The 72,089-nt window shown below is 26.5% G+C and overlaps 2 protein-coding genes across 3 annotated transcripts; both read left to right on the forward strand.

Annotated features, from left to right (window-relative positions):
• The first annotated feature begins 2,080 nt into the window (after positions 1 to 2,080).
• On the forward strand, positions 2,081 to 20,596 carry LOC114120561 (nose resistant to fluoxetine protein 6-like). The gene is made up of 13 exons (XM_050209278.1): positions 2,081 to 2,511; positions 5,001 to 5,215; positions 5,910 to 6,127; positions 8,636 to 8,724; positions 9,961 to 10,151; positions 10,336 to 10,499; positions 11,003 to 11,171; positions 12,933 to 13,126; positions 13,567 to 13,708; positions 14,386 to 14,575; positions 15,949 to 16,091; positions 17,472 to 17,581; positions 18,153 to 20,596. The coding sequence occupies exons 1-13, from the start codon at positions 2,271 to 2,273 to the stop codon at positions 18,256 to 18,258; spliced, it is 2,172 nt and encodes a 723-aa protein (XP_050065235.1). The 5' UTR covers positions 2,081 to 2,270; the 3' UTR covers positions 18,259 to 20,596.
• Positions 20,597 to 34,285: 13,689 nt separating this feature from the next.
• LOC114120560 (nose resistant to fluoxetine protein 6-like) lies at positions 34,286 to 50,025 on the forward strand. Of its 2 annotated transcripts, none has more exons than XM_050197944.1 (13): positions 34,286 to 34,631; positions 40,284 to 40,501; positions 41,045 to 41,262; positions 41,976 to 42,061; positions 42,315 to 42,505; positions 42,753 to 42,916; positions 43,077 to 43,245; positions 44,290 to 44,483; positions 44,624 to 44,765; positions 46,681 to 46,870; positions 47,139 to 47,281; positions 49,478 to 49,587; positions 49,669 to 50,025. In XM_050197944.1, exons 1-13 carry the CDS (start codon positions 34,322 to 34,324, stop codon positions 49,742 to 49,744), a joined length of 2,211 nt encoding a protein of 736 aa, XP_050053901.1. In that variant the 5' UTR covers positions 34,286 to 34,321; the 3' UTR covers positions 49,745 to 50,025. The 2 variants fall into 2 exon arrangements, with proteins under 2 accessions (XP_050053901.1, XP_027838296.2); XM_027982495.2 differs by lacking the exon at positions 34,286 to 34,631 and adding an exon at positions 39,974 to 40,178.
• The last annotated feature ends 22,064 nt before the right edge of the window (positions 50,026 to 72,089 follow it).

A 72,089-nucleotide genomic window follows, 5' to 3' on the forward strand; every position in this document is an offset into this window, starting at 1 on the left:
AATAACATTGTAACATGACTTTTCACTGAATCTTTAATACGTTTTCCATCACCACACAAGATTAAAGTAGGTAGTAATAATATAATATTCATTTAGACTTTATAAAGAATACCGATTTCAATTGAAAACATTGCCAATACTGACAGATACTTAAATGTATTAAATTTCAGTAGTCACGGGTCTCAAGGACCTTACACTATAACTATTAACATATGAGTCTGCATTACTAATGAATATTATTGAAAGTTCTGTGATGAAATAAATATGTTACTATTAATAATATGTTCATATACAAGTTTATTCGTTTAGAATCACTGATTTTATCAAAAAATATTAACAGTTTTTAAAATATTATTATTACATATTTTTAATGTAATAATTACAAAGCAATATTTTTCTACATTTTTATCGTCATCGTACTTGCCATGTTTTACTTTTTTTAATGATAACATACATTTTTATTGTCATACTCTTAAGCAGAATAAATGTCTGAAAATAATAATTTTATAAAAATTTAATTTTGTACGAGTATTAGCTATAATAATTAGTTTATAACTTAGAACTACGAGTATTTAAAGCTTCTATAAGTAGAGTAGAGTGTTGTGTCATACACGAATACCTACAAAATGTTAATCCAGTACGAACAACTTTAAAATATATACATATTATATTATAATACATTTGGATTTCAGTATCACAACTCTAAATACCTTATACAGGCCGGTGTAATTGCAAAGCTGAATGTAAAAAGTGATCAGCTCTTTCATGAAGATCATTAACTAATAATTTCCAATAATTAACAATGTTGCGGACGTACTTAGAAATTAAATCTGTAATTAATATTATAATTGTAGTACTTTATTTTTTTATTATTGACTTTTGTGATACCTAACTGTTAAATATGTATAGTGGTTGTATAAAACAAGCGACCCTTATAATTAAATTGAGTAAGTATTGTGTCATAATTACCATCCACTATTTAATTAATTTATTGTATGTTTTTACGGGCTAAGCTCTTTTTTACATAAATATAATATATTATACTTATATGAGTTATGAGTTATAATTTCTATAATTTTATAGGAATTATAATAATATTTCCCTGATTGTTAATAATATAATAACTATAAAAATAAATTATAATATAGTAAATACTATATTTATTAATGGATAACGATGGTGTCATACAGGAGTAAAGGTTTATTAAACGTGATTGCAACAATACGGAATAACATTGTAGGTACCTACTAGTATATAAATAATAAATAATTGTAAACATCGGCGTTGATATTTAAAATATTGTAATATTATTAGTTAAGTGAATACATTATTTCTTTAGTTTATTATTTTTCTTTGCTTGGTGTTTTGAAAGAAATTGTCTTAAGTACCTATAATTATTTTTATATTTTATTCATTAACCTGTATTACCTACGCAGTTTTGTTTAAATTCCGACGAAAAATTCAATTTAAGTTACACAAAAAAAAAAATTATTTTTTTATTTGTAAATTAAAAAAATAACAGTAAACCACAAAAAATCAGTTAAATTTAAATTTAAAACATGTACGAAAAATTCTTATCAACAAAAATCTGCTGTACAAAAGTAATGCAAATTCAAAATATTTCAAATTATTTACGATTGGTAACTATAAAAAAAAGAGGTTACACAGAAGTATTATAGTTGTAGAATTTTGGGTATTACAATTTATTTACTTACAATATCGTTTTGAAATCCTTTAAACCATAATTTGATTTTGTATTCTTAACATTATGGCACCTCCGCATCAATAATCAATATTCATTTTGTATAAAACCAATTAATAATCAACGCGTTGATTGTAATTATAAAAATATTAAATTTAACTACAAATGATTTAAATTTATTTAATAGGTACCTATAACATCATAATATTATTAATATTACGTTGAAATGTCGGCTATATCCGGACACATATACGCATGCGCGAAAGCGTATTGTCCACTTTGTACCTCCTTTCCAAGGATATTTAATAAAACATATTACTCGTTTAAAACAATATCATAAAGGTAAAGGTATAGTATAAAAAACAGGTAACGATCGTATTTACTTGTTTATCGCGAGCGACGGAGTGACGGTCGAGTCGCGATTGCCGCCCCAACCCAGACGTGAGTGCATTTATTTCAGGAACCGGTATTATTTTTTTTTACCGAACGCATGAATTAAATTAAATAAAAATAATATTAGAATAATTTTCGTAATAGTATCAGTAACGTTATTTATATTTTAACAATCATGTCTCGCGTTTCGTCGCTTTGCGCGGCTGTCGTTTTATTCTTCGTCGTTGTCGGGGCCTCGTCCAACGATCTCGAAGGTCCGGTGGATCATGGCTACCCGAAGACTTGGATCGCTAACTTATTCTACGAAGCGCTGGCGAACTTTACCGGCCCCATGGACGTCGGCAGTACAGCATGCCGCCAACAGACGCAGATGTACATCAGACACTTGAAAAACGATTCGCTGTGGGCCGTGAAGAGTCAGTACAATATACCTATATTAATAAAATATGTCGATCTTTTTACCGGCTATCGTAACACTTAAGTACATAAAAACATTAAAATCTACAGTGTAGGAACTCAAACAATAGTTTTAACTGAAAATAAGAGTAGCTACGATTAAGTATGAATTCGTGAAATCGCTAAAATTAAAAGACAAAAATCTTATCTACGGCTTGACAATATATTACAATTTCAGAAAACTATTCAATTAAAAGAATAATAAATAATATTAAACAATAAATTGCTGTTTTAGAAGTTAAAATTAAAATATGTATATGTCGAGTGCTAGATAATATTTTTTCTAAAATGTTTGTAATATATTAAGAAAATTTTCTTTAAAATCTATCTGGACCGATATATTTTGATAAATTGAAATTATTGAAATAATTGTACCAATTACCTTTTTTTATGTACTTATATAATTTTGTAAAATTCCTATGCAATACCTTAAAAGTTAATAGTCTTCAACCTCTTATAAGTTATTTTTCATAAAATACATCAAAGAATTTATTAACTTTAAAAATCTTTTTTCTTTGTGGAAATGATCATTTTGTTTTCTTGCATCCGCATTTAACATTACATTGGCTACAATCGTTTTATTGATCATAATCTGTTATATTTGAGATTTAAGTACATAATTTAAATCGTTCTGTCTTGATTGTGATCTTGTACTCATTTTATGTACTCTATTTTTTCAAAATCAAAATTATTTACTTGCCCTAAATTACCATAAAAATATATTGTTTTATACTTTTATAGACAATTTTACCGGAAGTACTCTAACTATTGGCACCAAAATGGCTTGTACCTAAATTTATCAAGATATTACCTGCTCGATGTATTATTTATATACCTATATTATAAAACAATAAAACATAATGATCATGTTGCTTGTTAAAAATTGCTAAATTTTTCAAAATGGGGTTCGAAAATAAAAAATAATGCGGAATAAAATTCATTTCCTGGTATGAAATTGATTATCTACTCAAATACTAAACGCATAAATTATACTATATTGTGTTGCTATTCTCAACCGGTTTTCTTTTATTATTAGGTGATTATATTATCGTAAGTTTTTTCAACTTCGTAGCATTATGTTAATACGTTAATGCATGTACATTATACTACAATTATTATTTTACTGTATTATAGTATTGTGTATATTATTTTTCTATAAAATTTATTGATTAGATAGTGGACGTGGACCCTTCGCCCTATTCACCTTTCAAGCTATAAATCCTACAGGAACACATTTAATAATTATTTTATTTTGTTTTTACCGTATTATGAAATAGATATAATTCATGTCGACTAATACGCCGATCATACTATGTTTAAACAAAACAAGTAAACCGGTTCAATCGCGTGATCAACGTCCCTGACATTTGTACAGAAGACGATCTTAAGACACAACTTATAGTATATGGACCGAGTTTATCTACTAAAAATATAAAATACGAATGCCTTTAAGCGAATGGCATATTAAGTCATAATAAATATTGAGTACTAAGAAAAAACGTACTGAAAAAATTACAATTCTTACATACCTAATCTAACTAAAAAAAAATGGTCATATTATGGAGATAGGTTGTCATTCCTACTGGTTTTCCATTGATTTATTACAAAAATTAAAAACTAATATTTCTCAGAGCAGAATCGCGTCTGTTTATTATTCAGTAGAAACCGTTCATAATGACATCGGTTGAAATTACATATTGGGTGTAATGACCTTAGATTGAAGGTCCCTGCAAAACTCCTATATTGTAGATATGTACTAATTTGTATCAATTATTATGACTTCTGGATATTTGCTATAAGGATGTTATGACGGTTATTTTTGGTTGTATTGGAAAAATCCTTGTCCAAAAACGAATTTTGAAGAACTAGGAAAAAAATAGAGCGTGATTTGTATTCAAAGTTCAATCTAAAATAACCAATATCTTCAACAAAGTATTGTAAATGTAATTCTAAAATAATAATTTAATTAATTAACATAGGTAAATGTTTTTATATTTACTTTTTTCTATACGTATTGAAGTAACCATTTTTCTTTTATCGTTTTGGTTATTATGACCTATTTTCCTTGGTCCCTTTAACGTCATTATAAACAATTACTATTGTAAATTGCCGTCTTTGTATCATAAATAATATAACATGTGCATTAGTACGTGCACGCCTTCACATTCTTCGCGATGTACTTATCACCTACCAAAATTAATAAACAGAAAACATAGTATTACCGATTTTTTGTAAAAATCATAGGTATTAAACTTATCTGTAGGACAATATGTGCAATTAGTAATTAGTAATTAGTAATATTTTGAGAATTATCTTTCGAACTCATCCTTCCCCACCTATATAAAAAAAAAAAGTTTCAAGTTAGTTTTTAGTTTAAGGGCAAGCCATTATCAACACTACTCCTATGTATTAAATATCTTTTAAATAACGTTACGAAATATTTGCACAGTGTCTGATTCATGGAGTCGGTATCCCAGTGGCCTACTCGTCGGTACCACACATCAGATGGGCGTGTATGAGGAGTGTATCAAAGTGCACCATCCAGTTAAGGGTAAATACTGTGTACCATCCGTTAAAATCAGTTCGTCGACCGTCACAGATTTTGTGTCGGGAATAAACGACCAACCACATGAGAACAGCCATGCCTGGCATGAAATACTTGGGGTGAGTATAGGTTACGTGCTATTATGATCACACCAATAGTCAATATTATTATTGTTGTAATTCGTGACGGAAAGAGTAGCATAATATGGAACATATTATAATATGTGTGTTCCAAAATTACCTTTAGATTAGGGGTAGTAATACTGATTCTATCAACCGGCATCTGTTCTTGCTATGTAGTTAGCTACTTGTTTTTACAGCCCATCTATGGTATACATTGAAATTTTATGTATTAATTTTAATAATTTTAGATTTTTTCATAAGCTTGTATTTTGCTTTCAGTACGGCTTGGAATAATTGCCAGTTTCGACTTATAACAATTTTTTTATCGTTTTAATTTCAAGGATCTATGTAATTATTTACCAAGTTTTTCGTTTTCTGGTATCGTACATAAAACATATTTTAATGAATATAATATTATACCTCCCGTATTAAATAATCGCAAATCAAACCATTTTTTTGTTGTTGTTAACTTTTGCACTTGAAATAAAAGGTTAAGGAAGTTAGATGAAAACGACAAAAGACAAAAAGTAGAGAATATGAACATTTCATGAATAGATTAATAATTATACTATTGTTTTCCGTCGAAACTGCTACAATAACATTACGTAATATTATTATATCAATACTAACCATATACAAACAAATAATTCGTATATTATTGATCAATCTCACGGTTGGTTTTGTGTTACAGTTTGTAGATCGCGACAACCGATTGCGCAGAAATGTCATGAAATTCGGTATTTGCATACCAGCCGCTTGTACCGCAGACGACCTCCAGGTTACGCTGCAAAAGGAATTTGACACACACTTCCTACCACACCGGATCAACGCTCAAGTCCAAGTTGAATCAATATTGTGTTCGACGGACAAGGACGAGTATCCATACGATAATGGATATTATTTGACCAGGTAACGAATTTTAATGTTATATATAAAGTAAACTATTTCTTTTTTTATTATATTAATATACAATATTATTTTATCACCTCTTTTGGTTAGATTAGGTTATTCTGTAGTAGTTTTCCAACAGCGTTTAATGGTGTCGCTTACGACCAATAGATTGCGCGCTATGGATATAATAATATAATATTATAACGTCACTATTACGTAATATTATAGGTAAAGGTTCATAATTTTAACCCTTTACCCTGCCTGGTAAAAATCTTCTTACTTGGTGGATGTTTCAAACTGGTGAAAAAAGTCATGATGATGGGGAAAGTGGATACGTATAATAATATTATGTTGGGACTGTATATAGATTGATGCATTGACACATTACGCAGCATGGGAACTTTTTGCAGTGACCAGTAAATTATAGTGAGTTGATGACCTCCTCTCGTATGTTTCTCGGTTCTCGTGTATCCGTATACATTGCATGTTGCGATGCTGGTATAGACCATACTACCATATTAAAGAGTCGCCTAGCAAATCAAACAGCGCAATATATAGTTATCAGAGTAGTTTTCCATCAACTGTAAAATCCACCAACAATCAGAAATACTATTTTTAAATGTTCAATAGATTTTAAAATATTTTCATCGGAGACAAGATAACTTATTATTCCTTAGAATTGAATGTATTAATGTAATGTATAGTCTTTACATTACTTTCATTTAAATATATTTAGTTACCATAAAAAAAAAAAATGTATTATAGGTACTTAAAAATATTATAGAAAAATATGCAAAATAAAAACTTGACCGTTTGTATTATAGTAATGTAATTCATGTACATATTGAAAAATCTGAGTTTAACTAGATAAATAATAATTTATTTTAAACTTTTAAACTTACCTGATTACTTTTTTCTAACTAGTTAAAATATTCATTATAGTAAATAAGCTTTTTCTAGTTAATTTTAAGCCTTATAAGTAGATAATTACCTATATCTGTATCTTAATAAAATTAAAAGATTTCGAATAAAAATAAACAATTAAATTGGCTTTGATTGAATAATTAATTTGATACAAACATGTAATTTTTTTAACTACTACAGTATACGTTTAATGTGCTTACTAAGGAATATAATAATATACAATTTTAACGAAATGAGTTGTTAGATTAGTTGACACCAATAAAATGCGTTTAGTACTTAACAACCATGACCTCGTAAATTAATGCCAAAACTTGATGTCTATTTAATATATTTCTTATGTGTTACATTAGTGTAACAAAGACTTGTGATGCAAATATTTCACTTTTGAATTTGAAATTTGTTTTTAAACTTTATACAATTTATACAAATATGCAAAAGTTTGTTAAATACTTCCAATTTCTGTTTTAAACTATAATAATATAATGTACATCATTAAGCATTCGGTGGGTTCTTAAAATTATAATTTAAATTTAGATGATGTTATAGATTTAAAATTACTTTTAATTCAAACATTCCTTTTTAAACTTTAACATTTTTCCCCGATCATTTATTGTAAATAAATAATGCGCATTATGTTGATTGTAATATAGTTTAATATTAAAATTAGTTTCACAGACCGAACAACTTAATAAACTTTACCCTCGTGGACATATATTATATATATTATGGAATATGGATAGGGATTGCAATATTGTATATTATTATATAATGGGTCAAGAGTTTTATTATAGTTATGAAAGTATTTATGTATCTATGTGTATAGTTAAATTTAGTAGGATAAAACATTAGATTATTGTTATCGTTATCGGTTTGTGTCATAAGTTCATGACTATAATATAACAATTATTATAATGAATATATTTTATATCTGATGTGTAACTTTGAGTCTAACCAAAGTTGAACAAACTATTAATAGTTAATGTAGAGCTAAATTATAAATATTATTTTTTCTTAATTTACTATTTTTTTTTAACGTTTCAACATGTTATTACTTATTAATAGCCAATTTTTAAAAAAAAATATAAGAATTATTGTAGATATATTTATTGACAGTAAAAAATATGTATAATTACATGATACATTTAAATCTTAGGGGATTCTACCCAGTGGTCTTCTGTCTTTATCGAACATATGGTTGACATAGGATTTTAGATATATTCTTTGCCAAACTTTCTGATTAATATAGTGAAGTGATAAGAATTCTGACAATAGATTTGAATTTTTCGCCAAGTCTACTTGAAATCCACTTTCCTACATTTTTGATATCATCCTTCCAAATGTCTAAAAACGTTATATTATAAAAAATTAATTAAAAAATATCAAATTTCATATTTGAATAAGTAAAAACTAAAAAATTAAAAGTATGGAAAAATCGATCACTATATTGCATCACTATATCAATCAGGACGTTTGGCAAAGAACACGTCTAAAATCCTACATCGCCCGTATATTAGACAAAGACAGAAAATCACCTGGCGGGATCCCCTTAATTTTATGGTTACAATTACTGCTCTATACCTACTAATTTTTTGGTTATTTCAGTTTACTAGTTGGATTTATATTCTCTTTTTGCTGCTTATCGACGGCGTACCATTTGATAATAATAATACGGAGTAACAATGGAAAAAAGAGTAAGTCCATTTTTTTTTTAGTTTTTAAACATCATACAGGTACATTTTTAGCTAGTATGTGTTATATAAGTGACTGCATTTAATGAATTTAATTCATACAATTTGAATAATACTATGACAAACTAATGCACGTTTAACTTAAATATTATACTTAATGTCAAATACGCGCGATGAGGTTAAATTTTGAGTAAACTACGTTAATTCCAATACAGTGTTCAAAATATTCTAAGTAATTTTTGAGTTGTATATACATTGTACAATGAGGTTTAGTTTTTAATTTTTTTTGAGTATATAATATCATGTTATATGAACCGACTATGCCACTATGGCATTAAGTAGTTCAACTCACGAATTTGTTGTGTACTTAAAGCCATTTATAGATAAGTACTTACAAACATAACTTTTTAGACAATTCAATAATAACGAATATATTAGTATTTTGATACAATATATAAATATGTTTTTGGATTTATCGAGGTATTCTGGATTTACAATGTGTTTATTTTTTCATCAAAAAATATAATATATTGAAATAGAAAAAATGTTCAAAAGTTGCATGCAGTGAATTCGTATTTTGTTGTGCAATGTATTGGAAATTGAACACAGATTGTATACTTGAAACAATTGAAACAAATTGTTTTTTTTTTCATATATCGGTTTTCGAGAATATAATACGAAAAATAACAACATATCATTTAACCGACGAGACTTTATTATAATAATAAGCGTTATGTTTTTAAAGAAAATCTTGAATACGTTTAGTATTATTGTTCAAAATCATTGCACTCGCCGTGTTAATATAAAACTGATTGCTTATAGCAGATATAATACTATTCATTATATTTTAAGTAGGCTTAAAGAGCTTGTAGGATATTGTTGATAGTATAATTTTAATTTCTAACTTTGTTTTTTAGAAAAAAAAATAATATTTTTAATGTTTTATAATATGCTTATTGGCGTATGGTCTATAAATTTTTTCAATAATTATATTTTACCGATCTCTTCATAGTTAATATTATAAGCTTGCACTTATTGAACAATCATGCTTAAGAGGCTGTAAAATCATTATTTACACAAAACAATGTTATTTATATATTAATTATCTATGATGTAGGTTCTCCATAAAAAATAAATACCTATAGCAAATCTTTCTGAGGAATTAGTTGCTTATTTATATTATACATTAACATCATATTATTATAATTTATTGTTTGCATTCTATTATTGCACTTACAGGTAAAATGCCGGAAATATTCAACATGTTCTCCATAATTCGTAACTCCAGAGATTTGATCAAGTACAACAGAAACAACGATTTGAACATATTCAATGGGCTAAAGGTTTTGACTATGATTGTGGTACTGTTCGGCCATAAATTTCTGTACTTCGTAATAAATCCGATCACGTACGGGATGCATCTTGAAAAGGTAATTCAAATAATATTTTGTATAGGTATATCATATTATTATATGATATGCAACGTTGCGCGTGCACTCGACAACGCATTTACATACAGTTACATACCTATTTCTAAACTCCATTTATATTTATAAGATTTATTTTTGAGAATGGTTTTATTTTTTTGATACGTTTGTTTTTGTTTCATTATAGTTGTATAAGGAAGGACCGGATTTCTTATTGACGTCCATGAATTTGATCGATCCGTTTTTTTACATTGCTGGTTATTTAATGTACATCATGCTGATTCCGCAATTCAATAAGCCCGGCACCAATTGTTTCCAGATAGTTATGGTGATCGTTTACAAATATCTGAAGTAAGTATATCAAATACTAGTAGTACTTATATCAAATTATGTTAGAAATTAGTGCATTACAGATCATTAAAATAATTATTTAGTTTAGAAATATAATTATATTAGTTCATTGCATCAGCTTAACTAAACGATCAATTAGCGATCCGTTTCAATAATTTGTATTATTTTAATGATTTGAGTAAATTTCAATAAAAATTGAGGCACCTAATAGTCCTGTTTCAAATAAATAACTTGTATACAAGGATTTTTCAAGATTTGAGTTTATGCGTTAAGTTGAAATTTCAAATATAATTTTTTACATAGGTATGAGTTACAGTAAAATCATTAAAACTGTATAATGTATAATGTTGTTTAAAAATAAGTATTATCACCTATATATTGCGTTGGCTTTTATTTCAAAGATATTGATTTAGCGATATTGTCTAACTGCATACCGCCACGAGCGTCACTGTTATTAATATTACAATGATTATTGATGATGATGATGATTGTTCTTGAATAAGGGTTCTACCATCGTACTTGATCGTAATGCTGATGACGGCTTTCATCATACCTCACTTGGGCAACGGACCGTTTTGGGCTTCGAGAATATGGCCAGAAGCGGATAATTGCAAAAACTATTGGTGGGCTAATCTATTAGCAGTCAGCAACTTCATACCAGTCGAAAATCAAGTAAGATAAAAATCTATATTTTGACGATTTAAACATTATAAAACAATAATACTATGTATTATATATTATTTATACTAAATAAGCTATTGAAAAAAATGTACATACCAAAAATGTATTTATAATATACCTAAGTATATTTTTATATATATATCCATTACTTAGGTATACAAGCATATTATTATTGTATTATGATAAACAAGTAACAATTAATAAAATTGTTAACTTTTAGGTTAACTATAAAATCATTAGAGGTATATATTAATTTAATATTATTACAAATAGAAATACCTAAATTTTTTTCTATTAATTCATGATACACGAGAAATAAATAATTATTTTTAGCTATGAAATAAATTTTAAACCACTTTGCACATCAACGTAATAATTATATATATATATATGTTGACGGAATTTGCTCATACATTTCCAAGGTTTTTAAACAGATGTTTACAATACATGGCCATATAAATTTCCAAAACATACACCTTGTTTTTATGTTTATTAACCGGAAAAAACTATCATACAAATATATTTCATGTTTAAAACACATCCGTGAAAAATATAGGGCTATATATTGTGATTTTAAACCAACAGCCATTATCAGCGATTTTTAAAAAACCATCCATCGCGCTTGTAACTTTATTTAGCCAAACATTAAAATATATGGATGTCGATTCCATATGACACAAGCTCGGTATATATATATATATATATATAACAAAATATATTAAGTAGAATACAAAATAAAAGATTCGGAAATAGACATATAGTTGATTAATATTCTTACTTTCTTAGAGCTAGAAAATATTTCAGATTTTTTTACTTTAAAACTCTAATGGAACTGAAATGTCCAAAACCTGATGATAATTCAGTTGCTAAATTCGCAGATTATTTAGTTTATTTTAGTCGATACATGTAGAAGAAAATGATATTGCTAACAAAATTTAAAACAAGATATTCATACAAAGTTATAAAAATTATTTTTAATTTTTTGTACTTTCTGTTTAATCGTGGTAAAAAAAAACATCTCGCGTGTAAGTATGTATATGCCGTTTTATGATTCTAAACAATTTAAGTTACTTTTTTTCTTCTTTTTCCTCTACATTTAATAATATGCATATTTATTTATTCTAAAAATATGCTCTGCTCGAGTGTAGTGTAATATTGTATAATGTAGGTAAACGACCGATTCTTGAATATAATACAATATATTATAATATTAAACTTATATTAAGTAACCTATATAGTATACAAGTACATGCTATATGTGTACAGTACAGAGCCTACTACTTTTCCTTTCGAAGTTAGTAAAAGTTTTTCAATTTATTCAGAACGTTTATTATACATACCAATAGTTATAAGTAGAATGTTCACACTTTAGTAAAATACGAGTATAGATACCTATCACCCCGCCTAAAGAATGAACACACAATAAAATATTATATAACGTGTTTAAGGACAATCAAACAATATTTAAATATATTTCCAATATTTTATGATTGATTTGTATACTCTTAAAAACAATATTATATATAAATAGTGCGTTTAAAAAATTGGAACCTAGATCCTCAAAATTAAAGTACACACTTCTCGAGTACTCGATGATTGGTTATTAATTTATTAATGTTGTGTACAAAACAAAGATGATTTATTATTTTTTATTGCTTGTATTAATTTTTTATTTAAATTATAATATAACCCACCTATACTTATAAGTTAAAGTTATAGGGCTAATAATAAACTCTCGTTTTACTGTTACAGTGTCTCATTGCCGGCTGGTATGTGTCGTGTCTGCTACAGTTTCTCGTCATCGGTACCATCGTGGTTTACGTGTACGTCAAACATCGAAAAATTGGAATATCTTTAATTGTTATTCTATTGTGTGCGTCGTTGGCAATATCGTTTATTACAACTTACGTCAACCAAGCGTACGGAATAATTCGAGTAATGTATTCGTAAGTATATACTCGATACGAAGCACAGTGCTGTGACTTGATTTAACCCAAACCTCGGTATTGCGGGGTATTAGAAGTTACTCGACAGTTTAAATGTAATCTCAATCTTACAACTCCAACTATGGGGAAAGTTGATATAGTTGATAAACCTACATTTTAAAATCATAAGATACTATAAATATTAAGAAACCCAAAAATAACCATTTAATTTAAGCATAATTGCCAATTGCCTGTTAAAAAAAATCAAGATAATCTAACCATTAGTTGTAACAGCTAGGATAATTATTATTCAAACCTTAAGCTAGTCAACTTGCCCTGCTCTGCACTAAATCTTATCATTTATTGCTGTGGATTACGGTTTAACCTGTCGATAAAAAAATTTAATACCTACTCACATATTATATATATATTATGCTTTTTTTCACATAACTCTTCTACAGGTTTTTGGAGAATCCAAGTAACTCAATGGAGTTCAGTAATTTCTACAGACCATTTTTCTATCGGGGTACGCCTTTCTACGCAGGAATGCTTGCTGGCGTCGTTGTGAAAGAGCTGAAGAAACGAGAAATAAAATTTTCCACGGTAATAACGCATATTTAATATACAATTAATGTGTCACTGTAGCGTTCAGATTTTCAACCCTTGTATCGTAATAATACAGATTAATATTATAATATTTTACTTACGATTGGTAAAAAATATGTACACGATGATTGATGGTTAATTTATTGGAAATAATTTATATAAACATTATATTATATCATTCATAAAAGCTATAACACAAGGCTTCTAATTTCTATAAATACGAATAAATTTAATAAAATTAAACAACTTATTGAATTTATCAATATTGATGGATTAATAATAATAATATGATATACCTATTATTATCTATTGATATTTAAACATATACAATTTGCTAAAGAGAAAACATAACAAATAGGCATGTCAGCTATCTATATGAAATAGTGTGCATGGTTTACTATTTGTTTAGAATTTTTTTTTTTTTTTTTTATTAATTATAAATTATATACTTATTTAAAATTATTGTTTTATCATATTAATAACCATATTGATTTCATTGGAAATTTATTAAAATATAATAACCAGGTATTATTATAGTTGATAAAAATGTTATACATATAATTAGTTATACATAGATGAAATCTTTATAGACTTTAAACCTTTGGTTAGTTTATTTATTTTTTTTTTTTTTACCAAACATGGCTTAAGTTTAATATTTTTATTTTTCGTCACAGCCGGTCGTCTATGTTGGGACTCTGATAGTCATCGTCGTTTGCACTTGGGTCCAGTTGTATGGTGCGGTGTTCCATGACGTGAACAGACCATACGACGCTTTTGAACAGGCATTGTATTCAGTTTTCAGCCACTGCACGTGGGCCGTCATATTATTCTGGGTCACTATGTGTCATTTCACCACCGGTTACGGTACGTAATGACAACTGAGTTTTTCGCACTTTTTTTTTTTTAATAAAACTCAAACATTAGAATACAATTCACATTTGTCCACACTTGTGCGTTTTCTGAGGGCTGTCAGTAAATGTACCATAATAGTAAAAGAAACGACCAAATCAATACTTAAGTACACTTCAGAAATATGCCAATCATTTAAACACTTACACGTAATATTATACTAATCCATTTGATTATAATTGGTATACTTACAAGTACATCCCTGACATGTGGTAATAATTTATAAACTACTTATCCGAATTAAGATTTTTGTTTATTGAAATTCTCCAAAAAATATTTTGTGTTAGAGTAAGAAATTGGAAATGTAAAAAGTAAAAAGTAAATAGGCAAAATAAAATAAAGGAGGTAGTCAAGTGGGTAATGCTCTGCTGTACAGCAGGTATCGAGTGGACAAATGATAAGTATACGAAAAAAGATTCTGAACGGAGATGATTTGTCAGCCTAGGATATAATATATTTCACTTGGTGGTGAAAAAGGTGGTTTATGTTTTAATGAGCTGAATACGGAATACCCCAAAGTTAAATCATATATAGAAAATACCAATTTAAACTTAAAACAACTGGAGTGTGTTTCAAGTTATACAACTAGTAATTTTTAACTATAGCAAAACTCTAAAAATTATTTGATACTAAATCGTTATTTTACGAGTGGATTTTGGATTTCGTAAAAATTTAAACTAAGAATAACTTTTTTTTAATTAGCAAACGTTCAAGTTCTTTTATAATTATTGCAAGCTAAACTTATGGAAAAGCTAGTATTAAATTTTCAATTCTTATCTACTTCGTATACAAAATTTTTATACATTTTATACCAAATAATTTGCAAATATTCATGATTTTGATGAATTTTTGTCAATATTTGAACTTGAAATGTTAATTCATTTTATCGATACTTATAAAAAAAAACCAAACAAAAACGAATATTTCAAATGCCTATTAATAGCCTTAAAAATAAGTGAAATATTTTGAAAATTAATGCTAGTAACTAGTGAAATTTTCAAGTATCTACGATTTATATTTTTTGAAAAATAACAAAAATATTTAAAACTATTTGAGGATAAATCGTTATCGTTATGCGTTTTCGTAAAAATTTAAAATTTAGATGCTCGCATAGGTAATATTTTTTCCTATAGAAAAAATGACTCTTCACGTTTTCTCTATTGCTATTTAAAGAAAAATTATGAAAAACTTAGTGTTGAATTTTTTAACCTTAAATATAATATTTATAATTATTTATAGAAATTGAGATACCTACCTACCAAAAACTTAAAAACAAATCACGATTAAATGAAATCGTTTCGTCTGTATTGATATATTTTTATCTATAGGTCCAATAGAAAAACTGTTCAACAACAGATTAACGGTGCCACTAGGCAGATTATCCTATACAGTTTATCTCGTCAACATCACTGTCATGATGATGATAGAAAGTAAACAAAGAACGGCCGTAACCCCTTCATCAAACTTGTTGGTAAGTAAATATTTACACTAACCATGATTTTAATATCACGTTATAAGAGTTTGAAATTTCAAATTTGAATTGATGGGTTTATTTGACAGACAGTTTTAAAACGCAAATAATGATATAATATGATATTTCGGTACGGGATTAAAGGCTAACGTTAGTAATCTCGAAAATAAAAAATAATTTCAGATACGTTGTTATAAACGGTAAAGTATAATATTTGGTTGAAAACTGAAACGCGTGTACCTATAGAAAAAGACAAATACAGGTCTGCATTTTTTTATACAAAAAAAAATAACACAAGAGTTATGATAAGGTTGACATAATAATGCTAAAATACCTACACTAAAGTTCACCAAGTATTAGGTTTGTTTGATCATATATCGTATTAAATAGGCAGGTACTAGCTATTTTATGCATTATTTTCATGTTTCGAAACGAGTAGAGTTAACATTAAAATATAATTATTATTATACCGGGAGGCCTAATTGTCGTTATAGATTTAAATTTTAAAATCCTTTATTTAGTGTAACAGAAAAAAATGTATTGAATATTATTAAACCGGATATTAAATGGAATTAAAAGTCAAACAAAGCCGAGTTAAAATGTTAGAATCAGTTATTAATTATAAAATTAATTTTTTTTTTTCTAACTGTATAATAATTATTTAGATTTTTACGTTTTATTTTAAACTTATTGACTTATAAAGGTAATGAATAATTACTATACATTTTTTTTTTAATTAATAATTTATAGTACCTACAGGCTATATTAATTATAAATTTAAAAATATAATATTATTATTATAACAATAAATTGTCTAACCTCTATACAGTATTAAGTATTAAGAGGATGCTATACCCGCATGTGTTCTATCTGTCACATAATAACTCAGCTGGTAAAATCAGTTAAAAACTGTTTTGCGCGGGATGACTTTACTCCCTCGATATTTATATCAAAATTACCAAAATTATAAATCGCATTGGAAAGAACTTTACCTGTGTCGTAGTTTTAATTTTTTTGATAGTAGTAACCAATAATTTTTAATAATTAAATGAAAAAAGTTTTCAAACCGATAACTTTAATTGTATTCATGTTATCAAAATATTAGGTCCTCTTATTGTAAAATAATAAAAAAATAATATAAATGCTATTATAATAATAGTAAAAAAATGTTTAATATTATTATTTAAAAATGTAGAAGTGGTATTGTAACTATGTATTTGTACAAAGTAGCGGTAGTAAAAAATGTTATCTTTTTAACGTAAAATGATTTAACTTCTATAACGGCTCAAGCCAATTAGTTTTCATAAAATTGTCTATATCTCAAATATAATTTCTTACCTAACGATTGTATTTATATTAACTGACTACGTGCCGTTTCAGATTGATGGATGGATTGTTGGAGGTTTTAGGACATACATGGTGGGCACTTTGCTATATCTGATCATCGAAGCACCGTCGGGGCATTTGATCAAAAAATTATTGTTCGGAAAGTGAGTATCTGTAATATTATTTAAATTAAGAGGATACCACAGTACAAAATATTCGTATGTATTATTTCCGTTTAACAAACGAATACAACACAACACATATTTGAATTCAGAAATACCGATTTTCTGTTAGATTTAATATTAGAATGTATCGACTTATAATTAAACCTTAAGGTAAGCACTTAATATTTATGTTTGTAAAATTATCAGTTTCCAATTTTAAAACGATTTATGTAACTTCCTATATGCATAAAATATACGATATAAAAATTCTCATCATCTACTTAAAAAGTTAATAATTAAAATAAAACATTAAAACTAATGTATAAAATTATAGATTATACAATTATGAGTTAATGTTTATAAAATATTTTACTTTCATCTTTCAAGTATCATAATACAAGCAAATTCCTTCTATCATTAAAGTTATTATACAAAGCTATAAAATACAATATGTACTTTACCGAACCAAAATTGTCTATGTTGTACGTTTGTGAGATAACTTAAATTTTATGCAATGTCTTGTCCCTGAGCGCACACCGTTTCAACGAATGTTTTCAATACCATTTTGCAGGAAACACGAAAAAAGCGATCACATCGGCAGTGCGGTAACGCCAAATCGGACAGACGCCAACAACGCCACTACAAATTCAGAACAAAAGAATTCCTCACGACTGTAAATGCGTATTTATTTACACATTTTATGAGCGTATAATATTCTAGTATATTAATAATATTATGTACATGGTGTGTCAATTATGTATGTCTCCCGTTGATAATTTTCATTCAATAATTAATATTTTTTAAGTTGATGTGCGTGTAGGTATACGTTTTCGGATAATCTATATCAAGCGTGTTACTGAATAGGATCTCAATGTTTAACACTATTATTACCTATTCAGTTCGCCTGAATTTGACGTACATCCAAACTTTGTTTTCATACATAGTTTAGTAACAATAATATTTTACTTTTAAGTACTATTATTAGTTAGAATCAATTTTAGTGAATATATCCATTCAAAATATCTATAATTATTAATTTCCACAAATAGTTAAGTACCTACCTATAGAATATATTATTAAAAAAGACAAACACGTTGAGACACCATGTATTTTGTACATAATATATACATATAATATATTATATATATATATATAATAGGTCTGTAAATTGTACAAATGTATTTTATTGTTTATTTTTATATTATGATATTTTATTGTAATATATAGGTACGTAAATACTAAGTAGTATAATAAAATTGAGGTAAAATAGAAATCTATTTCGTCTAGCCGAGGCTTATCGCCCACCGAAAACATCATTATATATATTATTTTATTATTATAGTGCAACGGTCATGATTTTTAAGGTGTATTTTTGATGAAACAATCGTAAAAAAAAACAAAATAAGATAATCAAACAATTTTAGGATATGTAATGGATAATTAGCAGTGATGTACTATGTAGGTATACAACTTTTGGCCGTTGCGGGTAACACGAAATGTGTTCACCGAATAATAAACTCGCAATAACAATTTTACGGGTCCGGTATAGCGCGTATTCCGACAATTTTATTATACGGCGCTCGTTTCGTTAAATACAGTAATACAACCTTCACAACAGCAACTACAAAAGCAATAATAATAATAATAAACGATACGACTTAGTAGGACTTACCAGAAGTCTGTCCGCGTAACGACACGTGAGCGCTTTTTGTTATAACTGCCGAGGACTTGACGGTGACAGATTTGAAGGATATAGTATTTTTTCATTTGTTTTGGATGATTTACTAGAAGCTTAAGAATGAAATGTTTTGGGTATAACAGAAAGAACTGACTAATTTAACAAACTAACCTGATAAAAAACATTTTTAATATTTGGAGCAAAATTTACCGATTACATAGTCAATTACACACATTTTGTCAATTATCTCGGCAGGACTCGAAGGTACAATGTTGTCTTTTTGTTTTAATCTAAATATTATACAAGATATTCCGTTGACTGTTATATTTCTCTAGTTATTAACGTTTCTGATTTTTTTTTTTTTTTTATGCACCCAATTTAAAATTTTTAAAACAACGTTTTGAGAAAATAAACTTATGTATTTTTTATTGGTTAGTATTAATATTTATAATATTTCACGTTTTTAAATGTCTAAAATAATTTTTAAAAAATTATAATAAAATATATCTTCATGTAAACAAAAGTTATTGCATATAAATCATTTACGATAACAAAATTATTAGCCAGTTCTATAGGTTACGCTCCACCCAATAATAGTTGGTAATAACAAGACAGTATAGACACTCGAACCTAACAATTCATCATCATAATTAATATGATGGATTCATAAATATTTTATATGATGTATGCGATGTATCATTCTTCGTATTCATAGTAATACATTGATTTTATTTTTTATCATCTTCTTTTATCTGTTTGAACAATTTTGATCTGTGAAAATTCCGATATCGAGACTTATGACGAGTTATAATAGTATACAATATATAAATCTCAATTAATCGGCTCGCTGTTAATAAAGAAAAGTAATTTATAGTTAATTGTAGTGATTTTACTTTTCAAATATAAATTTTATTCAAACCGTAATAGCTGTAATATTTTGGATAAGTTCCAACATTATCAGAAACATATTTTCAATTTTATTTTTTAGCAACAGTTTATTACCTACATAAGATAGTTATAAAAATTTGTAAAATTTTAAGGTAAAACTTACTAGGTACTATTATAATAACAGTTGTACGTACATTATAATACTTGTTTTGATACATAATAAAAACAATAGACCTCGGACTATAAGATTAATAAAAATTAATAAAATTATAATTAATCTTAGCTCATGTTGAACAGATATAAATTGAGATAAATTTCAACTGTATTTAACCCACGATACCTATAAATATATTGTGTTTACTAATTATTTGTATTTTTTTGTTTTATATAATTATGTATTTTATATTTGTAAACACAATGTTCATAAATAAAAAAAATTTAAAACAGAACTAGTTATTTTTTACACTCCATTTTTTATTCCATGTCCACAATTTATTGACTACTAACCGAGGAAATAAATAATTCATTAGATACTCAATTTTTGATCACATCTAACAAAATGTTTTGGCGTGAACAATAATTTATATTTTACCAGAATATTTGGCACGTAGGTATTATATTTCCATGAGTCATATGAAATTATTATAAAGGTGTTCTTTGTTACTAACGTTAATAATATTATTTTCAGTTGAACAACATCTTATCAATTGTTTTGCAAATTATTTAAATTTAAAGGTTTTATTGTTTGTTTCAACATTTCCATTGCGATCATCTGCTTATGATAATTTATTTTATTTTTGTGATTTGTGACTTGTTTTAATAATTCTATAACGTTTTTATTACCTACGATTAGTTTCTAGAACACGTTTTTGCTTTTGGAAGTTTATCAGTTTCCTGATTTTTAATATTCCTTGCGTGCTCTAAATGTTCTAATATATTTGTTACATTATATTAATTCTTGAAATTCTTCTTTTGACTCTTGTATAAATTACGCGTATAAAATATTTCTTTCACTTCAGGATTTGTCAAGGATTTATCAGGATACTATAAAATACACATAGATTTACCATCTACAGGATAAGTGGTAAATGACTAATAATTACTAATAATTACGACTAATAGATAATTATAATTTAGTAATACGTATTAACTGCACCACATACCTAATATTATATTATAATTCATCTTTACTCGTAGATATCAATTGGATGATGAGTAACGGTTTCCGAGATTTCTAAATTATACATTTTAGAAAACATCATCATAATATTATTTCGATTCAATATTATAATAAATAATTATTTTATTTTATTTATACGTTAATAATACACAATATTTTGTAGTAACTTAGAAATAAGTGTTGAAAATAATTGTACAAACGAATTGACTCCCAATAATAAAGAAATTTAGAACCAACCAATGAATTTTCGATTGAAAAATGTTAACTCTTTTAAATAAACTCATTGTTCTAAATAAAAATTAATATTATTTACTAGTTGAATATACCAACATCACACGTCTTAATGGAACGTTTTCTGGTGTTCTTTAACAGTGTTACATAGCGAGGCAGGTACAATTTATATAGAGTGCTAGACGAGCAACTTACAAGTATACATATATATTTAATAACCGCATTGTATGAATAGCCATGAATAGTATACGTATATAATGGGTTAGATACTTGGAAGGATAGCGATTAATGACCACGTTTGATCCATCATGTAGGTATAAATGATAAATGGAGCGCGATTTTCTTGTAAAAGTACTTACTCTTTGCTTTGAATTATGAAATTCAAAATACAAATTACTAGTTATTTCAAAAACCAAAATTCTATATTGTATTCACAAACAATTATAATATTAAAGAAAAATAGTTATTGAAACTGAAAATACATATATGAATCTTAAATTTTTTTTTAAGAGAAAATTTCAACTAATTCAGTAGGTAATATACTCTCCGAAGTTATGAAGATCGCGATGGATCACTGTTGGTAAAAGAACTATCTTAACAATATAAGTGGGTATGCATTATATTATTGTATTTTATTTTTCTGAAAATTTAAATTTATAAAAATCGATTAGAATAAGTTATAATAGTTTTTATATAGCTTAATGATGATTGGAAAATTGGATGAATATTTTTAGGGGTAACCCTGTGCTACTTACTTAGCTCTGACTCTCAAACATTTAAAAAATTTTAATACTTATAAGTTAAGTACAGCTAATAAAGAACTCGTTAAAAATTCAATTGTTATATTATTATATATATTATATATTACAATTTTTAAGAAAAAAAAATGTCTTGCAAGGAAATTTAAATTAAAAGTATAATATTATGTTGCCATTCAAAAAGTATAAGACTTAAAGAAGATAACAAATAAATGGTAAAATTTTTTTTTTGTGTATTTTTGTTTTTTAACCAAATCAAATTACGTATAAGTAACAAAATTATTTTTAAAACAGTTTCAAGACAATGAGTGTTTTATGTTAAAAGGATCACGCATTGTGTATAGTTTCCTGTAGGCTATACGCGTGCAATATTATGATACCGCACACAATACATTGTTGTTACTTGTTAGTGTTATAATACGTTTCGCTGAATTACTGTAGTGTTCGAAAAATAATCCATGATGTATTTTATTATATTATTATATTAATAAGTTTATTGTATAATTTTTTATTTCCCGAATAGCAATAATATATTTATATTATGTAAATATATGAGCATGGAATTTGAATAAAAATTATATTTTAGTTTCGCTCCCCGGTAGTTTTTCGTTTCAAAAATTTGTAATTACCAAAGTGCACGTTTGCACTTGTGTCAAAATTATACAACATGTATACAATAAAAAAAACTTTGTTTGAGTTTGTTTAACTATATGCAAATATTGCGTTCACCAAATTTCTATAATCATGTACGGTGTATTATATATATGATTGTTTCCTCGTACAAATGCACATGGATGGATGGGAAATGGTAAAGTTTTCATTAGTCTCGTCAGTCGGCGTATAAATATTTGTGAACATATAACGTAAATTACACACAAATGTATTATACACATATTATTATGATGTGAATGTATCGAGAGCGTGAAAACAAAACAAGCAACAGCGAGTACACACTATTAAATCGTATGTACGTAATATCACTATAATAACATCACAATATTATATTATATTATTATTATCGCACACTAAAACGTCACACGAGATCGCTGTGGACCATAGTACGGATACGATATTATATTATTGTCTTTTAGCGGTGCGAAAATAAACTTTATATTCGGCAACAAAATCGTGAAGCGTATGTAATAGGTATGCACGCTTTCCATGTTGGTGAGTCCGTTACGCGAGTCCGAGATGAATAATTAATGCGAATATCAATATACCGAGTAATATTTTATAATATTATGTTGGAAGCCTAACACCTATTGTGTACGGTCTTACTTTAAAAGTTATGATGAATAATAATAATATCATATATGTTATATCGGTATGTAAAAGCGAAATTATTACTTTTTTGTGGTAATCATATATTTATTGAAAAACAAACAAAAACTTAACAACTTTCTGCACAAAGCTAAGGTCATAAATCAACTATAATAATATTCTGATTTATGATATTATATGAAAAAATATGATAAATTATCGTAAAAATAGGCAAATAAAAATAGATTATTCACATCAATGCAAAGTGGTTTGTGGACATACGTGCCATCCGTAAAATATATATTCCACGTGCTGTTACGAAATGGAGCTAAAAATTCACTGGGAAATCAGAATAATGTGCATTTTCACAAATATATATTTTTTTCTAATGTAGCTATCAATAATTGCGGTATCAATAGAGAGAGATTTAACCAAACGTTTTAAATGTGAAGTAACTGACTATGGTTTGCATGCATTTTCATTTGAAAGTGAAGTACTGAAGTACAGCACAAGGAAAATGTTATCCTCGTTTGAAATAGGTAGCTAATTTTATACTTTTAATAACAACAATGACATAATATCCAGCGCCATGGTCATAGCGAGCGCTAGCTAAGTAATAAAAAAAATAATAATAATAATAACTGCACGACGGTGTGTGTATAGTATATTGAAGCAGGAATTGTCCATTTAAACTGTGTAAAATATAGAAAAATATGATAAACGACATAACTAATTTTATAATACATCAATTACTCCTAGTAAACTCCAAAACATCAGAAATATTGTGTATAATGTGCTCTTGTAAAAATCATAATATTTGTACGTTTAGAAATTAAGTGATAAATGAAAATGCGTGAATTGTTTAATGGAAATCTATATTAAATCAAATACTATATAGTATGTAGTAGAGAGCCTATATAATAATAATAATATAGGCTCTTTAGTATGTAGTACTTGATTAAATTCAGAATCATACATAGAAATCACGGCACCCGTTTCTAATGTCGTCGTTGCCATAGATAATAATAATTCATTATTATTATTATTTGCATTGATGATAAAAATTAGTGATATTACAACAAAAACCCTTCGTTAACACGTGTAAAAATGGTTAAGTAAAAAAAATATAAGAGTTAGAAATAGAATATTATATTTTTTATAAGATAAAAGCGCAAAAATTCACATTTATAACATTCAAAAATAAATAATTTCTTCTACACCATAGAAGTAAGTTATTAATAATAATCTTTGACGTATGTTTTTTTTTAATCTGGCCACAAAAGCGAGTAACTACGAAACAATAAACAGAATTTATTGACACTGTATTGGGTATAAGTACCAGTGCGTTTGCTGAAACTCTTCAGTATTCATCGACAGCTCAAGCCTTCAACATCTAGAAGAAAAAAAAACAGCCGAGAAGGATCGCAGTGAAGAAACCGACTAGCAGACCGAAGAGTTACTACGATGATCAGACCAGCGACAAGTACCAGCGCCGCAGACAGACAGCCAGCTGCCACCCACGCACTGTGGGCTGCCTATTTCACCGACCGACGGCAACCACCCGACGAGCACCACTCAGGGTTAGTAAATCGACTATCGGTACGATCCTGGCCAGACGTCCGTGGTCCGACGAACACCCTCGACGTACCGTCGAAGAGTGCCGTAGTCACCGTGAAACAGGCATCCGCGGTGCGTCCGACATCTCTGCAGTAAAGCCGACTTGAGAATAGTTACTACGACGACCACTACCGAAAACGACCATCTTAGACCAACGATACGTAGTCGACTTCACAGACAAATAAAGATGTCTGTCGTAAGTATAAGTGGAATATGGCTCCCGGCGATACCACTATAAAAAAATGCGCCTATGCTAATACCCCTAGGGTGGTGTGGAAATTTAGCACTAGTGTGTCACCTGTCATCAATAATTATTGAATGAGGATTATAACGTGGATCGACAAAAGATAATTAAATAACACAATTAGTTTTAATAATAACAAGTAATACTTCACTATAACTAAAACACACAACTAAGTATGGATAAAAATTGTCTTCTAACAATGAAAGTACTATGCTTACGCGAAAATACATGCCCTTATAGTATTACCTAGTAACCTTATAACCCTGTATGCAGATATAAACATAGCGTGATTTCTACATTTTCAATAACAAGATGATGTAACAAATATGTATTATGGTGTCATCTTATGTAATATAATATTTATATTTTCAACACTACCCTTTAATTAATAATCTATAGATATTATTTAAAATTTCATACGTCTAACACCCATTGCTAATCGAATTTTTTCAGAACGATCCTTCTAAAGTGGTTTTGTCTGTATGTCTGCTATCTGATATTCTGTTCCCACAAATTCTAACTGAAAAATGTTATCTTCATATTAAATTCAGAATCACGTTACCCGTTTTTAGTGTCATCGTTGCTATAGATAATAATAATAATAAAAAGAACATTATCATTATTATTATTATTTGCATTGATGATAAAAATTAGTGATATCACAGCAAAAGCCCTTCGTGTAAAAAAGGCTAAGTAAAAAAAAAAAAATAAAACTTTAAGCACAATAAAGATGTAATATCATGAATACTGAAATACCTATACTGAATTTAAATAAACTTATTTTGTTTCAAGAATTTATATACTTGGCGAGGAATTATTTCTTAAAAGAAACAAAGTGTAATAAACAAAATAATTAAATGGCGAAGGACTGTTAAAATATAAATTATTATTATTAATATTTATTTATTATTCTAAATAATTTCTCGGCATATAAATAGATTCTTGAATCAAATTAAATTTACTTAAATTCAATATGCATAGCATTTATTCATGATATTATATCTTTATTGTGCTTAAAGTTTTATTTTATTTTATTTTTTACTTAGCTACTTTTACACGTAGTTTATGAAGAGATTTTGTTGTTTATTATAAAATATAAAATAATAACATAATTATTGAAAATATTTTTTTAGTGTATTTATCTTTATATATATAAATGAAGGGTGGAATCAACGTGCAGCCATAACTACTGAACCGATTTATTTGAAATTTTCAGTAAAATATGTTGGTACCTACTTATTACTATGTATAACCGCACTAAGAAAGGATTTTTCGAAATTCGCATTTTAAAGGGCAAAAAGAGCATACAATTGAAAGATAAAAATTTTGATGCTATTAGTTTCAATAATAATAATCTGCCCTTTGTTTATTGCCATGGACACAATCATGCCTAATCATCTATAAACAAAAATTTCCATCGCAAATTTCTAAATATCTGTTTGAGCACCTCCCGGAGTTGGGCCTATTGCTTTTTAACTTAGCCTATCTTCTGCCCATAGGTCTGATATATCTCTGTACCAAATTTCGTCGCAATTGGTCCAGCCGTTTAGGAATGCATAAAGGACAAACTAATAGACAGACAGAAATCCAATGAATTAAACACACAGTTTGAGACATATAAGAGGTAGGATTTTTAACGGGTTACGAAGTGCACGGGTTCAGCTAGTATATAATAAACTATTATTCAATGTGAATAATTTTTATGACAACCAAAAAAATAAACTTTAAATCTAATAAATTATTATTATGATTTTATTATTATAAAATATATATTAATATTTAAAAAAAAATAACTTTTTTTGCGTGTGCCTTAACTGGCTTAACTCCCTTAAGAGAAATTGAAAATGTTAGAAAATAATACAATGAGCTAATCATTTTTAATCTTTTATTTATTTTTTTAAATTTTGCAATAAAACTATAATATAAAATATTATTATTTATTTAAAAATACTAATTAGTTGTTCAATTTTTCATTCGTCAATTAAACATTTTTTCTCGTTGTCACTTATAGACAAAACACGCTATAATGATAATTAAAATGTTTGAATTAATAGCTTACTAAACGTATTGTACTCGTGAACATAACACTGACTATTGTACAATATAAATTGTATAACAAATGATAAATGTACTGGAAATTAGAGGTTGTAAATATAACATAATGTTTAATTGTGTTAATTAATTGCTCTGTGGAAATTATCAACCCGAATAAAACAAAATATATAAGTACCTGCGACAAACGCGTTCAAATTGGCCATTGAAATTGTGTTCATATCATGACCTACGATTTTATCTTAACATACTAAAACATTAAAAGTCAAAACTTCTAATAAAACGAATTAGATCATACATTATAAGTATATAATAAAGGTCAGGTTTTTTTATATTTATCAATATATATTTATGGTAATAATTAGTAATTTTTTTTTTTTTTTTTTTTTTAATCCATTTTAAAATAAAATATTAGCAAATTAAGACAAATTACGTATACCATGACTATTAATACTAAAAAAATGTATGTATTGATTAGTTTTGTACATATAATTATGTATAGAGTTTATTGTATACCTAACTATAATAATATATTACTCGCATATAGCATAATATATGATATATTTGTACAGTAATCAAATAAAATTTCTGTTTTTTTTTCTAAATTTATATTAATATAATATTGATTACAAAGTTAAATGTATACATTAAAATGATTTATTAATGTCCGAGTTATTATTATTTTTTTTATTTAACCGTATCATCATCATAATATTATAATATATATCCGAGGGAAAATACGCATTTCGACTGCAGTATGTGCATAATAAACAAACTAACCTATAACTCGTGAAATGTAAAATCATATATTTTTACAAATATTTTATCAACTGAATATTTAATGAAAGTTAAAACGTTTCAGACAGCATTTGCTGCCTATAATGAAGGTAATATATTTTACATAATACCGCATGATAAGTTTTTAATTTTTATAATGAATATTGAATAGGTATAACTATATGGTCGCACAATATGGATCAGTAGTAGGCATATATGCAATATATTACACAATTTAGTATGTATATATTTGTACTTGGTTTTACTTATGATTAAAATAAACCTCAACTAAAATTTAAGGCTGATGTTGGGAACTATAGCTGCCATCAGCCACTATACATATTATACATATATTAATAGGTACTAACTACTAACTGATGTATAATTATATAAATATAATATATACAATTTATACATTCAGGAATATTTTACAATGATGAGTTTCCTCTAACGACATGTAATAAATAATACATATTTATAGGTTATTATTAATAAAGCTTAAATGGATTTATGATTGAATTTTATTACAATCTGAGTAATCATACGTATAAAGCATATATGTATAAGTATATATATATCTCTTATTATATGTTCATGGTATAAAGTATAAAGTATTTGATAATAAACTTACATACATAACATTTTTTATTGTAATAGTTTTATTTGGATAATCAGTATTATTTTTAACCGTTGAGGTAACAACGGTCACATAAAGACGGATGATAAAATCGTTATTATTCTCCGAGCTATAAATTATTTATTTTTCATCAGTTTTTCTGTAAGCTTAGTACTAAGTCATGAAAAATGAGCAACCAATGTCCATGCCATTGACTTGAAGTATCCAAATACGATTTCTTTGATTCACTCGTTTTAAACTTTTATATAAGATAATTTTACAAGTGTAAAAATAATAGTAAGATTGTCTCGGATGTTTTTATTGTATTTGATGTGATCATTATTATATTGATATTTTTTATTACAGTTGAGTACTACTATATACATACTTGCAGCTATAATAATACTTAAATAATAAAATGTTAGGTGATTTTTACACTTTATTATTTTTAAAAATAGATAGATACATACTAATAAGTTTAGACATATTTTACTGTCAATCGTAATTTACCATAGTCTTATAATAACTAAAATATATGAATTTAGAATTTAAAGAAGTAAACGAAAATTGTACATAATCTTATAATATTGAAATATACTATTTTACTAATATTTAATTAATATTTAACTAATTATCATTAGACATAATAATATATGAATTATAAGTTCATTGAATTATTGTATACATTATTTATAATAATCATACGCCATTATTCTATTATAGTGAAACTATACAATTTATTAGATACTAAAATGTTTGTTTTTCAATCATATTTAGGTATAAATTCACCTTGGCAATAATATAAATAATAATTTAAAATTAATTTATTACACCGTATACCTAATCAAATCTATGTAAATATTAAAATAAATATACAACTAAAAAAAAAAAAATAAATAAATAAATAATTAAATGTACATGAAATATTGTTAAATACTGTAAAAATAAATAGGAGAAATTGGTAAATGATGACAAGCGAGTTACCACCAATGTTTATTATTATTAAATAAAATCTATTAATATATTTATTAATAATATCAATAAATATTATAAATGTTATCAAAGATTATCGTTAATGAAAAATTCAATGTTCAATGTAAAACAGATCGAAAATAGAAAATTTTTGAACTTTCAAGTACGATTGAAAATCACATTAATGCCCACCTAATTATTACGCTGAAATCAAAGCAAAGGGGTCGGTACCTACAACGTATAGGAACATTGGTTACATGCTCTCACGCTTTGAATGTACAATGTACATTGTACATCCATAGAAACATTATGCGATAAGGAATCAAAAATATCAATTGCTACTGTATTTATGAAAAATTTGTATTATTTAAAAATAATCATTCGGTCGTTTATAAATCGATTATGATTGTAAATGAAATCGAAAACTTTATCTTTTGTTATGAGCAATTAATTAATTGATGAATTGTCCGGAAACAGTTTATAGTACTAGGCACATAATTACAATAATTATTCAACGAGAAATATGAATTATATATATCAATGATTACATAATAATAATATAAGCAATATAGCCCATTGGATAATTACACAAACACAATGTAATATACTCATAATGAACTACAGTATTATTTACTCGACGACAGCTATAATAGATACACCTCTTTTATATTTCCCCAATTCACGTTACACTATTATAATATCATTCCATTATTTATTGTTTGTTATTATATTAAACAAATTAACGTATTATTATAATTGTTTGATTACAATCGGAACTGCCATAAACCTATAATATGTTCCCGTTTAACGCAAAAAAAAAGAGAAAGAAAATTTTTTCAATTAACAATAAACACAAATTAAAATACTAACTGTAAATATAAAATGATAAATAATGCAAATCATTTTATTTATGATAACCATTGTATAAAGTGTGTATATAAAATATACTTATTAATATATAGTATACGAAATATAATTGGGTTGCAGTTTTTTTTTATATTAAGGTTGTTGAAAGCGAATCATTTTTAAGGGGTCATATTTAGGCAATATTCGATATTCTTCATGAGTCAAGTGTAACTGTGTGTGTTGTGACTGATCATTAGTGTGCGTGAGTTCCCCGAACGATATAGGTTATTACTTATTAAGGATAGACTGTGGGCTAAGATTCTTGGAAATCAGTAACGTACATACGCGCAGTCACATGTCACATAATTTGCGATAAAAAAATGTTTACATGAAAATCCAAAAAAGCGAAAGAAAAATTCACCCAGTACCAAAAGTCCGATTTTAATTTTAAAAACATATTTGAATTCCCTATTTTTTTTCTAGGTTTTGTAATGAGGAAATGGATTTTCGATTTTTTGTATTGTTTAATTACTATACTAAAAAATGAATTATATTGATATATATATTTTTTTAAATTCATCTTAATTAGTGTTACTAAAAAATAAAAATAAAAATAGAAATCCATTTCCTACAAAACCTAGAAAAGAGAATAAGGAATTCAAATATGTTTTCAAAATTAAAATCGTAATTTTTTTTACTGGGTAAATTTTTCTTTCGCTTATTGATCTAAATTTACAAAATTCGACGAAAAAACGACCCGCTTTCAACAGCCTTAAATTTATTCGTCCCTTGAATAACTTAAACCACAGAATATGTAGAGCTATTTTATCATGTCCTGTCAGCTAAAATTACAAGTAAAAGTAAAACGTAAAACTGCCAAATTAAAAGTTTAGTGGACTCCGTTTGCCAGTTTTTCATAAATTACCGTCAATATTTTTTATTTACTGAGGTATGACAGCATAAATATCAAACTTTCGAAATTCTACTTTTAGCTCGATATTTACATTTTTATAAAAAGTTTTTACACACCTTTCAATTTTATAACCTTCCAATATATTACTATACTTAAATTAATTAATATCAATACAAATTATTAGAATGAGTTGGGTTAAATTTCCTAATGTTTCTCAATTTTTCTAACTGAATCAAACTACGGCGTTCAAGCTATCAAGTGTAGATAGAATTTCCAATCAATTAATAGGGTCACGTGAAACTTTTGAAGCGTTATAGTTATTTCTAGGAAACTAAAAACACAACCACATTTTAAAACCAATAAAATCTTGATTCCTCGCTAGGTAACACTAAAACCAAAAAAAAAAAAAAAGGAGGAAGAAAGTAAAGTAACCGAATGAAATCACTGCATTCGTGGAAAATATAAAAGCTGCAGCTAAAGGTACTAACTAACTTATTAACACACAACTTTATAACATGAGTTAACCACTGTCCGCTAAGTTTTATTACTCTGCAATGCGTTCTGTGTTTTACACTTTTACATTTTCACACCTACCTATCTGGCTATCTAGTATCTACCTTCAAGAGTTAATAGCGTGTTATGATAGTCGCAGTCGTGCGTCTGTTGTTGCAGAGATATTACCTATTTAAACGTTTTATAAAACGCATTCATTATTAGATAAATTAACCAATTTTATTAATAATAGTTATACTTCTCCTGCAGTAGGTACTTAGCATTTTACCAATATTTTTTATATTTTATTTCTGCAACTGTTGCTTTATAAGCATTTGAAGTGTATTAGATATAGAGGTCATCTTTTAAAAGACATTTTTGAAATGTCATCAACCTTTTACCGATGTCTTTTTCAAGATTACTTTATTTATAAGCATCTACCGAACAAAATGTCTATGTCGATTTTGCGAATCAATTACTGAATTATTATACTTAATATATATTTATACGCGAGAAATTGCATTTATTTATATTAAAAATGAATATAACTGAAGTATTTAAACATCGAATTTAATATAATAACTATTTATGCTAAATTAGATATTCTTAATTTTATATTTATGTGCGTTTAGAATGATTAATATATTTCTAAGATGATGTATTGATGTCTAACAATAAAATTAATAATTGATGAGTAATTTATATTTTTTTAATAGATTTATCTAACAGTCTTTAATCTTAAAACATTAAAAAAAATATTTTCTGTTTAATATTTAATAGCATTATTTTGGGTCTAAATGATTGACATTTGATGCTTTTTTATGTTAATAAATAAAATCATTTTAAAACTGTTGACATTTATAATGGAAAAGTTATTATTTTTTAATTTGAATTCTTCATACATATATATATATATCTTATGAAAATTATAAGTTAACTATATCTTATCACCTGAAGTTTCTTTAAAAAAATATTAATTAAGTATTCTAAAGTTGTTGCTACCTACTCGCTTTTAGTCCTAATTATACTAAGAAATAAGTACCTATTATTAATCTGAGATTTTCTGTTTATTTAACAAACTATTTTTATTTTATAGTCGACCTTGTTTATTTTTATTTTTTTTTTAGTATTTCACTCAAAATTTTAAAATAGTACTTTTTAAAAATAAGTCCAGCAAAAACTATTGAACATGTAAATGTTATTTTTATTTTTTTTTTAGTGAAAATTTGGCGAACCAAAAAAATATTTAAGCTATTTTCTTAGGAGTTATTATTTTAATACTCCCGTAATAGTTAACTTTTTCTTTGTTATTGATTAACTAGGATTCAGCTAAATGCAATGAACAACATAATACACATTATTCATCATTCATATACATTTTAATACACAAATCGCTGTTTAAGAAAATCCAAATTATTTTTTGTTTCATTTTATTAAACTATATATTTTCACATGTGTTTTTCACAAGAGCTTTATATTATTAACTAATCTTATTGCTGATCATGTAGATTTTTTTTTCATGTCATAAATATTTTTAAACAAAATGTATATTTTGCATTATATCTATTTAATATTTGAATTATATAGAATTAAATATTATTTAATTTAACTGTTATATGTCTCAAATTAAGTTTCTACTTATTTTTCTATTATTATTATGGAAGATTACCTACGTGTTTAAAAATAAATAGACATACCTTCAATTTTATAATAAAGAAAAACATTTGAAATTGAGTTTTGAGAGCGTCTCTCAAGATTGATATGTATTTTTTAACCAATAAATTGTTGCTGACTGATATAGTGAATACCCACACACATTTTGGAGTGGTTTGCCACACAGTTGTTCACTCGTATATCTGTAAATATATATGAATACTGAATAATATATAGATGAGTAAATAATTTTGGATAATATTTAGAGAAATGATAAATACGAATAGGTAGTAAGCATAATATATATAATATATATAATGTATATGATATTAAACAGTATATCTACTATTTTGCAAACTATTGATAACTCCATAACTATATTATGCGCAATAGGATTCATTCTTCTTAGTACTTTGTGCGCAAACTAGTTCCGGGATGGGAAATTTTAAAAAGACCAACGTAAACGCCGAAACTAGTTGAATAGGTATGTTATGTAACATAATGTTTCATTATACACTAACGAAACGGTATTGGTCGTGGGTTATTCAGAAAACCCGAGCAAAATGCTACGGACGTTGGTGGTTTTGGTTTTCTCCTGTCCATCCATAGTGTTTACGAACCAAACAATTTTGGAACTCAGTAAAAATGTCTCTTATATCGACATGAACTACATGTCGTCTTCAGCCCCACAACACGATGACGACGGAGTTTTGCAGACCACAGAGCGTTTGCCTGATCAATGGGTGTCTGACTTGTTTTATCGAGCGTTGACGAACTTTAGGATACAAAAGGGCGTCGGTTCGTCGGCCTGTCAAAAGCAGACTCAAATATACGTTAGTCATTTGAAAAACAACTCTTATTGGGCAGTGAAAAGTAAGTTTCCTAAGGCTATAACACAATAATCGGAGCATGAGAGTCGGAGCTTAAAATAATTTTTTTTTCATAAATAGATTTTTTTTTTAAAAAAAAAAAACAAAGTTGTAATGTGTGCTAGTGAATAAACTTTACTATTTTGTTCGTAAAGCCATTATTATAGATAACTAAAAAAAAATTAACAAAGCTCCAAAATCTAAAAATGGTAATTTTTAAACCACACCTTATAAAAAATAATGCATGCAATGTTTGCTTTTTAAGTTGTTTCTCTATAATGCGTATAAAATAAAATGTATTAAAATAATTTTATAAAAAAATATATAATAATATGGATATGATTTATGAATTATGAATATTCTGAAGTATTTTTCTAATTATGAATTCAATGTCTACAGTGGTTGTGTTTTTTTTTATTAATAAGAATTTTAAAGTTCAGCTTAATATAAGAGAGTTGCATGTCTGCTTCGGTATCTTTATGTTACTGATGACTTTATTGATCCAATTATGATGAAAATCAAGTTTTGCAAAATGTCGTTAGGAAAAATATACATTTATAGGTATATCACTGTTTCGCTAAAAATTAATATTCGTTTGTAATTTTATTGAATCAAATATTGCTGAATCAGATATCTATTAATTATGTTTCGTTGATAAGTTTTTAAAGGTAAATTAGAGATAATTTCAACACATTTTTATATTCTGTTATAAAGATTTGTTTTTGCTAGTTTTTTTTTTATTATCATTTAAAAATGGTTTTAAACAAATATTTTGTGGTAGTGATACATTTTTGCTTAAAGAAAAATAATTTTCTAATAAAAATTATATTATTTAAACGTTGCACTGTTTCTCAAAATTCTGCAGTATTTTTAATTGATTCTATACATTATTATTTTTAAAAAAGAAAAACCATCTTTTTCACATTTATCTTTATTTCAATATTCTATTTTTTGAATAAAGCTCGAATTTCGTAATTTATATTGAAAACTACATATGTGATCTATAATATTAAACTAGTTTTTAAACTATTAACAATCTATTCTAAAATTGTTTTAAATTAATAACACTATATATATTTAGTAGCTATGTATAGATTCTAAAATATTTTTAAAAACATTTTTATACTAAACAGTTAATTAGGCAGGTAATACAATTATTTATATTTTTAATAATCAAGAAAAATTTTAGTATTGTCAAAATGATGTATTAATTAAAGCCATTAATAAGGGTTATCCTTAAAGTAACACAATGATGATTTTATTATTATAAATAATGTTACTGTAATGTGCACTTTAAAATAGCTATCAAATAATTTATACTTATTAATTCTATTACAATATAATACAATATTTAATAGAATTATAATTTAATATAATATAATTTTCGATAAAGGATCTGGTTTATTTTTTAAATCAGATAAACGTATTATTCGGATGAAATTGTCACAATTTATACACACTTTTACTTACTATATTAGTATTAATTATATATACCTATATATTATTTATTCCATAATATTATAAAATATAAATAATTTTAAGACTATGCTTCTCAATATTACGAAGAACGTGAAACGGTGGGTAAAAATGCAATTATTATTAAGTGAAAAGATAACCGTCTAATAATTGATACCTACCTATTAAGATAATTAAATTGGTAGTACAACGCGTTTTTTATTTCTATGAGGTAGGTCATTTTTTTAGGGCGATAGTTAAACGAAAAAATGTTAATTGTTAACACTATATGATTATTCGTTTAATTCTTAAATAATATCAACGTATATTTGATAATACTATACTATTAAAAATGTTAAATTTATAGTTTTTAAAACAAGATCTGTACTTATAATATCATATAGGTGTAATGATGACGAATCTTACCGTAAAAATATGTCCAGTAAATTTTACATAAACTTACGTAATATTTTTATTATAGGTACCTGTTATTAGTGTAGATTATTTAATACTTCATCAAACAAGTTCAAGGTTTCTTCTGGCGTTCCGTAAGGAAGGCATTTATCCCTACTAATATTCAACATTTTTATTAACTCCGTTTTTCATAGTATTCCATAATATATTCGTTTATTTATTTTTGTCTATTACATTATATTAAGCTATTCTCCCGTATATTAACCGATTGCAACGACCTTCAACTATCGTTCAATAGCTTTGTTAACTAGTATTACTCTATTATTGGCCTTACTTATAACTCGGATAGATGCAAAGTTATATCGTTTTATTAATCACAGAATTTCGTCGACTACATTTACACCAATATACTCATCCTTAAATCAAATCTCTGCAGTAAAGAATCTAGATATAATGGGTATATATTTTTAACTATTCTTCAAACATCATGTTGACTATATCACTCGTATAAGGCTTTACGACTTTTTGTTTACTTACGTCGTCACATTAGAGATTTTATCTCCGCAACTTGTTTAATAACGATTTATTTCGCTCTTATTTACGATCAATTCTTGATTACGGCTCAATAATTCGGAATCCGTATTTTCGAATTGAAATAATCTTATAGTTAAATAAGTACAGAAATGCATCTAACTCTTAAGCTATACCGGCTTCTTATTAAAAATTAATCATTCCCAATATTTTTATGAATCAGTCATGGATGTGCTAAATTTCTGTTCTCTCAAATACAGGCTTCTAAAGGCTGATTATAATTTTTTTTTAAATTACTTCATGGTAAGATTGATGCACCTGGACTCGTCGTCGATCGAGTGTATAAGCCACTGTGTCCTAACTGCCATATTAGTTTCTCTAATACCTCTCATCACATTCCAACTTTCTGTTCAAACTTTTTATCGAATGATCTCTTTGTTAGAACAATGTTTAGTTTAAAATATGTTAATAATGTTGATACTTGATGCATGGCCTTAAATTTCTGTAATTGTATTTGTATTTTTTTTTTTTTTATTATTATTTCTTTATTAATATTTTGTTATGTAAAATACTTATTTCATCTAATGTCAAAACAACTACCTTTTTATGTGTTTTATCATAGTGTTTATGTATAAAGAGTCGGCTGATTGTCGTTTATATTAATAAATAGTTCTAGGGTTTATATCATTATATGCAATAAAATATTTGTAAAATATGTATTAGGCTTATTAAATATATGCAACTAATATATTATATACACTAAAAAAAAAAAAAAATAATACGTTTTGAAATTCATAAAATATTTTCTTTAGCTATTTACGCTATTTAATTGTATTTCATGAAACAATTATATGCAGGTGTTTTAAATTTTAAGAACTGAACGTTCTTTTGTTATATCTTCGTATATTCTTATATTTACTAAAATTTCGTTCGACATTACATGACGTAAAAGTAACAAAATGTACCATAAAACATAATTTTTCTAGTTTTCATTGTCGAAATATGCAATAATAATGTTCATTTTATTCAAAATATAGAATAATATAGATTTTATTAAAAATATGCAAAATAAAAACATCACGATTTACATTATCATTAGGTAATTTGTGGACATTACTGCCCAAAGCAATAATTATTAGAAGTTGGAAAAAAAATTACTAGCTGTTGCATATAAATTCTATAGGGAATTCCATACATCATATATCTTTTTATTAATAAATAACAAAATATCAAAAAAATAATAATAATAAAAATAATATTTTCGTTAAACATATTTAGTATGAAGTTAATAATAATAGATTTTTTTGTCTATAATTGAATTAGTTAATTAACAATGTATATCATATTTTTTATTACAATTATGAATATTATGTAATATTAACACGCGCCATTATCATAGTTAACCTTTATAGTTTATAATAATATTATGTTACATCTACGTGGTTCACGTTCATCTGTACAATTTAACCAAATATTATTAAAATAATATTACGCTGTAAATGGAAACAATTGAAATTTGGGGTAAACTGAATAAATAACAAAAAAAAAAAATACATTGTAATATAAAAATTGTTTGGTAAGTTCCCGCCTTACCCGTAAAATGTACAATGCTCCTATCTCTAAATTAATTATACGCGTATATTTATTTATACAACCAAAAATAATCATAAATAAAAATATTGAATAATTATTGCACTAATTTTAGCTTTTAAAAACTACGGCGCTTGTCCAAAATAATGATTTATATATTTGCCATTTAATATTTCACGTGGAGATTACTGACAATACATACGGAATTATAAGTTATGCAAAATAGTTGTACTGAACCAACACGTTTTTCCATATTAGATGTTGAGAATAACAATTATATTATACGCTAGAATATAATTTAGTCAATGGAAGGTATATTAAGATTATGTAATAATAATATAATACTTATAATACTCATTATACAATTTAACGATACAGCGATGGCTTATTAGGTACCTCGTGGTTTATGTGTAACCAGAAAATTTCGATAAGTAGGTACAAGTTCATGGTAAATTTGTGTTACGCTGTATTGATCGAAATATAATGCTATTTTTTATATGAACGAAAAGTTTGGTTTGGATTTATGGTGATTCAGTGTTCTACAGATATTATGTAGTATGAAAACATATTATATTACACATGGATAATTATTAATAATAAATATAGTATTTTTATGGTTATAATCATATACATCATATTTCATACATCAATACAGCTGTAATTAGCGTATGGAGTGGGGGTTTATTTTTATAATAATTGCTGGTCGATACACTTTTTTTTTATTAGATTTATTAACAATATTTATTAATTTTATTTTTAGTTTTATTAACTGTGTCGTATTATTGAGTAGCTTAGCGCTAGCTCTAATACAGTTTTTAAAGCATAAACTAATACCTAGAAAAAATGTTCGACAAAATACTCAATTTATAACCATATATTACGCATGTGATTTCTTAAATTTCTTGAGGAATGTTTCCAGGAAATTCGCGAAAAATTATAAAAAATGTGTGGTCAAATGTTCATTTTTTTTTTTTTAATCGGAATCTTGAAAACTAGTTATACATTATGTAACTGAGTTTATCTTATTCTAATCACTGTAATGTTTTAAGCCTGATTCTTTTTTATGTTTCTTATAAAATTCAGATTTATTTGATGTACCTACGAGTTTTACCTTGAACAGTTAAACATTAAGAATACGTCACACTTGCATTTTATTGTTGTCTCCGTCTTATAAATGTGTAACATAGTAAATTTATGCTTGGCAGTTGACGTTTAGCTTCGTTAGCTGTTAACTTTAATATTCGAGTGCATTGACCTATTATGAAACTTAATGGTAAGAACTTTATCTGTGTTTATGTGAAGAGTTTTTACCGTAATTCAGTGTATTCAGTTATGCATAATATATTAATATACAAAATGGGTGGAATTTAAAAATACTCAAAACTTGCTTAAAAATGGATATAATATCGTAAAAAAAGTACATACTAATGCAGATAATGTTCTTAATGTTGGGTTAATTCGCTCTAATATTTAAGCTAACAAAGATAATCGTGAACTGTTGCGAGTTTAAATGTCAAAATGATAAATACATACGCTTTATATGTTATTTTTAATATTATAGGTAAGTCTGTCAAAACAGAATACTGCTATGCCGATATTCAATTTAAACGTTAACTTACTAATGATGGTGAATATTATGAAAATATGAATTTGAATTTATTTTTAGTGTACGATTCTTGGAGCCGATATCCAAATGGAATTTTAGTCGGTAAAACGCATCAAATGGGAGTGTACAGAGAGTGTATCGACGTGCATCAACCTATGCAAGGGCAGTATTGCATGACAACTACAAAGCTCAAGACAGTCGACGGTGCAGATCCAGTAGACTTGAAAAAAAAAGATGAAATGGAAAGTTATGATCATGCTTGGAACGAAATACTCGGCGTAAGTTGAAACAGCAAATCTGTATCATATATACAGGATATATGTAAATATTGTAAATGAGTTGATTCGATAGAAATTCAAAGATGGAGGGAGGGTTGAATTTATATTATATTTTATTTAATAAAACAAATTGTTTACATAATTTTTCCAATGACTGCAGTATACAAGTATACACTCGCGTTTTATTTTTGTTAGGTATATCTTAAAACTTCTATAGTATAGTGTTTATAAACTACTGTTATAAATTTTGTATCGTCTATACAGTTTTCGACTAACGTTCTATGGTATAACAAACATTTAGTGATCGATAAAAAAAAAAAAAAAAAAAAAAAAAAAAAACTAAAAACTAAAAATCCGGATTTATTTACAAACTAAAATGTATCCAGTTTAGTGGTTGATCGATATTATAGCTGAACAATGTCAAATAATTAGTCATAATACTCATTACAATAATACTAATAGTTATCAATTTTTCGTGTACGATATGAATTGCACATCGGAAATTGTTGACTGATATAATATGTTTTGCATAATATATTACAGTTTATCGATTACAACGACCGATATCATAGAAACGAAGTGAAAATAGGCATATGCATACCGGAATCTTGTACCGCCGAAAATCTTGAGATATCGTTACAGAACGAGCTCGACCGCGTATTTTTGCCTTACCGTGTACAGCCCAAAGTCAATGTCGACCCTATGTTGTGTTCCACAGATAAGAACATGTACCCGTACGATACCGGATATTATGTCATCAGGTACTATGTTTATTATATTTTAATACAAGTAACATGGAAACTGGTGAAAAATTAAAACTACCTACTTATTGTATTTAATTTACTTATGTATATTTACTGCACATAGGACGTTTGATCAAACGATTACCCATAAACGTCATTGAATATAATTATTAGAATGTAAGCTCACACTTTATCTATAATGTTTGTAATAGCTAGACGTAGTCACTCTAAAATCATTTTGTACCGATGTTTGACTAACTAGCATAATATTATATTTTTTATCTATTTCCCAAATATAATTTCATGACAATACTCATTGCGAGTAATAACCAAAGAATAAAAACTAGAACCTCGTGCAGATTACCTTGAAATAGTATTTGCATTAATTTTAGTTTTTCTCTATACGAATCTCGTAAAATGCTTGCGGTAACATTCTAATATTATATTCTCTACGTCTATTATTCTATAATCAATGTTTTCTCATTCATACAAATACCACATGACTACGGAAATTACGGAACGACTGAATTCAAAACCAATACTATGGCTTCTTTAATCAAAGATATATGAAAGTTTGACTTTTGATTCCATAATTAAAAATAATTGTGGTCAGGGTTTTTTTTTTCACATCATAATATTTTACCTATAGAAAGAGTGCATCGTAAATTTATTAAACTATCAATACACTTAAATGTATATAGTTTATAAATCACACCAAAACCTTTTTACAGATCCGTAATGTATTTATTGCTGATAATCTGTGCCGTCTCTACATTAATTCACTGTACAGTAATGACTATAAAAAAAGAAAAAACTAGTAAGTAGTATATTTCGTATTATTTTCATAAAAGTCTATAATATATTATAATAATTTATCACGATTCACGGGTATTTTTTTTATCAAATATGAAATCGATTCAGTTTCGTATTCGTACATCGCACAGTTTTGAGAAGGTTAAGTTAATAAATTTAATATTATCTTAACTTTAACTTTTTAACTCGTTTACGCCCAAATTTTTTTTAAAAAGTTTTATTTGATATTTTACCATCCAATTTCCGTGTGTTTTCAGATACCTTACCAAAATACGTCTTTTGGTTCTCAGTTATCCATAATGGCAGGAACTTAATCAAACACAATAAAAACAACGAGCTGAATATTTTTAATGGTATAAAAGTATTTACGATGGTGTTGATATTATTTGGCCATAGATTCATAGTTCATTCAGCGACTCCCATATTGTACACATTGAACAATGAAAGGGTAATATGTAGTGTAATGTTCCACAATACGTGATAGACGATATAATATAGATGGTGATAACACCATTGATATATTTTTTACCTATATATAATATTTGCATGTAAAATGCCCAAAAGTATCTAAAAAAAAATTTTGTGGTTGAAATAGTATATTGTACAGTACGACGCGTAGCACCTAATATTAATAATAATTTTATGTATATGAATATTTAAAAATAATTTAATTCATATTATTTTGTGCCATATAGATTTACAGAATCGGACCAGACATTTTACTGACGTGTATGAATTTAGTAGACCCTTTTTTCTACATAACTGGTTTTCTCATGTATGTCATGATTAAGCCAGAGCTAGTTAAACGCGGAACCGGTTGGATACAGATACCGATGATAGTATTTTATAAGTACATGAGGTACAAAATTGTAATAATAAAATAATTGCCTGTATCATAATTTATTGAATTAAGCATAATAAAATATAGTAAGACGTCAAGTATTTTTATAAGACGTACAGCCATGTTATTGTCGTGAATTTCAGGTATACGCTTTGCATAATATTATTATATTTCGCAGGATTCTACCGGCCTATGGAGCCATGATGTTACTGACGGCGTTTTACATACCCTATATGTTTAATGGACCGTTATGGGCGTCTAAAATGTGGCCTGAGGCAGAAAAATGTAAAAAATTATGGTGGACAAATGTGTTGGCAATCAGTAACTTCGTAGACGTCGACGACCAAGTAATCACAATTATAACACACAAGATACAAAATTATTAAAAACAACATATTATATAATGCGCATAGTTGAGCTTTGCAATGTTAAGAAGTAGTTTTGTCTAAATCTGTCTAGTGTCTACAAGTATAAAAACGAAATATTCTATCAGTCTAACCCGTGGTGTAGTATTTTGTTCACCTTGGTAGGATCCAATTATTCGAAAATCATATTTACTCTTCTCGCATCAAGTACAAGTAGTGCACATACATTTAATGTAGTAGTTATTAGCTAGGCATAACGATATGTTTACTGTTGAATATTCTATTCTATACTGTTATATTATATTAATATATAATATACTGTATTTAATTTTTACGTATGGATTAGTGTTTATATTCAAGGATTATTTAAAAACAAATATATGTGCTAATTTTTTGATATAGTTCTGGTCTTTAATTTTATCAATATGTAGTTTTATGATAAATCAAAATTAGGTACTCGTCTTCGATGAATAAGTTTTTTGAAAGTACACAATATATAGGTTATAACGTACAAAAATGAGATGCTGACTGCTGAAGTTTTCTTATTGTTTGCTATTAGAATGCCTGTCGTGTAAATAATAATAATGAAATATATGGTAAAATCAATTGACATATACGTAAATATAGTTTGCACAGAATCTAAAAAAAGCCGTAGCTTTCTTTTCAATTTCTTTGAATTTCGTTCATGCGGAATATTTTAATCATTCATTGATTATATTGAGTTTATAATATGTGTTTTTACTGTTGTTTATTTTTAATATTGTTCAATAGCTTACGAAACATCACATAAACATGATATGCTAATGTAGTAGAGAATAAAAACTAAACATTTTTAAAATATGTGCGTTTTTAGTAGTTTTGTGTTTTGTGTTTTTTTTTTTTTTGAATAACGTTAACATAATAAAGTGAATCTCCCAATAGCAACTGGAATTAAATTGTCGTTGAGTTCATTTTAAATAAATTGCTACTACAGTGAACTTTGAGACAGATGAAACTCAATAAGTCAAGTTATTATTTATTTTTTAGTGTCTCATAGTCGGATGGTACATTTCATGTTTGGTTCAATTCATGATCATCGGTACCATACTCATCAACATTTGCGTGAAGTACCGAAAAATCGGAGTGGGAATCGTAAGCGTATGTCTGTGTGTATCGTTAGCCATACCGTTTGTTTCGACTTACGTCACCAGATCATACGCTATAATCAGAGTGCTGATACCGTAAGTATGGTATATTTAATATAATAAATACAATAAAAAAACTCACATAAATGAGACTGGAATAATTATTATACAATCACTTATATAGACATGGCAATAGTTGTTTGTCAGTAAATAATATAATTGTTAATATTGTATAGATTTCTCATGAACCCCAGCACTTCCTATGAGTACCAGAAGTTTTACAGGCCTTTTTACATGAGAGGTATTCCGTTTTACACTGGACTTCTTGCGGGAATTATAGTCGAAGAACTGAAGAAAAGAGAAATCAAACCATCCAAAGTAATATTTTATGGTTGTGGTTAAGAAAGTTACTTATCGCACTATAGGGTGAGGGTGGTGAATCTTTTTTGGGCCATGCGCCAAAATGTTGTAATTAAAGTTTAAAAAAAAATCGTGCCAGTTATATTATGTTTATATCTATAAACATTGTTTTTGATCTAATCTCCAGAGGAGAGGGTGAGATTTGCTAAAAAAAATTACAAACTTAAAGTATGTATTTAAGAACATTTTCATATTATCTCTCGGTATATACTTATAAGCCATATCATAGTATAAACTTTATAAACATCCCTTTACTCAGTAGGTACTCACATCATAATTTTTCTTTAACGAGATTTTTGTTACTGTTTCTCATTGGATAATGTTTAATACCAAAACGTGTGTACTTATTTTCAGTCTTATAAGTTATAATGAAACACAAGCACTACTAATAATAAAAATCTATCGTGTTATAGTGCAGTATTTTGGTGTTTTTTTTACAAAATTAATTTACATTAACATTACGATTTTAAAATTAACTTGTGAATTGTACAATGTTACATACACATATTTTCAATGCCCATGTAATTGCTATATTCCGATGAACTAACTTCAATAATTACATTAATAACATGTTAACATTACCGGTAACCATACCAATCACGATACAAGTAACACTCTATTCATGTTTCAAGTAAAATAACTAATGAAAAATATATAACAGAATGAATTATTTCAAAATAATTATAAAATACTATTCAAATGGTACGTATTTCATAGTTAATTATTTTCTGGTAATAATAAATTTTTTTACTGCTACTAAGAAAAATGAAAAGTCAATTTAATTGTTTAAAGTCATTAAAATATGTCCAACCAAAACCAAATCATTATTTATTTAATATATGATAAAAATGATCTGTATATTTTTTGTACAAATATTAAGAGTATGAGACGAGCAACTTCTTTTTAGTACAAATCATGTTCGGAATCGAGTTTCAAACTTTCAACATTTTATTATATTAGTAACTATGTTCTATATTATTTAGAAATAATAAACTTTTTATTATTTTTATTAAATGAGATTTACAATGTCTGCCTCTAGGGCAAAATAAGTAAATGTGATACAGGAATTTACATGCATATTATATATCAATTATTAAACTAAATTAAATAGTTCACAAAAAATTATAGGTACATAAAACATGAAAAGTTTGAAAAAAGCATGCTTTTCAGCAACCCATTAGTGACATTTTTTTGATAAATAATAAACCAGTATAATATTATTTCACTATTATTTATACACTATTATCTATTGATTGATACTAGTGCTATATAGTATATATATATACCTATACTAGATACCATTCTTATACACTTATACAAGACCTACGGTTTTCATGATTGAAAACTGTATTTTTATAGATTTTATTTTGTACTTTTTCTCCTAAAAAAAAAAAAAAAACAATATTATCAAACACCTTTAATCTGAACGGATCATTTCACAGAGTACCATAATTTTTTAATCTTTTTATTGAGACGTAGTTTAAATTTGAAATTAAAATTACAAATTATTTTAAATATTTTAAATTTAAATTTATTATAAATTAAAAAAATGTATAAATATATTATTATATAAATACATAAATACGCATAATTGTAGGAATTCGTTACCTTTGGATCATATCAATATTCAATTACAAAAAAATAAATACGGTTTCGTTGTACCTATCAATAACGAATTAAAAACGAGATTAACGGTGTTGGGAAAACATACGGATTATTTGATATAGTAGTTAGTTAATAAAGATTACAATAATAAATTAAGTTTTAAGTGGTAAATTTTTGTATTTAAGTATATTAAATATACATTTAATGAATTTTTCAATACTAGAAATTTAAAAATGAATGCATCGACTTATTTGCATAATTGTTTTAGTTCATCGTTTACATTTGGACATTTATCATAACCGCCGTGTGCTTTTATGTCCAATATTATGCTTCGGAGTTTTACGACAGACAAAGACCTTATAATGTCATGGAACAAGCTACGTATGCCATTCTCAAACATTGTACATGGACGTTTATGCTATTCTGGATCACTATTTGTTACTTTACATCGGGTTATGGTAAGTGTAAAACGATATTCGCATTTTAATTTCGTGTTGACATTTGACACAGTTTGTTGGTGTAAACTTCAGGTCTGTACCTATATAATATGCACAAACGTCATCGTGTTTCGATTATGACGAATACATAAAAGTATAATACAAAAGCAATGATTAGACGGAACGGTTTTCAGAAATAAACGTCCATTATATTCGTGTCTAAATAATAATTTTCAAACGCAGGTTTCTTTTAGCTGTATACTAAATACTCGGTATCGTTATTCTGCAGGTCCAATTGAAAAGGTGTTCAATAACAGGCTTATGACCCCATTGAGTAGATTGTCTTACGTAGTATATTTGGTGAATATCCCGATAATGATGATAATGGAATACAGACAATCCTCAATGATTTCTCCTACTTCGGAAGTATGGGTAAGTAATCAGCAGTAGTGTTATCACTTAAAGTAATAACCTAACCTTAAATTGAAAAAAAACAAATGGTTATAACCTAAGAGCTTAATATTATCCAACTGATTTTAAACTCATACAGGCATATTATATGATATTGAAAAAGTAAATACACTTTATTAATCTTACAAATATGGAACTTACAATATGTATAATTTATTTTAAAAATGTAGACCAAACAAGTTGAATCGACGCATTTCATTATATATTATTGTTTTACCATTTGCTTATAATTTCATTTTTTTTTTTTTTTTTATCAACAACTTAGCCTTATTTAATCAAATATTTAAGTAGATCACGTTTTAGAAAATTACGGAGTATAATTAAAACGTTTTTAACTTGTAGCCACAATTATAGTACTACTTACTTAATATACTTTGCTATCCACACGATTTATAATGTTAACATTCAATTTGCTAATAAAATAAGCTTACCAAAGTTGAAAGAAAAGTCGGTATAAATGAATTTTTTTCAAAATTTTGAATGAATAAAAGTTATAACTTATACATTTTAATTTAAATTGATCCCGCGAAATAAATGTTTGGATTACCTATGTATATGAAACTTTGTGCTTTTTAAAATATTGTTTTTAAGTTCATGCATTATTAGAAATTGTCTTTGGATTTGTATGTAATAAAAAATGAATAAATAGCTTTAAAAAGACAAATTTAGAACTAAGTATATCAAGTTATAAAATACTTATGTCTTAAAAATACTGAAATTATGCAAAATAAAATGTTATGTACAGAATCGTTAAGTCATGAAACACATTTAAGTTAGGTTATGGTTATTTTTTTTTTATATTTATAAATATTTGCCTTACATTGAACGACTAATATCAGTAATATTAACGAGCATAACTGCTGGGTACTGCTACTTTTTAAATCGATCGAATAAACACTACACCGATTACAGTCCATCGTTGTCTGCATAGTACATAGTTTTTATAATAGGTAGTTAATTAGGTATGCAATACAACGTACACCCGCCAAGTACTTTTCGTACATATTTTGTTTCGTACTTTTGTTCGTACTTTTTGTTTTGTACAACGCAATAGAATTTTTTTTTTTCAAACAGCCGCATCGTATTTTTTTTTATACTTGTAAAGCTATCTGCGATTAAAATAAGACTGCAGATTGCAGTGGTAAGATTCTACTCCTCGTGTATAGGGCTACCAAGGTAAATTTTAACATTGTTTTACTTTCTTTTTATTTATTCAATTAATTATCCGTTTCATCATATAAAATGTTTTTACGATGTAATTATTTAATTTTTTACTTTTAAAAACACTGGTATTAATATAACCACGTAGTCAAGTTAAAGTAAGCCGTTGGCGTTATGTTTAAATAAAAACTGTAGTAACAGTAAAAATTATTTTCTATTCCTATATATTTTATTGTAATACTGTCTCAAAGTGGAATATAATAGTTTCTTATTATTATAATGAATGACTCAATGATATAAAATAAAAATGTAACATAAAATAACAGAATAAGTATTAAGATTTAGGGTAATCATCGTCAATTTTGTCGGTCGACATTAAATTTGTTTCGATTCGGGCAGTTTTGTCGTAAACGGCATTAGTAATCTTCAAACAATCTTAACGTTTATTTACGACCTATCTTAAATACAACAATATAGTCACAGGGATTATGATCACAATGGGCTTTTGTGAGTAATTTCTTACACGATCGTTAGTAATTAAATCTGAAGATAATACGAAGTAAATTAAATAATTTTAAGTAACTACTACTTAAATACATTTCTCAAATATTATCTGTAAATAAAATAATAATATAAGATAAAATATTTCTTACTTTCATCGTTACACTAATATAGATAATGTTTAGAGCGATTATTATGTATTTTTTTCTATGAACTAATAACTCTTTATCAACATTTTAAATACCTATTTTCCTAAATAATTTATTAAAATTTGAAAGTGGTCGTAAATGGTGATGTGCTGTAAATTTCGTAGAGTTTATAACTGTAGTGTAAATAGATCAACGCGTAAGAATGAAACTACAATTTTAAAAGAAGATTTATTGTTTGAAATATCTCTAAATTCAATTTTTATTTCTCGGCGCAGTCGACAAATACTATATTATGTTTATTTTGCACTTGAGAATATTTTCTCATGTTTTTTTTATTTTTATTTAGTTGGATGGTTGGATAGTTGGTGCATATAGAACGTATATTGCTGGTATCACGTTGTACTTCACCGTCGAAGCACCATTTAATACAATAATAAAAACCATATTTTTTGGCAGGTAAGTTTTAATCCTATATTCGTGTTAAACGAACGGTATAATGAAATCGGATCTATAATAAACGGAGAATATTTGTTTCAGTGGTGAAAAGGATAAAGATTCTGATAAACGAAAAAATTCCATAACTGAACATACAACGAACGATTCACGTCTATAATGTGAAAATCAATTGTAAATTATTATTGTAATCTCTGAACTTTCATTAGTATATAAAGAGGAAAATCTACTTTGAATAGCGTTAATACGTATTACATCCAGGGTTAGCCTACCCAGTAACCACGGAAGTAGGGCCCGGGATTTGTGCTTATGCATTTCCGTGTTCTTTATGGAATCATATACTCTCGCCACTGGATTGTGATTATAATATCATATAAAATGTAAAATTAATGTTATATTTTATTAATTAAATACAATTCGTGTTATTATATACGTTTTTTTTTTTTTTTGTAAATGAATACGTTTTGAAAAAGTAATATTATAAATTATAATATTTTAACTACATAATTAAATTACAAATATTATTCTATTGATTCAGACACACCTTTATTTTTATTAACTGCATTAAGAACGTTATTCATAACTTCAAATCAATTATAATTATTTAGTCTCTCCCTTGAAAAAAAAAATCTTTGGTTGTGCTACTGATGCAAGTTTCCATATCTATATAAAATAATATAATATTATATATAATTAATTATATTATGAACCTACAATAAATCTTTTACATCTATTTACTACATAAAAATGTATCATAAACCTTAACAGTATAGGTACTTTTGAAATAATAATCTATGTAATATTTCACATATGAAAGCAACTGTCAGTTATTTCTTGCAATTCACACTTTTTGTTATAATATCTCATGGTTTTAATAATATGTATATTGAAGTAAACTTTTAATAATTTATATTATACACAAGTTTAATTACACCGTCGTAATAAAAGTTGAAAAGTATGAAAAGTGTGATAAAATGTCTTTTGCGGAAAAATATATAATGTGTTGCAAAAAAAATACCTATAAATAATATTATATTATTATTTCAATCTATTTAACTAAATCTTCGAAAGCGTTTCATTTTATTTAAGTAAATGCTCGTATGAATGTTAAATTAAGACTTAACGTACCTTTAGAGTTGTTTTTAAGACATTTAGGATAAACGACTTAAGGATATAGAAGCGTCTAGAGAGATCTAGACAAAGCTAGTCCTGTAGGAAGATAAGAGTACTGAGGTCAAATTGAAGATCAAAAGCGACGATTTAAAGTTCAACATAGCCATTTCAAATAACGCCTTAAAAATACAATTTACACAGACTGGTTGGCTGCATGTGGCTTATCAGAATATTATCTTTTTTTATCCACGCAGTTACTCGTTTTACCAAAACCGAGAAAAAACATCACATGCTATATATATATTTATATAATGTGTATACTGTATACGGAATTGAACAAATTGCTTCACATTACAATACAACTCACAAATATATATTAGGTATACTCAGTAAGATTAGTCGAGAAAATTTTATAAAAATAAAACGTTCAGATATCTGTAGTTAAAAATACATATAAATCATTTAGGTAATTGCCTAGGAATTATTATTCAGAAGATCTAAACCATTTGTATTAAAATTATTGGATATCAATACAAATATTTTTAAGTATTAAGTTACAGGATTTCAGGAAGTATTATAATATTTTAATTTAAAAGTTTATAATAAATACAGTTTGAAAGTTATTTGTAAGTGTATGATCTATTATTTTTCGTTTCATAAATATCGAATTAAAAAAAAAGAAACTGATTGAAATATGCTCCCTTAGTATGTTCAAATATTGACCTGAAATTATTTTTACAGATTTATAGAGCAAAAACAACTATTATACAAATATAATCTAAAACTGGGTAGTGGGTGGCTTATATTTAATCCTTTTAAAATGCAATTTCCTGAAGATTCCTCTAGACCTCTCTCTATTTTTATTGTTGATAGTTTGATATCATGGCATTAGAGTTCTTTAATTTTTGCGAATTATTATTATTTCATGTGCAACTGGCCTTAACTTACTCCTGAACATTATAATTTGTGTTTAATCTTATTTTTTTATTTATAGTTTAAAATATAGAGTATAAACTGCTGTCTTTGTTTCCATTTTAGCATAAATTTACATTTTTTTAAAAATATATATAATTTTTATTGCAATTTTTTTTTAATGTATTTACTTGCGGCCGTCCTTAGACCCTTTCCCATTTATTTTGTTTTAATGCAATTTCAAGTTAATTTATCTTTATAAATTTATGAATTTTTATTATTTTTTCAGCAATTCTCAATAAAGATATTTTATTAATTTCAATTAATTAGATGAAACAATTAATAACTATTAATTAATTTAGTTTAGAATTTAGATCAGAATAGATTACAATCTACGGATTCCATTATAATATGAAATACTCTTATAGTTAATATTTCTTTTGCTTTAAATGCATTAACCCACGGAGACCTCTTTTGCACCATTATTTTTCTTAATATGTTATACTTTTTCTTTCAATGATCCTTAAGTCACATTTCAATAATTATTTATTATTTAACTTAATTTTTACTAGTAAGTAACGGTAGCTATATATTACTTAAAAACTAAATAAATAAAATATATTTTATGCAAATAAACCTCAAAAATCTAAAATATGTAAACAAACATTTTTAAATATGCAAACAATATATTTCAAAATTTTGAAAAAAATGTGTAAATGAACCTATAAATAATTATTTTTAGCATTTTTGTATTGTTGGTATAATTACTCTATTAAAAATTTTTTAATAAATAAATGAAAAAAGAAAGAGAGAGAGATCTAACATATTATAAAGAATTGATTTTTAGTTGGGATGATAAAATGAATTGAATTTAAAAATATTTTAAATACTTACTAAATAGTATAAATAAAAATTAATTTTCAATAATAATAAACTTATATTCTAAAGTAAGTACCTCAAAAAATAAAATTATATAAATGATTTTTAATGTAAGTATAATGTATAGTAAATATAGTAAACATATATAGGTATATTGTAGATTATTTTATGAGCTCTTTTCCTTATAGTTATAATTAATTTTGCAAAAATACAATTTATTTTTCATTCAAACAGGTGATTCTAAAAAATTCCATTATTATATACATTGGTGTTCACTGCAATTTTTATTCTAAAAAAATATTCTAACTACCCATTAAAAAGGACTTAGAAGTTTCAAAGGAATAACGGTTAAAGTTCATTTTTTAAATTATTTTTAATTATTTAACCTTATCAATTATCTTAGAAAACATTTTTTGAAAATTTTTAATCGTATTTATTACAAAAATTATCACGATAAATACTGTAAATATATCAACTTTTAGCTGTTATGGATTAATGGAGAGTTTGATTATGTTTACAGATTGAAAATGAGGATTTGTTTTGCAACAAGAATGAGTAGTTTACATCTAAAAATATGATACCTATAGTTCTATGGTCAACATTTATCCTTATTGAAAATATAAATCAAATTTTACCTAAAAATTCTTACGGTTCCTGCGGACTCATAATTTTATGAGCTCAAATATATTTCTTAAATACTATTATATTCAAGTATATTATTATCTTGTATGTCCTACTTTACTCCGTTTCATGTAAGTATATACAATTAAAAAGTTTATTTAAAAAAATGTGTCTGACACTTGCAGTAAACAATAGTACAGCAACTATAAAACCCTAACTGTTTTTTTTTTAAAACTTTTTATACGCTGCAACCAGCCTTTGGAAAAATATTAAATAATGCGATTCACTGACCTCCCAAATAAAACTGAAAGCTGAAGCTGCAGTGTATTATAGTTGGAATCATAACTTTTTATTATGTTTATTGTGCATTTTTACATTTTTTGAACGCAACATAAAAAGTACAAAACGATATTATTTCAAATTAAATTTTTTAACAAACATATTTTTATACTCTTTTTTCCTTTTATCACGAAATCGAAGGTTCCAATTACAAAACATTATTGAATTGTACAAAAATCAAAATATTCACGCTTACTTCCACGAAAATTTTCAACTGTAAATTGATATTGGCTATAATAAGGGCTCTTTGAAACCGACGAGCATGTTATGTTTTTTTCGATCTTCGACGATTTTCAAGCATTATGCATCAATTCCAATTACAATCAAATACAAATTATTCAATTCGCTATAAACACAATAATATAGAACTAACTATATATTCTATATAGTGTACTAGTGTAACGTTTCGTAATTAATTCTCGTAAAATTGAATTAATAAATAAAATTAAAGTCGTTCTGACAATATTATTGTCATTTTATCCAATAATTGTACTTAATATTTAAATACGATTGTATTTATTTATCATGTATTTTTACAATTTATATATTTAAATTATATATATTATGTATATATTTAAATAGATATATATTACGGACAATGTAAAATGCTATTATTATCTGATACCTATATTTATTTGATTTTATTTACTAGAATTACGCTACCTTAAATAAATTGTAGTCTGACTGCGTACTGTTTACACTTAAATTTTTTTTCACAAAGCTTCTTAGGAGTGCATCGTTAATTTGTCTCAATATTAGATACATAATTAAAAATTATTATTATGCCATTATTATTATTATTGTTAGAAAATATTTATAATATAATACAATTTAATAAAATTAATCATCATTTTTTTAAAATAATACAAAACTACTTATATAATATTAATTAATTTTTTTTTCAAACAATTTTACACACATTTCAGTAGAAATAAATTGAATTGAAAATATTATATGAAAAAATATTTGTTTTTAAACATATTTTATCTCTAGTTAATAATCATATTAATATTATAAAATAATAATTACATAACGTTGATATAAGGTAAATTTCCATTCAACTCTTTGCTAAAAACGAAACTTTGCGCTCCTCACATTTATGAAATTTAAACAATAATCATAGTAGATTTGTTCGTTTTTAATAATTTGTATTTATAATTACTAAAATGTCTTATTTCACATTTTAATAAATTCTATATTTAGACTAGAACAATTGATAAGAGAAATTATTATGATATGCAATATATTTTCCTCAAAACACTCGACGACAATTGAGAAACTTTTTGTTTTTGTTGTCTCTTATTAGTTCTTGTACTTAAACATAATTGCATAATATATATTTTCCCATTCTATGACGTAACTTGCGAGTTTCTTCTTGACGGCCATCTCTAAATAATACATAAATGTTTTCTTATTAGCATTTTTAATTAATTTTTCCAAACAAAATATAAAATATGTATACAGTATAGGTATGTGCTATAATGTTATTTTATATAAAACACCGTGTAAATTAATTGTATTACACCCAAATGTTTTTAGTGTAAAACAATATAAAACAAATGTATACACACACGTGGCCTAGACATGATCATATGGTTTTACATTGGATTGAAAATGAAAAAAATAAAAAAAAAAACAAAATACTGAATCATTTAACTAAATTAATTAATTTTTAAATGATATATCTGTAGGTATGCTTGTATATTGAACTAAGTTTGCGCGTATTCTCAATTCAAACCATAACCATAATATTATTTCAATATTTTGTCACGTTTTCAAAATACTTATCTATGTATACATCGTACACTACACTATTAGTATTTATGTAAAATGATATTACTATATTGATATATGATGTTTAATAATTGTTGTTTAGAATAATATTATTCATATTTCATGGTTTTACAAGATTTAACAAAAAAGTATGAGGAGAAATAACAATAAAAATTAAAAATATAATATAATAGTGCACATATTATGCCAATACAATTCGTATACTTTCGTGATAATATTACATCGATACAATAATGTTTTCCTAAAGAAAATAGCCATCTAAAAGTCAATTATACTTAGAGTACAATAATTATTCATCAATCAGAAATTCTGAACTGTATTTAATGAATAATTAATATTATAAGGTCATGATAAGATAAACGGTGATTGTGTATTCTTGCAGATAAATAAAGGATGGCTCTGCTTGTTCTTTATAGTTATATAATCGTAACTCCATAAAGAGGATGTCAACGAAAGAACTTATTTAAAAGGTTTGATTGGTAGTCAATATTAAAAACACTTAAAAAATTTAATTTTTAAAATACATTTTAAACTAAACTACGTGAATACAGTTAAAATTAGTTTACAATGAAGTTTAACATGTCTCTATTATTATTCTTTTTCGTTGCGTATAATTACAATATTTTATAATATAAAAACGGTTTTTAAATCAGGTTGTTCAAATATGGGCCTAGAATGATATTAATGCAAAAACGTCTAATATAAAAATTGTAAATAACAAAATTGTCTTTTGTCGTCGGTATAAACATGTCAATTTTTAGTTTTGACTTCTGGAACAGTAATTAATATTATGATAATAATAGTAATAATACGCATTAAAGTTTAGCATTTTATTTTTATTCAATACATCTGATATACATTTTTAGTAATTGGATATTTTGCAAAAAATATATGTTAAGCTCTAGATTAAGTTCTTGTCTTTGATTTTCATGAAGAGTGGTTTTAATCCCTGTGGACCTATGGGAGGTAATGATTATCAATTAAATTGATTTTTTAAAGATCAATTTTGTTGTAAAAATAAGCGTGCGCTGACATCCCGTTAAGATATTTATGATTATATTATTTTTATAGATATAAGTGGCAACTCTCTTGTTTTTCAACCATTGAACGGTAAAAAAAATAAATGGATTGAGATGAGTATAATATTTAATTTATGACTTTAAGATGACGAATATTATTTTACATAACTTAAAACGGTAACCTCGAATTTGAGTTGATTATTTTTGGTAATCTGAGTAAAGAATAATATTATACTATACACGCATGTTATGACGAAATTAATTTGAAATATTATAATTTTATATTAATTGTCATCATATATTATCCTGCAGCTACAATTAAAATAACACCTGACATTGACTAACTTAAAATGTAAGAAGGCTTGTATTAACGTTTTAAAACATTTCTCAACTTTATGAATGTTTAAAATTCATATTATTAAGTTATCAGTTATTCAGTATTCCACGATTTAGTGTCAATAATTCATTGTTATTAAAGAAAATCGTTTTACGAATAAACAGCAATAATAATAACTATCAGTACAATAATATTACCATATAATATGGTTAGTAATTAGATCGAGATGCAATATTATAACTTATAATACGATGAACGCACGATAGATTTTACCATATTATATAAACTGCGTTATTCTAGTTATAACTTACTCGCATTCAAAGAGCACCGCGTATAAAACTTTATGAATAGCCAAATAAGTTTTAAAAAACGGCGCGCTTTGATGTCAGTATAATGTACATTGTGGGACACCAAAATTAATCTGATTCCTATGTTCCGACGAGACGACAATAGTCAACGCAGTATTGACTGTATTGTCAAAACGTTCGATAATAGAGTGCCTATCACCTACTCTCCACGGTCTCGAATGATCGTACACGCTGTTACAGCTATCTACAGACGTATGTATCAATATGTCAATATGTCTGTGCAGCAATTAGATATTGTTCTACGGTTTGCGGACGTAGATTTCTGCGATAAAGTCATGTATATTGCACACTGTATATAATACATTAATACGTCCTCGCACAAGGTAGTAATAGGCACTACCCGTAAGTACATCTATTTAGTCATAGCGGTTAGAAACGCGTATGTATAAAGGTACATCAAGGCATCAAGCTAACAGTATTACAATCACTCAAATCCTATCGACGGATTTAATTTTAGAGTAAAATATATTAATATTATATATTCCTCAACGAGATTTATCGAACGCATGCGTATCATTAAAATATTTTAATTAAAAATAAAAAGTTCTGATAAACAGATGTTCCAACTATTTCAAAACCACGCCTGAATTAATAGCATCAACAGTCTGAGAAGAAATCAGAAGTCCTCAAGTATAGTCATAAAAGAAAGAGATGCAATATTAAGATATAAAATCAGAATGGATATTCCAATTCCAATTTGTATAACATTAATAATTTTGACAGCAACGATTATCATGAAATTAAACCCAATATTTTAATGATATAGGAAAGATATTGTACTATAAGAAGGATTGATCCACGTTATCAAAATATAATTTAATATTGAGGAAATATTCAAATCGACATAGGTATTGTTAACTTATTAGCAAACTCTAGCATAATATAGAGATAATAAGATTGAATTTGAACTATTTAATGTTGAGCGTGAAATGAACCAACATAGAAACACCATCATATACCAAAACAGCTGAAACTGCTATAGAGATATTGCAGATCTATTGTGATGTATTTTACTAAATAATTTTTACAACCATTAATACCAGCCAGAACCAAAAAACGTTTATATTAGTAGTTTTTAGTATCTTTAGGTATCAATAATATCATCATCAGATTTTCAAGACAAATTTTCAAAACCGAAAAGAATGAAAATTGAATGTATTAAACCAATTAAACCATTTAAAACTAATTAATAAAATATTAATATTGTATGTTTATATTTTTGTTATTATCATATAGGTAAATATGGGAATTAAAAAACATATATAATATTATCTCATACCTACTATGTATTAAAATTAAATGTCTGCAAAAAAAAAAAACATTAGCTCTTTTCTTCATACTTTATTTTTTGGATATACATTTATAAATTATAAAATACTAACTTTAGGGCATATAATAATGAAATTGAGGTCTATAGAATAAGATTGGCTGATTTAAAGATAATATTATGTAATAAATTTTTATTTTTTTTTTATCAACAATAGTACCTATGTGTACTCAAACTTTACAAGAAATTTGGTTCTTTTAATTTTAAACTAAAGAACAACGAAACGGTTTATTATAATATAGTATTATGTACCATACTTTATGGATAAAACTTTTTTTTTTTAAAACTGTTATTATACTTTTTTATGTTAATACAATATACAAAGTTATGATAGGTATAGTTGTAGATTGAGAAATACACCCCTTTATTAGAAAATAATAGTCCCGACACGCAATCCACTTAAGTTTTCGGTCGGCTAATATTATAATAATTCACCCTCTTTCGAGCCAATATTACGAGCGATTCGAATCGTAGCAGCGTTACGTATTGATATTGTCATATTTTGAAATATAACGCGTCGTAAAATTATTCCGTCGACAGTGTAATATATTTATATAGCATAATATAATATTATATATGCATGTGACGTACAGTATAATAATATATAAACATATAATATATTTCTTTTTTTCTCATCTAATACGGATAATCGTCGAAAAGCTATTTACCAGATCACATCGATGAAAAATCTGTTTTTCGAGGGAAATAACGTATTCTTTGCAGATACCGAATTATTGTGTAACATGTATAAGAATAATATAATATTATTACAGTAGGAATATCATGTCAACTGCAGTTTATTGTTGTAATATTTAATTATAATTTAATATTGTGATTACTCCATCCACAATCTTCAGTTATTATGTACATAATATTATAGCTTTCGGGAAAACTGACGTCACCGACATTATTGGATACATCATTTCCATTTAACTGGCTCTCTTAATATTTATGTCAATTTTTACATTTATGAAAAACAAAAATGTTTTTATACTATTATACATTTCAAGCTTTGAAATAATTTCATTTATTATTTAATATATTTTTATTATTCGTTTTTTCTCTTTGACCCACGAATGAAATAGTAGGTAAATTTGCTTTCATAACAGCCACATTTGTGCTTCAATATTAGAGTGAATTGACAATTGACTTCTATTAAACTTAAATAAAAGAACATAATATGTAAGGTTCTTCATATACTATTATACACTGCTACATACATATTTTTTAAGTTCATAACTAACTTTAAAATTACAATATCAATACCCGAGATTAATAAATAAAATTTTCACTTAAGTTTGATAATATATTTAATTTATTTGTTGTCGAAACACCCAAGCACCTATCAAAGATATAAAAAAGTATTTTGCTGAATTCAAATTTGATTTGTGACAACTCGCGAATGGGCCAGACAGTTTACCAAATGGTACAATGACATTTGAATTTAATACAAACCGTTTTTTTTTAAAAAATGTATGAATAGTATGTTCGAGTATTTATAATAATAAACGGCACACTTACAGGCCAACTGATATATGCATGTAGTTTAGAAATAATATTTTTTGTTCAATACATCGACACAATAGAGCTAGTAATGTGATGAGAAATCTAAAAACTTATATAAAATCGTTAAAAAGCTTACTTTATAAGAGTAATACATTATTCATGTTTCTATTTTTTTTTTTCAATTCTTTATAATCACAATTTAACTTTTTAAGAAGTATAATAATTTTGAAATTTTGAAATCAAAATCAAGAGAAAAAAAATTAAAATTTGTTTGTGTTGAACTGTTAATCTAAACTAAACTTTGTAATTATTTATTGTTATACAGGTACACAATAAATGTACTTTCGATGTTTTCTTTTGAAAAAAAAAACTTTATGTTTATTGAATCTAATTATAAATTATAATACAATAAGGTATAGCTACAATATTTTGATATATATATTTTTACTAAAATATATCTGTAGAGTTTTAATATTTCTTATTATAACATTTTTTTAAGTTATTGAAATTTTTGAATCTATACACATTTCTCAATTTCATAATCAGAATACTCTCCTAATAATGTTGATTTAAAATAATCGCAACTAGTAGTTAAACCTTGTAAACATTTAAAGTTTATGGGTAAAATGGAGGATCATAACTTTTTTAACATAAACCTACCTTTTTCCGTTTTCTTTTTTTCATCTAAACTGTAAATAATCATTACAAATAAAATATGTAAAAAATATATCTATGATATGATATATTTTTTGTTGAAAACTTTAGTTTTATAAATTGTTTGAACTATTTTTAAAAGCACAATAATTGACTTTTAAAATTAGTGTACAGACATATTTATGGTGTACATAATATACTGTTACAGATGCCCGTTCGACATTTTAGGACAAAAAATCGGTTAATAAAAAATTACCACTCGTATAGTGCAATACATTGTCGTTCTGCGAATTAAGTGTTTACAAATACCAATATATTTTATACTTTACAGCGTATTATTTTGGTAACTAAACTCACGCAACGCGAAATTGTTTTTTAGCCCGCAGGACAAGTGCAGTGAACTATATTTTTTATTTTTTTTTTTGGTTTCGCCTTTTCCCAGAAGACATACCATGTAACAATAAATACAGTTATTTAATTGGTAATACATCAGAACCGGCTCGTTAAATTTCCTTTTAAAACAGTGTACACGCTTTTAACACTTTTATTGTTTCGTCTATTTTTATTTTTATTTTATGCGTAAATCTAGTGGAAGTAGATATACATTATAGTTGTGTTTTTAACATAATTGGGACAATATTCACCTACCGATTTCAATAAACAATATCGCGTTTTTATTCGTATAATGAACGCGTATAGTTATTGTATTTAATTATTTTACGATTAATTGATTAATTTTTTTTTATTATTCGTCGGAGATTTAATGGTGTAAGTACATCGTATCCCGCGAAAGTATATGATATGTTTTGAATTAATTTAACTGTATTATTAGATATGTAAGCTTTGTTGCACATTATTATTAATGTGTGGCGATATTAAGTATACGTTGAACTTTTGCTGTACGGTCACATTGCATATTTCGAGTCGTAATAATACACACATTGAAGTTTGTAAAATGTGTACTTTACGCAACCGGGCATACAAAATAATATACTTTAACACATGCATAACAAAATAGTAACGACTTGGAAATATTTTTATAATATGAAAATACCGACGCACACGCAGGCGTGTATAAACAATATTTTAAGTATTATACACTTAAATGGTCATAATATTTTTGTAACATATACCTATCATATACAGCGGAATTGAGTATAGCCATATTATTATAATATATTGTTTGATTTCGATATTGATTTATTTTATTATTTACCATTTTATTTTAAACGAAAAAATAAATTAAATCAGCAACCACAAAAATGCACGACAATATATACAAACACCGCAATAACAGTTGTTGGAAATACTTAATTTACTGCGCTCGCGTGCGTGTACAAACACAAATGAAAAGTACGTTTTACATATAGCCGGCACACCGCATATACCTACATGTGTACTAATAGGTTATCGATTTTTGAAATTACTTATATAATATTACGGGTAATGTGTAATTGGCTACAATTTAAACGGACGCAACCGTAGATGTATAGACGTCTTTGTATTCAAACGCAACACTATAATATTGTGTATACTATAGGTTTTGCGGACGCCACACCTTTGAAATAACATTAAAGAGTAGATAGTAAATGATATTATATAGCAATAAGTAAAAATAAGCTCCATTCAATAATATCTAATGACAGGTTTCAATGGACTTGTGCGACTGCGGGATAAGATATAAATGTCGATATTAAATCATAAATTATACCTAATATTTACTCGTATTCGATAAATATTACAGATAGTCTTGAATCATAATAATTGTAGATTAAAACTCGTATAATATCTTAATTAAATTGAAAATTGGTATTCTACAGTAATATAATGTTAAACTTACTATGAATATTTTCATTTTACTTGCTCAACGATCATTTGCTGATTTATTGGTTGCTTAGATAATAATATTATGTTTCTTAGAGAACAAAATTAATTTGATTGTATTTTATGATCGAGCTAAAGTGCTAATGCTAAAGTAGATTAATATATATATATATTTTTTTACTATGGACATTTATGATTGAATTTATTTCACACATTCATAATTAATCCGATTTATACATGAAATATAAATATTTATGTTACAAAATATACAATGAAAATGGTAATTAAATTTAGATTTTAAGGGTTGGATAATAACTTTATATCTAAGTTACTACAACTGAAAAAACAAACGGCTTGGTTATTTCTATACTGGTAGAAATACACTGGTATGTGAATATGATGAAGGTGAAAATCGAAATCAAAGACAACATTTTAAATAATAAATACCTACCTGCTAAAGTTTTACAAGTTTGAAGTTGTTATGCTTTACAAGATGTACTTTTATATCATACCATATTTATACTATAACATACATTTTTTATGACGATTTTTTTCAACCTTGAATAATTCTTAAATTTCTACAACCACAATAATTACATTTTTGAAATAATTTATTATTTAATGATTAATATATTAATCAATGACTAAAATGTTATATACCATATACAATATTTAGTCATTAAAAAATTAAAGTGAATACTAATTAATTATATTAAAAGCAATTTATATTTAAAAAATACATGGTATGATATTGTAATATAAAATTATGTTTCAAGAAATAAATATATACAACTAATTATTTAATACAAAACAAAATTAAGTTTTTGATTGTTACATATTTTTCGAAAATCTTTTAATAATAATTATCATTCACTTTAGATATTTCATTATTATTATAAAATGCTATAGAGTTAACTGTTTACTCAAATATGATTGTGATTCATGATTATGACATTATTATCACAAACAAGTTTTCGATCTTACATATACTTATTAAGCATACTCAAATAGAAGCAAATGGTAACTAAAATGAAAATAGTATGTATATATAATATATATATGTGTGTGTGTGTGTGTGTGTGTGTGTGTGCGTGTTATAAATAATAATGGAAATTATTTTGTATTTTATTTTATATAAAAACAAGCAAATCACAAATAGCTACCTCTTTACTTAATATATTGAATCACTTTAAAATTAATATATGTGACATGTGCACACGAGCACACGATAATGTATTATAAAATCTCCGGCGAACCACGACTACCTGCAGGCCAATACTTTTTTGCATTTTTTCTCTCATGTTTTTCCGCTCACCATACTTCGGATCATGCTAAATGCCTAAATCGATTTAACTATTAGGTGGTTATAGATACTGCTTCAAGGGCAATAGCGTCAAAAACAATATATTATATTCCTGTCACGAGCTACTCTCGTCACTGGGGACTCGCGGTAAGTAACGCCGCACACACATAATACAATATATGATAATATGTACATATTATAAAGGTGTGCGTAGGTATTCATATTTCATGTAATAATTTAAAGGTAAAGGAAAAGGCTTTATTTTGTTTAACACCGGTGGCGGCTGTCGAAGCGGCGATTTTCTCGACTTGTAGCTAATATATATACCTAACTTATACGTGTGTTTATTTATGTATGTGTCTATACCGTATATACGACGCGTATTTTATTTCATTCTTTAATGCCTAAATGTTTATGGGTAGTTTGTGTTCGTGTACTGCTATAGCTACAATAGTAAAGTTATTTTACAGTAACGAGAACCAAAAACTTAAATTTGTTTTAACCTGTATTTTGTTATCACTATTTTATTTTTAAAATAATTCATTTTACGTCATTTTCACGTTATAGTATATCATAGTATATTACGGATTATAATGTTTTTAGTAAAACTGTCAGAAATATATTGTCGAATTTATTACACAAATTAACATAAATATTTTTCAAACACAAGTGAAATCATTTTCTAGACGGCTAAATAAAATCTAATACATCAATTTTTTAATTGATGATAATTAAAACTGACGATTCGATATTTTAGTTTTATTTTGTATATCTCAGCAAAAATAAATGTCAACATAGTATAACCGAGAAGATTTAATAGCAAATTAAAACGCTAAAATCCAATGTTGCATGTGTAGGTACGTAAATGGATAATTCGTATCAGCTATGTCATTTGTACCACAACCGACATCCATGTCCCGTGGTATATAGGTACAAGGTTATAACGAAAATGCGTTTAAACCCAAATACATAACTTATAAAACGTTGTAATTTACATCACTACACATCCATTATAAACTAATACTCAGTAAATAATAACTAAATAATTTAACAGTATCACGTTTTCTAGGCGAGCGGTGGGATTCAATTTAATCCTAATAATAATCTCTTATATCGCGAAATACGTGTGTGTTATTAATTATTATACTTAATGTATTATAACACTTTAAAAAGTTATTACCGACAAATCATATTATTATGTTAAACGATTTTAGTCTTAGTGTAAATGTGTTATCAATGTATGTATGGTTAAGACTTAAAACTCAAAGTTCTTACCTTAAAACCAATAGGCTATTCGATGATTTTGAATGCCATCATGACGCATAATGAATTGCTGGTCCAACAATATGTTGAGTTTATTGCTGCAGACAAAATAATTAATTTCTCATGATTATATCCCATCATTATTGTTTTGATTGTCATTCGGTGCTGTAATATATTAATCAAGTATGAGGTTAGATAGATATTCCACAATACGGAATTAATATTCCCGAATCATAAGTGTCATGAAATGGATAACAACAATATTAAACCTACACTCTACGAATACTTACACTTTATAAAAAGACCCTTTAACTCGCATTGCCCATTTTGTATTTATTTTCGACTACCCTAGTGGCGTTGTTCATTAAATATGTAGGTAACATAAATAATAAGAATAATCCAAGTACTTCTAAAAATGTTGACAGATATTGTTTAATATAATACAATTTCATATAATTAAATAATATATAAAATAAAATATAAATAATTTAATATAATAAGTAAATTATGCAATGTAAAATTATTTCACGTTAAAAAACTTCTCATCATCATATTTGCTTTATTGTGTATAGGGACTATACATTTCTAGAAAATATATATTTTAAAAATACCTATATAAATAAAATGTTATCAACTAATGTAATGATATTATCACATCATGATTTATATTTATTTATGTTTGATCAAATGACAAGTAATATTATCTTATAACATCATCACACATAAAACCCATTTATACACATAACCACTATTAAAAGATAAAAATAAATTATTTATACGTTATATAATACATTAAACAGATTGTATTGATTGTAATAATATTAGTTAGTTGTAAATAATATTTTAACTTGCTTTATAAAGAGTGGAAAATATTAGGAAACACTAAAATGAGATATTTCTTTACAATTTAAAAATAATATGATTAAATTTAAATTATTACACTAATAATCAAGACATCTAATTAAATCAGTTATTACCTACACTTTATACTTTAGTAGGTATTCAAAACAAACTTGATTTGTGTGATTATTTCAATGGACGGTAAAAAATAGCATTTCGAAGATCAATAATGTTGTGAAGAGTTAGGTAACAAATACTGTCACCAATGGAAAATTTTTCTGTTAGTGATTGACATCCGCGCAAACAAAATATTGCATTCACGCGAAATAATAAAATATATCAATCGACCGCGCGCGTGGCGACGAACTTTAATTTTTACCGCAGGGGGATACGCATGCTCATTTCGTCAATTCGTGCAAATTATTATTTTCCAACAGCCGTTACAGTCGTTTACAGAAAAGTATACGTTTAACGGTTTAACACGATTTCGTGAATACAGTAAATAGATTATGCACATATAGTATGTGTGTAAATATAATGCATTGTGCAATGATAAAACTTTGTAATAGTAAACCGATTCCGTTTTTAATTAAACCTGCAAAAAAAAAAAATAAAATAAAAACCTTTTTGTGAATGTACCTATGTGGCGTAAGCAGTGGTAGCAATTATAATATAGTTGCAAATAAAATATAAGTAGGTGATCCACGACTAAGTAGTAAGTACCTATGCTCACATTTAAGAGCAGTATTAAATACCTAAACTTACTGTTAGTGATGAGTTTTGCAAATGCAATATTTAAGCAAGTTATTGTAATAATATATTTTACAAACTAGGTATTAGAATCTGACCGGAGTGATGAATATATTGATTTTACAGTATGACATTTGTGCATTTTTTTTCTGTTTGTCTGACCTTCAAGCGCATAAAAAATGCTAAGATTTTCTACTTGAGGGGGGAGGTTTATAGTAGCAAATTGGATTTATAGCTCAGTTTTGAAAATGTTATATAATATTCTTCAATATATTTCCTACTAGAATTGAAAAAATCTAAAAACTATACAAATACATTTTTGTTTTTTTTTTTTAGATATTCGAAGAAGTTAAAATTTGAACAGTGTTGTGTATTATTTTATTGACGAATAATGATAATAATTATTTTGTAACAAATCAAAAACATTATTGGAGTAGACTAGAAACTTTTGCATATATTATTATTTTATTGTTATGAATTTCACTATACGCAATGGCATTTTTGATTTATTAAGATTTTATCTATTTATACTTCATATGAATACATTTTTACTTTTTAATTTCCAGTTATTTATTATACCATGGCTTTACAATTACATATCCGTGTTAGGATGCCAACGGGTTCGTGACAGTTAATGTGTTAAGATATTCATCTACGGTTAAAGATGTTATTACATTTTAAGTTATATAAGTTTATATAAATGATATTATTATAATAATAATTAAATACTAATAAGTAATAATAAAATAAACCCAAAATTTTCAGAAAAATAAAAAAATAAAACATAATATCATGAAAATATTAACTTATTAGTGATATATGATGACAGACAGACAGTCTTTACTCAAATTTTTTTTTGTAAAAATATAATTATAAATTATTTAATTAAAATTTAACACACCACAACAGTCATTCACTCAACACGTAATAATGTACAAAACGGTACCCGCTTACCAATATTTTTTATCGGGTAGATACCTACAATACATGGGCTTAATTTGATTTTCAATCTATCAAACCGAATTTGATCTAATTATGTAATGTTGATATTGTAAACGGATTCAAATGCCTTAACCAATGCGTATTTAATATTGAAAGCATCTATATTATCTAAAACACTGCGTATCCGGCCACGAATCAAAATATTATCAATAAAATATTTTTACGAAACTGAATAGGTAGTTATAACGGAAGAAAATATGCATAATGTTCGAAAGAAAACCTATAAAATACATTGTCTTATCATTTTTAGCAATAAAATACTATACTCGTCAAATGCCAATTTAAGGGTGCCTCGGGTGAATTTGTTTGGAGCGAGACGATCGGCTGCCACGGGCCGACTGCGATGGTCGGCGAGTGGTGACTGGCCATAATATTATATTAAACAATATATCATGTGTGATTTTATGCTCAGTGGTGTTGACGACGATAAAATCCTAAGTACCAGTGAAGGAATCGGTGGTCGCCGACGACGTGACAATAAGGCCGACGGGATTAAAATAAGGCACAAAAGCGAGGTAGTCTGCAGTCGGCAAGGGTCTGGCTGATACTCTTATAATGTTTTTCACCGCAGCGCCCCGTCGGCCATGCCAGCTGATCCAGACATCCGGAAGTGTACCCGGAAGTGACCGGTCATCGTGACGGCACTTTGTTGAAGTTTTTTTTATTTAAAAAACCACTCGCTCCGTCTACGATTTCAACCGTTGGTATTCCTAAGGTGAGGTTCACCGTCGACAGTACAAGAGATGTCTCATGTGTCTCACGCACCTGCATCTGACCATAAAGGTATATACTATTAAGTATCATTATTATATTGTTATACTATACTTTTACGGGAAGATTGGTTTGTTGCACATCGTATTTGGCGTGAAGTATATCCGCAACGATCGGCGACAAAATAATAGGCGGATTACTATAATTGCGGTGGTGGTTTCCGTTCGGACGATTAATTTAAATGTGGAAGATTCGTTTCATCCGACGCGGTTTACGCAAAAATCGCCCACACTGCAGTTTCTAAAATCTATTTGAATAATATATTGATTTGAGATTTAACACACAATGACCCAAATGCTACCCAAGATTTTTAACCGATTGAGTATTGCAATCGATCATTTTTACGTGGTCGCCGTAATTACATATTATAATATTATATAAGTTACAATAGGTAGGTAATCATTTATGGTTTACTAATACGGGTCCTAGAAATAACTTTTTATTTTATTAATAGCTACTATAGTGTACAAACTAAGATATGTAAACAATTACAATAATGATGAAGAACGAAATATATCGATTACAACTCACAATTACAAGTATACGAGTATTATATGAGGAACAACTTTCTTCATTTATTTTTCAGAAGATAGTTTACTGTTAAATAGGTAGGTATTTGAACATTTTTATATTATAAAAGTTAAATGTTGACTGGGAGTATTGTCTAATACCATATTATAAATAAATTTATTTTTGAATAACTCTTAGTTTTTACTTCACATTATATTTTGTATTATATTAATCATTCAGCGTTTGTTATAAAAGTTGTTTCATAAATATTATAGTCTCGTAAAAATGTTGTAATTGATGAGCCACTTTGTAATTTTTTTATTAAGAAAAATTGACTACTTTATGGGTAAATATTATTTTACCTGAATATTATATAACTGGCTCACATCTCTAACATCTCTAAAGCGTTCTATACAGTTAGTCGACACACTTAAAAATCATAAAAATTTGAATGAATGTAGGTACAATTTCAAAAGGATAAAACGGGTATTAACATATGCTTCGTGGATCGTCCTGTATGTTTTATTATAAATTTATAGGTACTGCGTCGTCGTGGATGTATCATATTTTCTATATTATATTATATACGTATAAATTATAATATGATTGTAGGATGTATAATACGATTATAAATTTAATGTTATTTCTGTACAATTCTATTGTGTATGTCTTGAAAGGCCATTGTCGGTGATAAAATGCAAACCACTCTTGCATATCCCATATGTATGGCGTGTATTTTAATCTTTACGCATAATAATATAATAATAGTTTTTATTTTTATTTATTAAAATACAATTTAATATCGCTCTTGCCTGGAAGTTAGTTTATCGCAACATGTATACAAGCCGTGGATGCTGAATTCGACACGTCTATTCAGATATATTTACTTAGGTACCTATAAACAATAAAAATGCATTTATATTAATATATTATATATTATTTTTATGATAACATTTAGAAACATAAAACTATAATTATTTGGCGACTGTATGTGATTTCTAATAGTTCGCTATATATTCCCTTATAGGGTTGGTTTTAATGTCAAAAAATAAAAGCATATTTACTTACATAAAGTCACAAACAAGATATTCGATTTTAAATTTTCATAAACCTTATGTGTTCTTTATATATGACATATATGACAAGGGCGTACTGATGTGTACTCAAAAGGAAAGGAAGTTGGGTGTTTACTGGCTGATTTTATTTACTATTAGATATATTATACAATTTTATAATATAATATAACCTATTATACAGAATGATTCAATTAACTGCTGTAGTATATAATAATATTATTCCAAAATTATTTCAATAATAAAATATGTTTACCTACTATAATATTACATTAAATACGCCCTTAATTACCTATTATTAATCGAAAGACATGTTTTTTTTTAATATAAAAATTTTGTCATAAGATTATAATATTATGAATATAAACTATAAAGTATTAAATCAGTCTGTTTTATATTCTGAGCGTAGTATAATGAATAAATTGGTTTACAAAGATGAAGTGTATTTTTCTATCACCTTTTGGAACAGTATAAAATGTTTTTATCTTCAATTTCGAAGACGGTTAATCATTTATGCATGATAAATAAAATTGAATCTTGTTGAAGCTTTGGACCGTTAAAAGTAAACACCGTCATAATCGATTTTGCTGTTTTGTTATACCTAATTCAAAAACGAATAACGGTAGATTTTCATCAAATATTTATATTAGCATATTCTGGACATTGTATAATTTTCATAATACATTTGCTCTTTTTACTCTTTAAACTGAAACTATTTTTTATGTTCTTGGTAAAAATTAAAAAAAACCTATAAGCGACGAGCATGCTTGTTGAATATAATATATAGGTACATGTATAAATTAAAATTTTTTAATATTTAACAAAAACTATTAGGTAAAGAACGGGGAATCCCTATTTGTGGTAGAAAATTCAAAATAATCAACCCGTTAAACTTAATTGATGTGTATACGGTGTAGCGGCTGTATGAATGATGTATACTAATATTAACGAATATGCAGTATACCGATTTTCCGAGTAAATGCTATGCAAATGCATACGAGTATGTACCTAACTATTTATGTTATTATTATTGTACACGGGAAAATATACGAGCACTGGGCAGTTACGGGTAATCATAATTAACAAATGCGTTGGTTGTTTAAACGGTATAATATTACGACCACTCGAAAACAATTGCTACATTAAAAAGACAAACATTGCGTCGCGGGTAACAACAAGCTACAGTCCGATGACCACGATGTAGGTACCTACATCCTGCAGTATATAACATAAATGTGTGATTCGCCTAGCATACTCATTTCCGTTTTTTTTTTTAATTTATAAGAATTCTGATTTTTTAATACCTTATTTTCAAATTATTGACATTTTTTTGTACTATATACTCAAGTCTTAAAGAGTGTTATGTGATGTGAATCTCCTTTTTCCTGTAAATTAGTGGATATATATTTTTAGTAGTTTTTCAGTTATTAAAATATATTATTTTAAGCAAAGGATAATAGTATGTAATTCTTAAAAATTGTTGAATTAAAATATAAAACAAATGTAATATTTGATTTAGTGTTGTAATTATTTAACTCGTTTTTATAAATTATAAATTTTAATATTTGATAGATTAATATTAATTACCTACTAATATTGTCAAGTCCTCATATTATCTTCCGAATCTATCATCAATTATCATGGACCTTTGAACAAAATTATTTAATTAAATAACTCAAAAAGTTTTCGTTCGAATTTTGATATTGATTACTATACGAAATTTCCAAAGAAATATTATCCGCTAAATAATTTACAGCTTAAAAGGAGGGTTATTCTCGTTGGAAAAGTAGAAGTTTTTATCTTCACCAGACACTCCTTAATTAGTACAATTGTACGTAAATCTGAACAATTTGAAAACGCATACTTAAAAATGCTCGGTGAATCATCCTGTATTATATTATTATAGTCACCACTCACCATATAGAAAATTTACAGTAAACTAATAATAATCTAACGACAAATTAGGTCGATTTTGCTAAAATAAAATAATATTGTTAAAGCAACACGAGCGCCGGACAAAATTATAATACAATATACAATGTACCTACGTCAGTAAAATATAGGTACAGGTCCTCCTCGTCCACCTGTGCAAATTCTCATATTATGGTCATTACATTGATTCAATTTTTCGTAAGATAACATAATAATATTAAATTTAGTTGTTCGATGAGAGTTCCAGCTTTTCCGGTGGAACACCGTAACGGCGTTAAGACGAGGAATGCGAGATGAGGCGATGGAAAAAAAATAAAACTGCCGACCGGCATTAATTTTCCTGCGTCATCCACCGCACCACTGCCGAC

The sequence above is a fragment of the Aphis gossypii genome, chromosome 1 (genome assembly GCF_020184175.1).
Source record: "Aphis gossypii isolate Hap1 chromosome 1, ASM2018417v2, whole genome shotgun sequence".
NCBI classification, from domain to species: Eukaryota; Metazoa; Arthropoda; class Insecta; order Hemiptera; family Aphididae; genus Aphis; species Aphis gossypii.

Excerpts from the sequence above, each read along its gene's own strand:
- LOC114120561 (XM_050209278.1), top strand. The coding sequence starts at position 2,271 with ATGTCTCGCGTTTCGTCGCTTTGCGCGGCTGTCGTTTTATTCTTCGTC. Across the intron at positions 2,512-5,000 it reads TTCGCTGTGGGCCGTGAAGA|TGTCTGATTCATGGAGTCGG; the intron begins GTCAGTACAATA and ends ATATTTGCACAG. Across the intron at positions 13,709-14,385 it reads GAGAAATAAAATTTTCCACG|CCGGTCGTCTATGTTGGGAC; the intron begins GTAATAACGCAT and ends TTTTCGTCACAG.
- LOC114120560 (XM_050197944.1), top strand. The coding sequence starts at position 34,322 with ATGCTACGGACGTTGGTGGTTTTGGTTTTCTCCTGTCCATCCATAGTG. Across the intron at positions 44,484-44,623 it reads ATAATCAGAGTGCTGATACC|ATTTCTCATGAACCCCAGCA; the intron begins GTAAGTATGGTA and ends AATATTGTATAG. Across the intron at positions 49,588-49,668 it reads AAAACCATATTTTTTGGCAG|TGGTGAAAAGGATAAAGATT; the intron begins GTAAGTTTTAAT and ends TATTTGTTTCAG.